The 60,948-nt window shown below is 40.6% G+C and overlaps 5 protein-coding genes across 9 annotated transcripts; 2 read left to right on the top strand and 3 right to left on the bottom strand.

Moving 5' to 3' along the window:
* Window positions 1-225: 225 nt before the first annotated feature.
* LOC136674416 (matrix metalloproteinase-18) lies at window positions 226-8,183 on the bottom strand. The gene is made up of 10 exons (XM_066650427.1): window positions 8,079-8,183; window positions 4,651-4,892; window positions 4,049-4,197; window positions 2,954-3,079; window positions 2,513-2,674; window positions 2,297-2,414; window positions 1,828-1,961; window positions 1,316-1,475; window positions 896-999; window positions 226-362 (listed from the first exon to the last, which is right to left on the bottom strand). Exons 1-10 carry the CDS (start codon window positions 8,181-8,183, stop codon window positions 226-228), a joined length of 1,437 nt encoding a protein of 478 aa, XP_066506524.1.
* Window positions 8,184-13,456: 5,273 nt separating this feature from the next.
* On the bottom strand, window positions 13,457-24,980 carry acer3 (alkaline ceramidase 3). The gene is made up of 11 exons (XM_066651425.1): window positions 24,787-24,980; window positions 23,157-23,267; window positions 22,588-22,640; window positions 22,285-22,337; window positions 21,439-21,520; window positions 21,206-21,241; window positions 19,851-19,909; window positions 19,358-19,459; window positions 19,150-19,254; window positions 17,674-17,719; window positions 13,457-17,560 (listed from the first exon to the last, which is right to left on the bottom strand). The coding sequence occupies exons 1-11, from the start codon at window positions 24,887-24,889 to the stop codon at window positions 17,507-17,509; spliced, it is 804 nt and encodes a 267-aa protein (XP_066507522.1). The 5' UTR covers window positions 24,890-24,980; the 3' UTR covers window positions 13,457-17,506.
* A 593-nt stretch (window positions 24,981-25,573) lies between these two features.
* LOC136675078 (tsukushi-like) lies at window positions 25,574-28,320 on the bottom strand. Of its 4 annotated transcripts, none has more exons than XM_066651489.1 (3): window positions 28,200-28,320; window positions 26,114-27,126; window positions 25,574-26,017 (listed from the first exon to the last, which is right to left on the bottom strand). In XM_066651489.1, the coding sequence occupies exons 2-3, from the start codon at window positions 27,120-27,122 to the stop codon at window positions 25,950-25,952; spliced, it is 1,077 nt and encodes a 358-aa protein (XP_066507586.1). In that variant the 5' UTR covers window positions 27,123-27,126; window positions 28,200-28,320; the 3' UTR covers window positions 25,574-25,949. The 4 variants fall into 4 exon arrangements, with proteins under 4 accessions (XP_066507586.1, XP_066507585.1, XP_066507584.1 ...); XM_066651488.1 differs by lacking the exon at window positions 28,200-28,320 and adding an exon at window positions 28,079-28,169; XM_066651487.1 differs by lacking the exon at window positions 28,200-28,320 and adding an exon at window positions 27,730-28,156.
* Window positions 28,321-32,012: 3,692 nt separating this feature from the next.
* On the top strand, window positions 32,013-54,641 carry LOC136674882 (ran-binding protein 3-like). Of its 2 annotated transcripts, none has more exons than XM_066651170.1 (14): window positions 32,013-32,352; window positions 44,208-44,266; window positions 44,874-44,898; window positions 44,992-45,057; window positions 45,488-45,550; window positions 46,430-46,495; window positions 48,157-48,254; window positions 48,861-48,949; window positions 49,302-49,380; window positions 49,503-49,593; window positions 49,749-49,870; window positions 50,586-50,706; window positions 51,074-51,397; window positions 53,126-54,641. In XM_066651170.1, exons 1-14 carry the CDS (start codon window positions 32,172-32,174, stop codon window positions 53,167-53,169), a joined length of 1,428 nt encoding a protein of 475 aa, XP_066507267.1. In that variant the 5' UTR covers window positions 32,013-32,171; the 3' UTR covers window positions 53,170-54,641. The 2 variants fall into 2 exon arrangements, with proteins under 2 accessions (XP_066507267.1, XP_066507266.1); XM_066651169.1 differs by having other exon boundaries at window positions 51,074-51,405.
* A 1,149-nt stretch (window positions 54,642-55,790) lies between these two features.
* Window positions 55,791-60,349, top strand: LOC136674906 (aquaporin-11-like). Its single transcript, XM_066651212.1, has 3 exons — window positions 55,791-56,496; window positions 58,494-58,610; window positions 59,030-60,349. The coding sequence occupies exons 1-3, from the start codon at window positions 55,899-55,901 to the stop codon at window positions 59,110-59,112; spliced, it is 798 nt and encodes a 265-aa protein (XP_066507309.1). The 5' UTR covers window positions 55,791-55,898; the 3' UTR covers window positions 59,113-60,349.
* Window positions 60,350-60,948: the final 599 nt, after the last annotated feature.

The following is a 60,948-nucleotide window of genomic DNA, read 5'->3' as shown; positions in this document are numbered from 1 at the left end:
TCTTCATACTTGCTTACAATCATCTATTCTTTTAGACAGCAAACAAAGTTTGGACATTTCCTGTTTTCTCTCAATATCTGGTGTTGCACCCATCACATGGATGTGGTAAGTGTGTTGAGAAGTGTCAAGAACACTGATGTTTGGTTTACTCTGGCTTTGTCTCATGCTCATCAAAGGACGGCAACAGCAAGATTTTGTCTGCGATCAAATGACAGTATGAGCCTCCTATATGGTTCCATAATTGATCATATTGGTTCCAATTCCGCATTTGAACCATGTGTTTGCAGATGTTTTGTTTGTGATTTGTCTGAGGTTTAGGTCATATTCCAGCTGCAGATTCCCCACAAAGAAATGGACATGTCCTACACAGCAAAACAAATGGGAGATTTCTGTAGACAAAAACCTTTGGAAAGTTTGAGTATAATCTCCACACTTCAATTATTTAGTTTCCATTCAAACATCCATTAATTAACAACATTTTTCAAATTTACAGTAATTGCCAAATTCACCCATTTAAGAGTCCACCCTGATCACACATACTATCATTCTAAGGAGTGTGAGGGTGAACATGTGCTTCCTCTGACACACAAGGTCAGTCCACCTCTTCTTTTTGAACTGCCAACACAAAGCCAATATACAGCCTAATGCACTGAAGAAGTATGCAAACTTCCAAAATCTATCACACTATGCCCACTTTAGCTAGCACCATGAGCAGATAGATGGGGAATACTTTAGTTGGAAAGTAGACCCATTCAATTTGCAACACTATATTTCTTTAATCTGTAGTATTTTTGGGAGTCAGAAATATGTGACACACATCATCATTGCATTTGTTATTTATAATGCTTTATTCACACTGAAAAACCTATAAATATGCACAATAATGTGAGCTCACCCTCATAAGCTACTGAGGCATCTATAGGGAAAGGAACTCCTGGCCATTCATCAGAAATCATTTTCGGATAGCCATCAATCATCCGTTTCTGCTCCTCATCATACCTAACAACAGAAAAACTCACATTGAAATTCACCAGACTTGAAACTCACTCACTCATGTTTAGCAGGCTGACCTTTCTCCACAGGGGGCACCATTATCTATCTTATAGCATGTGTTGCTTCATAAGAGTGATGCCATTTATCAATTAAACATTATTCATTCAGAAATCAACTTTCAATAGATTTCAGCTTGTTTCAGTGGAGAAAAAAAATTATATTAGTGAGGCTTTTTTAAATGCATGTTTTTGTACATTTTAATGATTTTTATTCAGTTAAAAAATTGAGTATCTGACAGCCCTAGTTTTTAGAATTGACACACCTCCAACATTCATCCCCAGCAAAGAAATCTGTGTGTTGGGTTTCATGGAAATGAAGGGCGGCATCAATGGACTTGATCCTGATGGAGAAGCCAAAATCAGAGATGCTCCTTGGATAGTTGTCCATTACTTCCAAAGCCTTCACTTTCCAGTACATAGAGCCTGTTTAATGCAGGACAGTATGGCTTAGTGCAACATGCTGTTAGAATGGGCCTGAACAAACTGGCAGGAGTAATCAATTTGAATCCTGTATTCATAAGGTACTATATGGCATATCTTAAGAAATTAAACCTGTGCAAATAAGAGTATGACTTCATACAGTCAGGGTGCATAGTGCGTTGTAATATGTGTTATTATTATATTTACAAAGTACTTGTGCAATCTACAGAATTATGCCAGGCCTTATAAGGCATTGTGGTGTCCACATAGCACCATATAAATGCATTTATGAAGCATTATGAATACAAGGATCATAGGAAGTGTGACCAATCATATTGATGTATTGTAGCCTTACCCTTGAAAAACACAACTGTGCGACTGGCCACGTTCTCATAAGCAGCGTCCAAGTACATAGGAACATGAGACCACAAGCTTGTAATCAGTGTGATTCCTACTTCTTTAAACTTGGGATGTGTTCGCCACATAAACCTGTGATGGACAGGCTTTCAATGAACGTCAGTTAGGAGCTCGATTGACTGTTAATTATTGATCATCAAATTCACTGATAGTGTGGATCATTCTGTAGTTGGCATCACGTCCGTGTAAGAAATGATGGGTCTTTTTATTGGAACAGAGTGGGATTTTGAATAATTTCCTGTACTACAGTGTGCAGTATTTCTAACTCTGGAACATCTCTTCAGATTTGATTAGATCAGAAATTCCTAATATGAATATGATCATAAGGCCAACTACAGAAGGACAGATTGAGTTCTGTGGTCTACAGATAGTCGATCCCTATGTTTGACAGTTGTCAGCCAAGCTACCTGTCCTTGAAAAAGACAACCTCTTGCTGCAGTCTCATCACTGCATCAAACGAAAGCCCAGGATCACATTTGTCTGGTGTTTTTGGAGGTGGTTTATCTGGCTTGATTGAGTTCTCACCTATAAGCAGAAATAAATAAAAATGGCATGGTGAACTGAATGTTTGGCTTCCGTTAATACCACACAGCTGGAGCCATATCACATTATTACTTACTCACCATAAAGTTTTTGGACATCTTTGACATCCTGGAAAGACAGCTCTATGTCAGCATGCGGAACAAAATTATAAGCCGGGAACATGACCGCTCCAGGGTCAGATGAGTGTTCGAGGCCAAGGGCGTGTCCAAACTCGTGAACAGCAACAGCAAAAAATTCATAGCCTTCAGCAGGTGAACAAACATCAGTCAATGAATGAACATTTAAATGCAGCATCATAGTGAAACTCAGGACACAAGGCGTTCCTAGAACTGTATTTTAAACACAGCTATAGTTATTCTTGCTACATGTAAATATTTTATAATAAAACAACATGTTGTTGGATCACACACCACTCCAGCTCATCCTTGAATATCTAGCCAACATTTGGCATATCACATCCATATACTTTATATTTAGCCAAGGCTAACTTGAACCTTTTATAAAAAAAAAATCAGCCTTACCTGTAGAGTTGTTTGTCCAGTCTTCTTCATCGTCAAAGTGCACATCTCCTCCGATGCCAGGTCCTGGGAGGAAGGCGTGGGCTAGGATGCCCCCTTTACCATCAAAAGGAGCACCATCCTCATGGTCTACAGCATTTAGCAAGGTTTAGTTAAGGAAAGGTGTTCTGGTTTTCGTTCGTTCATTCATTCATTTTGTACCTTTTTGCACTTTTTTTTCCAGAAACTACACTGTAAAAAATTCTTGTAAATTTTACAGTAAAACACTGGCAGCAGAGTTCCCAGGCATTTACCGTATTTTTACAGGAACACTACTGAATTTCAAATTTACAGCATATTACTGTAATTGAATAATACAATAATTTACTGTAAATACTGTGATTTACAGTAAAATACTGGCAGCAGAGTTCCCAGCCATTTACCGTATTTTTACAGGAACACTACTGTATTTCAAATTTACAGCATATTACTGTAATTGAGTAAGTACAGTAATTTACTGTAAATACTGTGGCAGACTTGCTGTAAATTTACAGCAATTTTTTACAGTATACCAGAATCAATGTGTGCCATGAAGGAACACACCCTGAACAGGACACCAGTCCATCACAGGGCGATTATATGTATGATAAATCTGTTATTTTAAATAAAAAAATATATCTAAATGACTTTTATTTTATTCATTCATTAATTAATTGCTCTTTTTGACACTGTGTGTCTTGTTATGTTAAGACATCAAATCTGTGCTGGACTGACATTCTTCAGGACTGAAATTCATGATCCCACCTTCAGAGTTTGGCTCTGGGTCTAATCTATCAGGTTAATCTACACAGGGCTTGGTCAGTGCTTTAAACAACTGTATATCAATAAATAAATAATTTGTTTTACTTATCCCAAGTAACAAAGAAACCAGGTTTTGTTTTTCAGACTCTCATGCTCCAGGGTTCAATTTTAAATGGGTCTTACTCATATATTTGCGATTGCTCTTAATGCGTGTTTTCCCTAGACAAGAGTGCCTGAGTTTCGTGTACACTTTTCTGTGACTAATGCCCCACACCAGCCTCTTAAAAATCAATCAACCGACAATGCAGCCGCCCACACCTTTGTTATAGAAGGAAATCTCAATGTCTGCTTCCCTCCTCGTCCTCCTCTTGAATTTCAAAGGGGTTACCTGGGCCCATAGCCTCCAGGCTGCCCTACATAATCTCCTGGTTTGGGAGGGTCTCATCTTGGTGCTGTAATTGGAGATCCTGAGCAAAAAATATTAGTTCATACCTTTACCTTAAACTTTTAACATAGTTTAGTTGCATGTAAACAACATCTATCAAAAACAACAATGCATCTATCAAAAACACAGATCAGCTTTGCCAGTTTCTTTAAGGATTTAATAGCATCAGGCCACAAGAACCTCAGTGAGACCAGCTACCTACATTGCATGATTCATTTTCTTTTACAAACACCACTCCCAGTTATATTAGATGCACTCATGTGTGCTTTATGCTCCTTCTGCTAACATTTGGCATTGAACATTGTGACCATAGACTCATGTAGCTGCAGCTGCACCTTGAGCATCCTGTTTCTGTCATTGCTTTTCTGTGGAGATTAAAGACTAACCCTGGCAAGTTTGTGTTTACTTGCATTATGAAATGTGACAGTAGTATACGTTCTCCTAAATCATTTTACTATGTGGTACAGGTTCTCACCGATAAGTCAAGGTGTAGCTCGTCCAGCGCACCGTCTCACCAAACTGCTCAGTGTCCGACAGGCCACAGCGTTCTCTCCTCATGGCTGCAAGGGTCAACTGGTCCAGCTTACCACTCTCTGCCAGACCAAAGAAGTGCTGCATCTCTTTCAGTTTGGCTGTAAACCCCTCTGAACTGACCCCTGCCATCCGCCTTGGACGGCCAGCGTTGGGCCTGAAGTTGTAGAATTTCTCCAGATATCTCTGAAGGTGAAAAATCATGAGGAGAATTACCTAATTAACTTGCAAGGCTAATATTTTCTGGAATGTTATTCCAAAGTTTAGAAGTTATACATGAAAATGTCCTTCCACAAATTGAGCTGTAAATAATCCTAGGAGTTTGCAGTAGGCCTCAACTGAATTAAATGTTCTGGTCAGAATATAGAATAAAGAGTTTCATGTGTGGAGTAAACTATGACAGACCTACACCACAAAGCATTGTATTTGTTTGTTAATTTATGTAATTAAATACATTGTTAGCATTATAAAGAAACAATCTTAGTTTGTAATAGCTTTATACTCTTGGCACACAGATCTCCCATTTCACTCAGGACTGGGGTTTCACACCCAACTCCACGCAGTGATCTGAGGCAAAATTGAAGTCAGTGTCGTCTTACTGTATCTCCAATAATGTAATTTACACTAAACTGCTATTTGCTAAAGTGGGGGTTCCACTTTAAGACTTTAAATAAGACTAAACTTACAGGGGGTCCTCGACTTACGACGTTGATCCGTTCCTACGTCGCGTCGTAAACCGATTTTCGGTGTAAGTCGGAACATACGTAAATACTATACGTAAATAACATACTGTAAGCACTTATCCTATCCTAACACCTATCCTCCTCGGTCCCGAGCCGTGTAACCGTGTATTCTTCCGCCGCACCGCGCACACCAAACACGAAGTTCACGTTACGACGTTTACGACGCACAACCACTGAAGTCGAAACAAGGCTTTATACAGTAAATGGGAGATGTTTCGTAACCATGAAACATCGTAACTCGGGACTGACGTAACCCAAGGACCTCCTGTATAAAGTTTTATAAAAGGTTTTATCACATGGTTATTAATTAGGTTGTTAATACCTAAGTTGTTAATACCTAATTAAACACCTTAAAAGTTATTAATAATCATTTGTAACAGAGATAAAAACAGTGACCTCTTTTTCCTCTAATGACAAAGTGTCAGAATTTACTGAAAATGTCGAAGATGAGAATTAAAGTGTGTAGCTAGTATTTTCAAATGTAAGGGTGCACGACATTACCATCAATTTCTAAAAAGATATTCTATCAGTGGTTAATTGATTGATTAAACCTGGTGAGTAAATAGTTAAATTTATTAAAAAATATGTGCTGAAGCTGACAGGGTTAATGTCGACGGATGGAGGAGATAAAGTAAGGTAAGAATCCAGAGATCTGAGGTTTAACAGTGTAGATAGATGTGGGTTCACTATTTGGCAAACAGCAGGTCACTGTGGCACTTTCTGTCTATGGGTTAAAAGAGATGATTATTAATTACTTTTAATGCGTTTACAACCAAATTAATAACCACTAATCAATAAATTGTAAACCATTTAATCTTATTGTCAAGTGCAGTCTTATTCTAAATCAGCATCTTAGTGGGTTTTCACCAAGTCGTAACACTCTGTATACAAACACGATTACACGGCTTTACAGTAATTCTCAGTTGACGCCACAAACCACAGACCATTTCCTACCACTTTGTGCAACTGGCAATGACTTGGTAAATTTAACTTCACACGATTGTTGAGAAATTTAATTGCTGTTTATAGTGTGAAAGAGGGCTGAAGCCAAAGATCTCACAGTTTACCACTTTAGTTTATTTGAATTGAGCTATACTTTGTTACTGGCAATGTGTTTACACCGCATGCTTTATGCTGGATCCGTCTAGAATGGCCTTAGACTCAAAAAACAAATGTGTTTATGGTAGAAACCAAAACAGACACCTTTAAATATGCAAGGAATTTTGTTACCACTCTATAACATTTATAGCCATCTTCTTCAGCATAAGTGTTCATTGTAGTTGTCACCACCTGAGTCCAAAATATAGCCCAGAGCTACAATACTTCAACACTCAGCGATAAACACAGGCATAAATCTGACATAGAATGAAGCCATTCATTTACTGTCCACATTGTCATACTGTGTTTTACATAGTGTAGTTTACACTGTGGTAAATTCACAGTTGGCTGTTTATAATGTTTAACAAGTTTGCAATCCTTTGTATACAAACACGATTACACACATGTACTGTAATCCTAAAGTGTCACCATAGATCATTTCCCACCACTTTGTGCAATTGACCATGACTTGGTGAAATACACCTTCACAAGTTCTCCATCTTGGACTGATGAGATATTTTGTTGTGAAAGGGGCTGGAGTCATAGATCTTTGCACAATTTACCACTCTTTTTACAGAGAGGATACAGTATTGTGTAAAACTCCACCTTTAATACATCTCCATCCAAATCTGCCGTTCAGTTAATTACTATTTAGTTATTTAAGTGTGTCATTTTTTCAAGAAAATGGCCTTCCACTAACTGAGCCATAAGTAGTCCTAGGAGTTTGCAGTAAGCCTCAGCTGAATCAAATGATGTGGTCTGGTTATAGATTTTAAATAGAATAAACTACGCAAGACCTAGACCACAAAGGTATTTAAATATTGCAAACATACTGTAAATGTTGGTCTGATCATTTCACATTAATACTCTTATTAATAAATAATTTAATATTAAATTCACACAATCTGCGTGGGTCTTCGCGGTGGATCACTTGCCAACTTTTGCTCAATGATGCGCACAGTACACTCTGCAGTTTTGAGATCAGAATATTTTCCCAATGCAATTATCTCACTCATTTTTAGGGTACACAAATACATTGACCCAAGTTAAGGCTCAAACCCAGGCCAAAAGAGTGAAGTCAATCTTCTTTAGCGATTTCCTTACAGTGGATATCATCATACTGTATATTTATTAATGTAGTTGACACAGTAGTAAATCCACAGCGTAATCCTCTGTCTACAAACATAATCACACAGATTCACAGCAATTCTAAAGTGACGCCACACTACAGACCATTTCCTAGCACTTTGTGCAACTGGCTATGACTTTGTAAAATATGCCTTCACACAATCACATCACAGACTGGTGAGAAGTTTAGTTGCTGTTTGTTGTGTGACTGAATCGTCTTGTGAAACAGGCTGGAGTAAGATCAGATAATGAATGTTAACACTTGTTTTTACTGGGAACATTCTCAAAACTAGTTAAATACCAGTACTGAAATATTCTGAGAAAATGGGCCCCAAAACAACCACACAGGACCAGTCTATGGTGTATGGTGTAATTACCTGCTGCAAGATTACTGATCTCTTACCTCTGCCAATTCCAGTTGGTCATCACTGGGCCGAGATGTGGGAAACGCTAGAGAGCGCAGAAACACTCCAAACTGAACAAACACACACAACCAGGGCCTCCGCATGCCTTCGACGAGTCTTTACTCCATCAAGCTAGCCTCCTTTTTACCTTTTGGATGTCCTGTGTACAGTAAAGAGTCCACCTGGAACACTCAGGTAAAAACAGGAGTCACACAGCACTCCTTCACTCAGCAATTTCACCTTGAAACATATGATGAATGTGTGGTTTACTGACATTCAGCAGTCCACAGTAGTCATTAGATGCATTTGGATGGAGACACATCATTCCCCGTGGTATTTAAGGGGTTGATAATGCTGAGAAAACCTTCAGAGGAACACCCCGGGGCATCTACAGTGCTCCCATTAAAATGCACTGAAATATAATAAAGTCAGAAATGCTTCTTATGTGAGTCCAATAAAAGTAAACCACTTGTAGTAAATTATACACAACGGTGTCAGCAAGGCTCCTAATAGCCCTGTACTATATTTAACCTGTGATGTTTAAGTGTAGCCATAAACATTTAAAAAGATTTTTGAAAGGCAGTGGTTATATACAATAGGATCAAACATTGGTGTTCACCTTCACCTTTTCCTCTGAAATAAAGGGCATTAATAGTGTATTTGTAGAATACTGGATTTGTACACAGCGCATTGCTGTGGGGATTCAACGTCAACCAGAGGTTTCTCCACAGCCCAACACTAGGTGGGTTATAACACTAGAGCTGACCCTTGGTTTTGTGCATGGTGACTTTAAGCTCATATGCAGCTGCTCCGTACTGTCCCATTCTCCAGTCGATGCTTTTCTGTGGTTTGAAACACAGTTCGATATCATACAGAACACTACGGTGGTGTTTAGGAGTCAGCAACAAAGTCTATTCAGACAACTCTGACTGAGTCAGTAGTGTTTACCACAGATTTGTTGTGGTCACTGAATGGTGTGTCTACTTCCACAGAAGCTTTAGTACCACCATCAGTTCCTTGTAATTGCACTCTCTTTCCTATTGAGACAAAAAGGTTTTATAAGCCAAGATTTCCCAATGTCGCTGAGCTAATGTTTTGGAAATGAGCACTGACAAATGAGCTTTTTGAGGAACTCTTCATTATTTTTAACCTACCACATAGAAATGAACAGAAAACCCAAACAAAACACATTTATAATGGAAACCAATGGACAGACGCTGCTCATTAATCTTAACAAGTAGCTTGGAATTAATATTGGATTTATGACCAGTATGGCAACTTCATAACAGTAAGTGTTGTTAGCAACAAGCTAACTAGCTAATTTAGCGCTAACTTTAACTTTCAATGTATATTACCATGTCAAAACAGGCTGCTTCATTATTAGCATGACCAACATGCTAAAATTAGTTTGTCTTGGCTGGTTTATGCTAGTTTGTGCATACTCTGATATTTATTTTGCTAGTTTACGCAGGGTCATGCTGGGTGAGCAGATGCTCGTTTTGTGGTTGTCAAGTGTGGGATTTTTAGCAGGGCTCTTAAGTATCAATAAACCTTACACAGATTTCTGAAGTACAGATTTTTACAGTACAATAGGGAACAGAAATGACTGCAGTAAACATTCCCTAAGACCTGACATTAGTATTTTTAGTGGAGACTGTGCGTCTCTGGAAGTGAACTACATCATTTGTGGTTGTAATTATGTAATTCATGTTGAGTATGACATAGAGAGGAGAGCTAGAAATATCTTTTGGAGCAATATTCAACCACAAATAATTCTCTGATTCATACCAGTTCTGTTATTTGTTGCTTCAACTACGGCCTTATGTCAAAACCACTGTGAGAAAATACTGGCACATATTTTGATGACTCACAAACCATGAACACAGTTTTTATTGCCTGTGGGTTGAGAAAAACATACCCTGTGTTAATTACACACACTTATTTATGGTTAAACTTTCTGTTTTAATATTTTCTACCCAATAGTGACTGAGTTAAAAACCTAAAGGTAAAGGTGCTCCGGCCTCATTGTAGGAGACACTAATTTCTTTTGACCACTAATTTTCTTTTGACCAAATCGCCAAAACCTTGGCCTAAACATGGAGGACCAGATTTAACCCCTTACCCACCCCTTATACACACAATAATATCTGTTCAACACCTTGTGTGACACTGTGTGTGTGTAAAGTTTTGGGTGCCTCTGATCAGAAATACCATGTACCTTATAAAATGTAATTCAGAATGTAACAGAACGTATGGTCAGTGAAGCAGCTTCGCCTCAGCGCCCATGTAAACAGGTAAAATCCAGTTTATTTTGCCTGGTAAACGTCACAAGACACAGTCTTTCCGCTTGAGTAAGAAAAGAGCAGTTTTTATGAGAAAAGCATGTTAGAACAGATCACTGTAAAAAACCGGAGCGTTAAAAGCCTTTTGTGGGTTTTACTGATAAAATCTGACCAGACATGACAGTGAAACCATTGTGGAGATGACTTCCCAGAAAAAGAAAAATGTCTACTGAATAAATTATTCCAAGATTAAAATAACAAACCTGAACCTCACCTTTTATTACTTCATTTTGCAGCCTTTTTATTTAATATCCATCCAAAAACAGCCATTAAATACAGGTTTCCATTAAGTAGCATTTGGGAAGATATAGAAAACCTATATGTCACAGATAATTATAAGAAAAAAAATCCTCATTTACTACAATATAATCAACCATAATATAATGTAACATCAACATTTTCAGAGTTCAGTGTCCAACCCTGGCCTCCGTTAGAGCTTCCCTTCATTTAATCTCTAGGGGACTTTTAATTTTTCTGTTGCATCTACTTCCTCTTCGCAGTGCTGGCTTCTCAACAGATCCACGTCCTTTCAGACCCATTGTGATCCACTGTCTTTTCAGTTCTGGGATTGGCCCAGAACTGAAACAAGACTGGAACTTGATTTTCTCCTGTGTCTCAGTGATGAAAGCTTTTATTATGTTGATGGTCTTGCGTGTTGGTTGTTAAGGGTCCCATGTCTTAATAAATAACTTGACTGGTTTTGATAGGAAATTTAATAAGGCTGACTTTTTCCCAGCGCTGTATACCCACAGGAAAATGACTGTATCTGGCACGAGTGTGAACAGCAGGAAAACATCCTGGCTTACACGAACCGGGTAATCACCAGGGCACGTCTCTGAATGAGCAGCTTCGAAAAAGTCCCACATGCACAGTTCCTACAGACGCACAAGACTTATCAAAACAAATACAACCTCAGTCACTGCAGCGCTGACCCTATGACTTAGTCCTGCCTTTGTTTCACGTCTCGTTTCTTTATTGTGATGAGATTTAAAGGGGAATTCCACCAGTTTTGATGATGAATGCATAACTTAATATAGTAACTCATTACAAACTAATCTTGACATCTTTCAAACTGTAATGGGGTTATTTTACTTACCTCACTACTCCTTAAACCCACGAATCACTGTAAAGTACAGCAGTAAAACATGACTTAATTTCTAAAGCACAAATAATGATATCACAGGAAACAGCTTTTAAGACATCACTCGCTCTATTTGTTTTTATACTGAGCTCAGCACAATCACTGATAATCATTCACTCATCTGTAACTGCTTCGTCCTGAACAGGGTTGTGGTGGGAGTCCATCAGGAATCAAGGGGCGCTAATTATAATGAACCTTTCTCAAATTATTCATTCATTCATTCATTATCTGTAACCCTTATCCAGTTCAGGGTGGCGGTGGCGTCCAGAGCCTACCTGGAAACATTGGGCGCAAGGCGGGAATACACCCTGGAGGGGGCGCCAGTCCTTCACAGGGCAACACAGACACACTCACACATTCACTCACACACTTTCTGAAATTATAATGTACATAATTAATACCTTTATCTTAAAGGCATATGAGTAACACAAATCATGTAGTTCTTCTAAAACCCATTATGATGCAATTTACATTCATTTTCTTCTTTTATTATATCATTTTAATTGTTTGAGTCATTTTAATATGTTCTTTTATTGCACTATTTTACTTGTTTTAAATGCCACTTCTGTTTCTTTTGACTCTGTAAAGCACTTTGAATTGCCCTTTTGTACAAGAGTTGCTCTGTAAATAATCTTCCCTTGCCTTTTTTATTTTTGTTTGATTTAAACCAGATATTAATTCATGTTTTCTCGTTATTTGGAAGCATTGGGTTCCTATTAAAGTGCCCAATAATATGAGTTTTTTTAGTTTCTTTAAAGGGCCTCTAAAGCTTTGTCTTGATAGAGAATGAATCATGCACAGAACATTTATGGTGTGGTGAGGTGAGCTGTTAAACTCTGATTGGGATTTTAACTGGAGGGAAATTACTCATTTTTATAGGTGTGATAGCAGTGATTTCTTTGTGCTGACGCCCTCTGTTGTTCTCATTTATAATTACAGCCAGAATACAATGAAAATACTGCTACACTGTAAAAAATTGCTGTAAATTTACAGTGAGTCTGCTACAGTATTTTACTGTAAATCACAGTATTTACAGTAAATTATTGTATTACTCAATTACAGTAATATGCTGTAAATGTGAAATACAGTAGTGTTCCTGTAAAAATACGGTAAATGCCTGGGAACTCCAGCTGCCAGTATTTTACTGTAAAATTTACAAGAAATATTTTTACAGTGTATGTACCATGTTATAAAGACCCTACAGTGATTTAGACATGTGACGTGTTTTAAATGCACTGTATTTGAGTGAAAACCATGGTGTTTAGGGTCTGCAGACTTTTGTGGATCACTGCATTTTGACTTCTACAGAACTTTAAACTATAGAAACTGTATTATCAGTTATTATTATTAGTTCCAAATTTTGGTTACATTTTAAAATCACTGTGTTAGGGTGAATATTTTAGCGTGATTTCAGTTCTCTGAGGTTGAATATTACAGAGCAACTACCAAGCTCCCTACTACAACACGGGGCAATAGCAACAAATCCACTGACATTCACTTTTTTAAAATATCACCAATATTACTTTTAATGTTTTAGATTTTGAGGTTTCTTTATTGCATTAAAAACTAAAGTAATGATATGGGATTAAAACAGGTTCCTAATTTTTATTTCAAATTTAAGAGCACTGTGTACGGTGCAGTCAAGGGTTTTGTTGTAAAATAAATCTGTGCACAGCCCTCACTCAAGAATATCCTCTGTACTCATGCATGGCTTTTCAGGGCAGTTAGCAGTTCACTCTGCTGCCACTCTTCGAGACCTGAGGCAGCTGGCCCTGAGGATGATGCTGGAACATGTCGATGCTCAAAATCCGAAACCCCTTCAGACAGGGGGTCAACGAAGGGGTCAGAAAAATACAACATCACACTGCTCCAATTAAACACTTTAATTACACACTTATTATTGAATGTACAGTAGTTTAACAAAACACATGATGGACCAGAACAGGAACTTCACACGCGGTTTCTGCCTGAAAAAAGGAGTCGAACCAACGCCAACGCGAGATGATGTAGAGGGTTTTGGCAGCAGTTCCTTATTTTGTTCTTCTTGCCTAATACAGTATATTGGCACAAACGTAAGAGCTTATTACTTGGGTTTTACAGCATGAGCATAACACAGGTATTATGTGGAATATTATATTAAATATCAAGGCAACATGGAATATACGTGTAACCAGGAAAAAATAAAATAAAAATAAAAACAAGGCACCCTCAGTATCAGCAACTGGTCTAAACCCAACCCACTGCTCTGACCAAAGCAGCAGTTTGTTTAGTCCCATTCGTCGGTCAGTTTCCTGGACAGGGATTAAGTCTTTTCCTTCTGGACTAGGCTTTTTCTCTGTTCAGAAAACAAGCCCAAACATATTCTATATTACACTGTATTTCCTTTGTTAATCCTTTTCACTTTTAAAACATATTGGTTTCCTACAGAGCCTCGAGGCAGAAAATAACGCAGCGGTTTAAAACACAATCTCACAATCCCCCAATTCCAGGAATTAAACACCATTTGTTCCCTCAGTGTAATAAACAGTTCCCCTCAAGGTATGAGGCATTACTCAGAGTCTAAATGGTTAAATTGAAGATGCATTATTAAATCTTCCTCTGTATCCACTTTATTCTGGTCAGGGTCTCAGTTAGAGTCCAGAATAATTGGGCGCAAAGCAGGAACATACTCTAGACAGGGCTTCAGTCCACTAAAGGGCATCACACACACACATATATCCCTGTGGACAATCCACCTACAAACGTGTAGGACAAGGAGAATACAGAAGTGAGGTGGCGTTTTAAGCCTCTACCTATTATCATTCTGCACTGAAATCTTACAGGCTCTGCACTGCTTTATTTACTGATAAACACTCCACATGATGCGTAAACCAAGCGCGAGACTCGTATACGCAACACAAAGTTTTCTAGAGCTCAGAGCAGTCTTTGGCAGTTCAAGTAGTCAACAGATTAAGAGATTAACATGATTTTAACAGGAGGAGGTATGACATGGGTTCAGTATCAGAACAAGCCTTGTGCTAAAGCTCTGTGCTATTATAACTGTTGTGCAGTACATTCGTGGCATTCACTGGAGTCGCCTTGTTGCCAGTGAACTGCAACCACCTCAAACCAAATCTCAATCTCCTGTTTATTAGAAACGCTTACATTATGCGTTCTAAGTTCAAGAGAATTCGATTGGCCTCTGTACTCTCTGGGTGTGTCACATGGCCCCAATCTCTCTTCCAACACTTAGTGTGATGTTAATCTGTGCTTCTGTTTGGTTATAAAACCAGGCTCTTAGTGTTCTCCTACAAGCATGCTGAGTATCTTCATCTGTTGGGGACTCCTAGATAGTGGAATCAGTGTTGGTAGCTCTACCACTACTGTTTCATAACAGTGCCCTGAATGTATCTAAAACACATGCTGCAATTATAGTCATAGTATATGTGCCAACTAATCAATGTGTGTTTATGATTTCTGAACAGTGCCGAGCCAGATCTGCCCCAGTTCCACAGTACGTTAGCAATAGTTTTGATAAAACATGATCTCTGTTCACTAAGTGAAATGAATGGACCATGAAAGATGGGTATGAGGAGGACGTAGAGGTGGGTGGCCCAGTGGCGCATTATACCCACTAAGGGGGCCATACAATAAATGCATTTTGAGACCTGCTAACATTAGGGCACATTTATCTTTACAGCTACGATAACAGGGCTGTATCTGCGCTCACTGCTGCTCCAAAACTGGTCCACAACTCAAATAATACCTGGTTGGTGGTCCCTTGTTCTTTCATGAAATGGGGTTTAGGTGGATGACAAATTGAGCAACCGTCTAAACTAGGGGTGGGCAATCTTATCCGCAAAGGGCCGGTGTGGCTGCTGGTTTTTGTTCCAACCAACCAGGAGGTCACATGATCATTTGTTTTACTCAAGCCAACTAATTAAAGGAGTGAAATCAGGTGTGCTTGAGCCTGAATGGACTTAAATCCAGCAGCCACACCGGCCCTTTGCGGATAAGATTGCCCACCCCTGGTCTAAACGGTATAGTTACAAACTACACCAATATGGGTGCATTAGAAGACCCAGAGTCATTTACATTTAATTTAGATTGATCAGTCTGAGATTGAAATTACTTTTTGTGTAAAGTAGTCTTTGACCAGGGTCAAGTCCAGGAAACTGCCCCACAGGAACAAAGGCAAGGCTGTGGACAACAACAAAGACGTGGGGCTAAATGTGAGTTGGAATGTAGACTTGTTTGGGAGGGGAAAAAAGTGAGATAGCTTTCATATATAAATGTTATTTTGTAAAATTTGATGAAGCTTACAGTAGGGGGCAATGACGAGCTTGTCTGACGTGTCGTTAGCACACGCTTGTACAGGGGGTCCTCGACTTACGACGGTGATCCGTTCCTACGTCGGTGTAAGTCGGAACATACGTAAATACTGTACGTAAATAACATACTGTAAGCACTTATCCTATCCTAACACCTATCCTCCTCGGTCCCGAGCCGCGTAACCGTGTATTCTTCCGCCGCGCCGCGTACACCACACATGAAGTTCACGTTACGACGTTTACGACGCAAAACCACTTCAGTCGAAACAAGGCTTTATACAGTAAATGGGAGATGTGTCGTAACCACGAAACAACGTAACTCGGGACTGACGTAACCCGAGGACCTCTTGTATATGTTAAGTTAGCATGACTGAGAAAGGCCCAGAAGAAAACCAGATGAGCAAGTTCTCTACAGAGAACACACAATTTTGTTAGCCAGTTTGGGCTTTGATTGACCAGCGCAGACCAGAGTATCTTCTGTAGCCTGATGCGTTACAATGTGTTTTATAAATTTTATAGAAACAATGACCTGAATAAGAAGTGTTGGATAAAGCAAAGCGAAAATCTGCATAATGCAGAGTCACAGATTTTGCTTCAACCAAGCGTTTGAACCAGTCGTCTCCAGATGTGTATTACAAGATCACATCAGGCCTCGTGAGACTAAAGCAAGGAGAGTCAAATTCGAACATTAATGCTGAGTGATTCAGCCCCTTATGATTTCAGTGGAATTCAACAAGAGCCTCGTAGAATACTACCTTGCCTTAAGAGAACTTCCGAGTGTCGTCAAAAGAGGAGCTTTTGTTCATAAATAAATAAAACCATCACATAATAGAAACATGAATAATTTGTTGTTTTATAAAATTAGAGGCCTTAAATATTGTAAGGAATCCACCGAGGCGGTTCACTTAATTTACAGTACTGATCTGTAACATTCTACAACAGAGCTGCACTCGCTCAGTCCCTTGAAACAAACTGTTAATACTCTTGTGTCAGCACTGTTTAAAAAATCCAGTTTAAAGTTTCAATACAGTTGATTTTGTCCCTTTGATTTTGATTAAATCACCCTTTTATATTCATTAAAAAGCTAAAGGTAACAAGCAAAACATGGATCTGTGTGAAGATGACGTACAAAATTTTACACTGTTAAAATACACTTGAGGACATAGTGTCGCTGAAATACGTTAATGATTAGAGAAACAATCGTAAGGCTGATAATGAGTAGATATCATTTGCTTATATATAATCAGTGCCACATTTTACACCACTCCTATTAGGAGGAAATAAAATCATCCATCAAACTGTCCATTTAACCCTATTTAAAACCCTATATTCTCATGAACCACTTGACTGTGGTTAAAGCTGGCCTACCCTGTGCAAAACAAATCACGTGCCAGCTCCTAGCTCTGATCTACTCGGTTATAACAAACGAAAAACAGACCCTCTCTCTTTCACTGCAGGGAAATCTCTCTCCAAGATACTATACGTGGCGAACTGAAGCAGGGGAATGCGGGGATGGGAGGAGCGAGCGTCCGGCTGCTGGTCGCCTCCTCTGGTTTCCTCTGGAGGCGACTGGCTGGGTCTCGTAGCGTTCGATCTCAGTGATTGGCTACCGTCGTCATCCCCCTCTCGCCCTCTCAACTTGTCTTCTGAGACTCGATGTGCAGCATGGGCCAAATGCCACAAACAAACTGCAACCATTGCATCAGCAGCATTAGAAAACAGCCTAGTTTTACTGGGTGAAGTAACTTTAATGAAGTTAAATAAACTAAACGAATACACATTAGAGTGCATCAGAACACACCTTCACTTTAGGTCTGTATTTGAGGTAGGTCGACCGAATCTGGAGGCTGTAGATGAGACAGTGACGGATTATGAAAACATTTTCATGTGTGAAACACTGATACAGACAAATTTAGACAAGAAAATAATAATAATACAAAAAAACAGATGTGATCAGGATGATGAAAAGAGCTGTAGATGATTCTCACAGTCACAAATATTCCCTAAAACAGGACAATTACTGTATGTTTGTTTATCCTTGAATAACTTTTGTTGTCAGACTATTTATAATTCTTTACAGCACATAAGTCTGCACTGTAAATAAAATTATCGAACTGATGATTTCATTGAAATAATATGGAACTGTTTCAATTAAAATCCAGCTTTCCACAATATAAGCCCTTTATTTATTATTTTCTATAGCCCAGTAATTCCTAATGTGAGCTGCTCTTACTGTAAAAGTTTTTAAAGGCTAAGCACCAGCGATATGAAAGTGTCAAACAAATAAATACAGTGGAAGTTGAGTTCCTAACTTGTGTTTATTGATAGTCAGAAAACATGTTATTTCTTACTAATTGAAGGAATAAGGTTTAAAAGACCGTTGGGTCCCCCCCCCCCCCCAACGGTGTTGGGAAACTCTAATAGGCGTCTTGTCTTGCCTGTGACGTAGATGGTGGACAACACTCTAGAAGCTGCACTTAATTTAATGCAAAATGACGAAAAGGTGTGTTGTTTTTGGCTGCAATCATTCAATGTACAGTGGGACATCTGTGAACAAATGACCCAAAACCCCAAAATATCCAGAAAATGGACTAAATTTGTCCACTTTAAACGGGCACTTTGGAAAGGACCATCCGCTCACTCCGTTATCTGTAGCTCATTTCACTGGCGCTTTTCCAACAATATGGGCATGTAAGGACACCAACGAAAGGTGTTCAAGAGCCTCTGTAACATGGAGGTAAACAGGGTAAGGACACTCACTTCGCCTGTTTTAGTTGGTGTTAGTTAACGTTAGCTTGACTCGCTAAACTCGGTGGCTCAGATTATACTCGGCTACGTAGCTGCATTACGGAGGTTTATAGTGTCGGATGAATTCGAGTTCGACTTCGATCACATTTACAAGAATAACGGTACCTCTACATTTGAGTTTAGCTTATTGCTAGGCTATTGTCATGAATAATGTTGGTTATTTAGCTAGATACTGTCATAACAGTCAGTCATAACGGTGTTTTACCGCGGCGTTGTTCAGCTGTTGTCCACCAGTGACGTCAAGGTCGCGTTTAAGAATTTCCGTAGAGCTCTCGGGTTTTTCCGTCAATTTAATAAATTTGTCAGTTTTAAAGCAAATTAAGCTGCTATTTTCATTTTAATTCATACTTATATCGGTCAGTAACTAAAACAATGTGAAATATTCATGGAGGTCCATTAAGTGGTGCTTAGCCTTTAAAGTAGATTTTAAATGTTGTATAATTTCGGGGTGAGGCTTGAAGGCAGGTACCTGAGGAGAATGTGGAGGTAAGAGCCGAGGCCTGTGAGAATGTGCCACCAGGCGTGCAGCTGTGTGACGGCACCGACTACAGGTGGTAGCCTCTGACGGGCACCTCTAAAACACACACACACACACACAATTTAATTTATACACCTTACGCATAATCTGTACAATGCTTACTATGAACAAAAAAAATGTATCTGAAACATCTCCTCACCTTAAAGAGTCACAGAATATATTATCAACGTTCCATAAAAAGAATCCCAACAGGAAGACGGTTAAAGACGTGTAGCAGAGCGCTCTCAGCCAAGGATACACCCTACAGCAAATGGCTCAGGTTACACTCAATTCCATGACTAAGCAAATGGAGAACTGTCAGAGTACTTTTTTTAAAAAAATGATTAGCCTACAGATGTTTAATTTCCAGTTATTTTTCAGGAGATATTTTTAAATAAATAAGCTGTAAGATAATCTACCTGCGCAAGGAAAGAGGCAAAAAAGATACATTCCATTTGCAAATCAAAGGAAAATCTCAACATCGTTAAACATTATTTAAATTGTGTGAAGCAGAAAACGCAACCAAATACTAAAGTTTAACTTTTAAAAACGTAACCAAAAATAATAAAAATCGTTTTTAAGGCTTCTGTTACAAACACGTTTTCTGTCGTTTTCCTGCTAATCTGGACCTGAAATTACAAACTCGCACTTACCATGTGACTATGAAAACCGAGCGTATCACTAAACACCCCACGAGCACACCATACATGACCTGTAGAAAAGGATAAGAGCCTGTCAGCTTACAGCTTCTTACAGGACTGTATACAGTACAGTATTGTTCCAGCACATATTTAACAGAAGAAGAAAAAAGGCTGTGTGGATTGTATACACTCTGCTGAGTTGCTGCAGTGTTTAAAGACAAATAAATGGCAACAGAACAATGAGAATGCACTCAGATATCAGCCTCCCACATCAGGGAGAGCTTCTGCCCTCATGTGCTCACACAGAACCGGCTCCGCGATGTCAATACCTCTTGTGCTGTTAGCTGTTTTCTTTTGTTTAGAAAACCATTGTCGTGGGAGTTTTTTAAAGATGCAGTGAAATTAATCAAATGGGAAGCTCTGACTGAAAACCCCTTAAATCCTCACAGGAAGGTTTCATTATCTGGTATAAAGCCTGACCAGAAAAGCAAATGCTGTAGTTGCAGCAGACAGTAATGAACTCTTCAATAATACCCTTCATTTCAGAACAAAATGTTTGGAGAGCAGGTGTCTGTATATTAACTATAACATAACAGATAACCTCAGTCAGCCTTACAGTAAAACAGCCCCAAAGCCAAATTATGACATAAATCTGAGAAGATATTTACGTATCACTGTCATTTAAAAGGGCGACACGGTGGTGCAGCAGGTAGTGTCACAGTCACACAGCTCCAGGGACCTGGAGGTTGCGGGTTCGATTCCCACTCCGGGTGACTGTCTGTGAGGAGTGTGGTGTGTTCTCCCTGTGTCTGCGTGGGTTTCCTCCGGGTGACTGTCTGTGAGGAGCGTGGTGTGTTCTCCCTGTGTCTGCATGGGTTTCCTCTGGGTGAATGTCTGTGAGGAGCGTGGTGTGTTCTCCCTGTGTCTGCGTGGGTTTCCTCCGTATGCTCCGGTTTCCTCCCACAGTCCAAAAACACACGTTGGTAGGTGGATTGGCGACTCAAAAGTGTCCGTAGGTGTGAGTGAATGTGTGTGTGTGTTGCCCTGTGAAGGACTGGCGCCCCCTCCAGGGTGTGTTCCCGCCACATTTATGTTTTTTTTCATAAAGCTACAGTACTCCTTTATAAACTTAGAACAACACACAGAAACCTATGTAAACGTCTATAAAGGCTTATTCCAACAAACATCAGTTGTTATAAAAGCTGTTTTAGAAAATGTTACTACCAGCTCTTTTGGAATAAGCCTTTACAGATGTTTATGTAAGTTTATGTCAGTTGTTATGACAGGTTTATATAGCTGTCATGTAGCCTTAAGAACAAACACCCACAGTAAACTTTCACTGATGTTTTAATGGACTCACGTCTTACCTGATGAAACACTGGCTCCTTCCACTGCAAGTAGACCTGGAGTGTAAGATTACAGGAAAATATGTACTGAGACACAATCTGTAAATCTGGGCAGGGCGGCCAAAAACAAACAACCAATACTTGGATGAAGGTCAAAGGTAAGACGCAAGACTCAACAGGAATGTGGCAGTACAAACAGAGTCAATTCAAAATAGAAGAGAGATTAAATCCTAAATAAGCAAAGGAAGCCTTACCACACTGACAATAATACTGAAGAAAAGGAGAAGTATGATTGGGAAGTAGTTAATGGCATTTTCTTGCTTGAAGCATTCATATCTGTAATAGGAGAAATGCAGTAGGACATATTACAACACAAATAGCTCAGTCTAGAAAGAGAAAGTGAAACACTGTTGAAGAATAAGATGAAAGAGTCAATTTCAGAAATGAGGGCAATGCATGTATGCAGCACAACAGGAAAACAAGGACTAAGTCTCATTGAGACGAATGGGATGTGAAGCCCCTTTAATGGACCATTTTATTCAATGTGTGAGTGGGTATGTGAATATGTTACAAGTCTGTTCCATGAGGTGTTTGGGGTAAGTGACTTGGGGGTACAGGGGGTCCTCGACTTACGACGTTGATCCGTTCCTACGTCGCGTCGTAAACCGATTTTCGGTGTAAGTCGGAACATACGTTCATACTGTACGTAAATAACATACTGTAAGCACTTATCCTATCCTAACACCTATCCTCCTCGGTCCCGAGCCGCGTAACCGTGTATTCTTCCGCCGCACACACCAAACACGAAGATCGCGTTGCGACATTTACGACGCAAAACCACTTAGGTCGAAACAAGGCTTTATACAGTAAATGGGAGATGTGTCGTAACCACGAAACATCGTAACTCGGGACTGACGTAACCCGAGGACCTCCTGTATTTATATTGTTAAACCTGTCTTGAAATTTTGACACAGGGTAAAATGTGAAAAAATCCAAATTAAAAGGTTTCCTTCCAACAGTGACTGTGTATTATCGAATGCTAAGCTCTACTTCAATCCAAATTGTGAAACTCCTTAATATTAAGAAAGAGATTCACTTACAAACAGTAAACGAAGACACAGCAGCTGTAGATCATCGGCAGCTCATCCAGCAGCTGCAAAGAAAAACCAGGACAGGGACACGTTAAAGTCTTGAAAAGGGTTAATAAATTATTCATTAAAGCTTTCGGCACATACAGCTGAAAAATCAACAGGTAAAACATCAGAAACTGAAGCTATAGAATGCTTTTATGCACTGGAAAAAGACACATTTGGGGATTTAATCAATGCATATCCTTTTCCACTACACAAAGGAAACCGAAGATTTCAGTGTAGGTGCAGAAGTGAAGATAAGTTTTTTCTCACCTGCATTTCATACAGCAGTGTCATGTGGAAGCACCAAGAACCAATGCCAACAGCTATATCAATAACAGCAACAACATAAAAGAACAGCACAGGTGCAACACTACTCTAACACCACTGTCTGATTATACATGCATTAACAAATCAAGTCTACTCATATAGTGAAGCTTCTACACAAACAATATATGATGTGACTAAAGCTGGGTCCTAAAGCCAAGGCTGCAGCAGAGGTAGGTTGCATTTCTCAGGCATTATTATGTTAAAGAAGGCAGTCCCTATCAGAAAGATCCCTTGAATACAACCTAGATATGCACCCTACGCTCAGAAAAATATAGAGGACACAGTTGATGCATCTTTCATGATCTTTGGTTAGTCGTAGTGTTCTGTAAACGTGAGAAAGACATGAGAACATGACATCTGATGCAAAAATAAGGCTTCTGGTCAGAGCTGCTGAGAGTCTAAGAAAGTACTCAGAGGACACTCCTACCTCGGCTGCAGTCTAGGCTTTGGGATATAAAATATATAACGTAACTTCCTTTGACATGTTTTTTACGTGTTCTGCACATGCTTACCTGCAAGTCCTAAATATGCCCACACATAACGGACCTCGAGTCCATCTTTAACTGTCTGCAGGGCTCCGTAAATGGGAGGGAGGATCATAATCAGGTTACTGACTGTGTTCCCTACAAAAATAAACAACATGACACAAACAGAAACGTACTGCAAATCACACTGATTTGACCGTGACCATTCTTTCAAGACATAACTCCTCGCTAGTGCTCAATAAAATGAAAATAAATAAGTAACATCTAGCACTGTAGATGATACACTGTGCCTAGTCCAGTGTCTGTTTTTTCATGATCAAAGAGACATTTTTACCTAGCTTCCTTGATATATCCAAATGGATGTGTATGTACACACGAAAACTACCAGCACCCATCACAAACTGTCCCTGTGGCTTATGTGATCACTTTTCCTGAACGCTGCACATTCCACCCATACCTCCAGGCATTGCTTTACACAAACCCAGAGGGATCTATATGCGGTGGTGCCACTGATGTTGATTAAAGGCTGGGAGTAATTGCAGAAAACATTTTGAAATGTTGAAACTGTGGGCGGGTACCAATATCCAATATTTTTCATGTATGTCTCTTCTGATGTGAAGGGAGTTTTTTTTTTCCTGACTCTGGGCCGACATGGTCTGTTGGCTCTAGAACCGTATACCTTTTCTTTGCTTAAAATAAAATGTCTATTTCTATTTACTTATTTTATAATTTGCTTTTATCTGTTACCCACCCTTGATTTTTCATTTTCTTTTTACCATATTGATATTTAGAAGCAACGTATTACTAAAATGGTGACTAAGAGATTGTGACGTGTCTATAACAGCTATTTATAGAAAAAGCACCACAGCGTACAAGTGTCATTAAGAAGTCTCATTTTGTTGACTTTATCGCCATCCACGAACGCATAATTGCGAGTCCGTGACGTCACTGGGCGTGAACGCTCGTGTTAACTTGTTCAATAAGGACACATTTCAGTCAAACAAACTGCACTTAAGACGTTTATTACATTTATTAAATAGAAAAGACAAAGCCAGCCAAACAAAACAAAACAAGATCAAGTCCATTCACAGCTGTAATGGGTCTACTCTGTGTCATTCTTACACACGAAGCTTAGCTGATTGGATTTTTCCGTTCCACCTTAAATGCTGCAGCGGTTACGCGTAACAATGAACTATTTAAGGTGGAACTATAACACAACTTAAGTGCCGGGCGAACAAGAAGCCACCAGAGTCTGAATAAACGTCAGCTTATCTGTTACTCCATTTAAGGTGGAATTGAAATGTCAACTACCAATCCTAATTACTTTCATTTCACAGCAGTGCTCTTTAAGGGGAACTGGAAAAATAAATCTACGAAGCCTTGTAACTGCCACCTTAACTGCTGCGCTCTTTAAGGTGGAATAGAAATTTAAGCCAAGAAGCCTGCTTACTTCCACTTTAACAGGTGCACTATTTAAAGCGGAACGCAAATACAACTAAGCCGCATATTGCGGTGTCATCTATCTTAACGGCGACTGCTTTTCAGGTTGATTTTATGCGGTGTTTTATGATGGTCGGCTTGTCTCTCTTTAAACAAGACCCAAAACAAACGCACATTCGCTTCTGTCACAGCTGCACACAGATTGAGGATTACTTACAGAACTCAGCGATGTAAAATGAAACGACATAGTTCTCCTCACACCAGTCCAAGGTTGAGGTCGGTTTGCCCCAGAAACCGAGTCTATCCACCGCAGGAGCCATGATCAAAGAGGGGCGGGGCTTCACTCAGCGGGAGGGCGAGGCTTGGGTCTCCCTAGTAACGGACTCATGTCTCCAGCCAACCAGAAGGCAGCTGAACACCGCACAGGTGAGGTTACCTGTAGCCCTAGGCTAGGTATAATGACTAAGGTGAGGATTCAGGATAATTGTTTTTCAAAAATTCTCACAATTTGGGAATGTAGCCAAAGTAAAGGTCAAAGCCAGGTGGGTTGGTGTCTTATTTGTTTTGCAGAACATAGAGTGATAATTTTAAAATCTGAGCTCTTTGTTTATACACCCATTTTCCAATATTTTTCTACTGCACTAGTTCTAGTTATACACTGTAGTCAATCTGTTAATCTGCATAGTTTGTTATCCCTATTTACCATGTTCCTCAATGGTCAGTACCCCCTATACAGTATATGGGACCTCCATATACACACCAGTGTGCAGGTAGGTTACTATTTGGGTAGTGGATCATTCTCAGCGCTGCAGTGACACTGAATTGTTGGTGTTAGTGTGTGACAGGTTTGCAAAGAGATTTACAAAGAAGGAAACATGATATTCAGCATAAAAAAGCAATACACAGGTAATGGCATTGCACAGATTTTATTTTCAGCATAAATTAATACTGTCTTTGACATATCACATCTACATCTTACCTTATGTGAAACAAAAGTTACCTGACTTATAAATTAAAATATATCATGCTTGGAGTAAATAAAACAGTATATTATACAATAAAGAATATTGTACAGTACAAAAAACAATAAAATAGGTTCTGCCTGCAGAGAAGTTTTAACCTGATTAGCATTGCATTGCTACACTACAATATTACACTACAATACCCAGCATGCCTTAAACCAATACATCATCCACTGGAAACCTCACCAAATAATGTCTTAAATACAGCCTAAATTCTTATAGTCTATAGTCTGTGTATGCTCAATGCTCTAATAAACAAAACATGGAAATAATAATGCTGTCTTATGTTTTGTAGTTATGAGATTTGTTCATCATTAGTATATTTAAAATGGCAATGTAGACAGTTATGTGACATGTTTTAATAAGAAAGCTGCACATGAAAATAACTCAGCAGTAACAGCATCAATATCCATGTCTGCCAGAGCCCTAAAACGTATAAATAAGGCACGTTAAATTCCAGAGTGATCACAATCCAAAGTTTATATATACATAAACACAAATATGTAGATTATAGAACAACACCTGTCACATTGCAGGTCAGAAGTTCAGTGGTGTCAATCCGTTTGACGTGTCTGTGAAAGAGTTTCTGTTTGTGGACCCTCCAACACTTAACTCTATTCCTCAGAAAAATGTTCTTAATGCCTGGGAGGAGCTGCAGGATATTTGCAGGCAAAGACACAACTCCAGAATTTGACAGATTGAGTTCTTCAAGTTGTGTAAGACCACTTAATACATCTGTGCTTAATGACTTCAGTTTGCTGTTGTGTGACAGGTCAAGGACTTGGAGGTTTTGAAGATCCTGTAGACTCTGAGGATGAAGGGTGTGCAATTGGGGCATCTTGCTTAGAAAGAGGTGGACAAGATACTTCAGACCAGCAAAACTCTTTTTGTCAATGATTGAGATGGGGTTATCCGCCAGGTTCAAGGACCTGAGTGAAGTATCCTGGAGATCTGGAATTGACCTTAGCTGATTTCCCGCCAAATTAAGACTTTGTATGTTAGAAAGATGTGAAGGCGTTACAGCTCTTACCAAGTTATGAGAAAGATCTATGTTGAGAAGCCTTCCATGGTCCCTGACATTAAAGACATTCAGATTAACTTCACGAATCTGGTTGTAGCTCAGATCAACTTCAGCAAGAGGCAGGCTTGAGAAACAGCCTTCAACAAGGATCTTGATGGCGTTCCGGCTCAAATCCAGAGTCTCAAGATAGCAAAGGTTGGAGAACATGCTGCTGTTCACCACAGAGATTAGGTTGTTGCTCAGATTGAGGCTAGAAAGGGTTGTGTACCCCGGTCCAGAAAGTATAGAGCCTTCAATGGAATGGATACCATTGGAGGAAAGGTCCAGAGATGAAGTGTCCAAAGGAATCGACACTGGAACCATGATGGGGCCCACTCCACTGCAGTCCACTTTGGTCAAAGTGAAACTGCTAAAAAATCCAAAGTTCTCAACTTCACACTGACATCCAGGGTGGCACATCTTCACTGCGACTACATGGAGAATCAGCAGCACGACCCGGTGGCTATCCATTGTTCTGTTTTGAAAGCAGACATTCATATTAGTGGTGCCTAGCCATAACAAAACAATAGCCTCCCTTAAAGCAGTCTGGACCATTTGGTCAATGTAACACTTCAGCTTTGACACCTACAGCTCCTTAACACAGTGTGACTTGAACTACAAAGGCAGAGTGGGTTGTTAATTACTCGCTAAAGAACATCTCCTGTGCTTCATTTCAGACAGTGCAAATCACTTTGGGGTTATTAGCATACAGCTGTTAATATGGCGGCTTGTTGGGTTCTGTGGTGTTTTCTTGGGTACAATAAATGTTAACAGTCGGCCAAAGCCATAATATTAGTCATATAACAAATATGGCACAGATGTAACACACTGTGGGGGACAGACTGGACACACAGTCTAAAGTGACTATATTTAATATATTTCTTTTTAGGGTAGTGGTAGTGTTGTTCAAAGCTGCCTTGGATAATTGTCTGTGAAGTGTGAGGTGTGTTATCCCTGTGTCTACATGGGATTCCTCCGGTTGATGAGATTTCCTCTCAGAGTTCAAAACCACATGCTGGATTTTGGATTGGTTATTCAAAATCCGTTCATGGCTAACACTACTACAAAAACTACTCACAGTGAAATCTCCCCAGTTGTTCAGTGGTGGTGACAAGAACCAGATGTCTGAAGCATTTAATGCCTATAAAGGCTCCCTCACAAAAAAGCCTTTAAATAAGAATGATTACAAATATGTTTCCTGCTTCAAATGTTGTTATGAGATGAGGTTTTGGCATGGTAATTATTTTAAAACATCCATCCGTGTTGAGATGCAAAATAGACTCTAAATAAACCCTACGTTTTCATATGTACCACTGCTTTATCGTTATCGTAAACATGGAGACGTCTAATTTTTCTCACCAACATTGTAAAGAAATCATTTCAACAACAATTTCAGGTGAAACAACTCTACAAGACTTTGTTTACACCTCAGCAACTGAAGTCTGTAGAAAGGTTTAAACTTCACGGACAATCGCCTGAACCTTAAGGTCGCTGATGTGGACGCAACCCGGTCCAGCCGTTACTTACTGACCGTTAAACTGAACTTACCTCGTCTCTAGGCAACCGCTCCACGCAGCCGCGAACGCGCTCCCTGAACCTCCTTCAGCATCTTCTGGCGCGCGTGCTGAAACTCCTTTTCGTTTCCATTGGCTAGAACAAAAACCACAGTTCGGCCAATCGCTGCAGAGAAATTCGATGACGCGGCAGCGCCACCTCTGCATCGACCACGCCCCTCTCCGTGCAGCACCTTTGTTAGTTCTTTAAATATTTTAACTCCACAGCTTTAATAATTACAGCAGCACAAAAATGCAGTAATCCCCTCACTTACAAAGCACTTTTATAAATATGTGTCATTTTATTTATAAATTATATATTATAAATAAATACACGCACTATAATGAAATATAATTATATTATAATTTATATAACATAATGCTAGACATTACACACACAAATAAAATGAAAATATATACCCAGGAACATGGAAATATATTAAACCCTACACAGACGGTGACCTCAGGGCGAGACTAAAACCCAGGACCCCGAGACCCTGCAGCTGTGTGGCAATAAAAATTTAATACAATCATGTTTATGGCAGTGGGTTGTTGGCTGATGTAAATTAAAGCAATGACCACTAGATGTCCTCAGAGTTCTCCCACTCCTGGCCTGCAGATCATTCTATCTTACGCATTTTCTAAAGGGACCCAAAGGCATTAGGTTTGAAACCGTGTCTGATGTTAACCATGAAGCCAGTATCTGCCAGGATTTAATCCTAATATTTGTAATGGTCTTTTTCTGCAGGAAGATTTTAATTCCAAATACAATTAGACCATATAAATTCAATATAACACAGACACATTGTTAATATGAAAGATGTGAAAACTACAAATCTCATGACACACGACAGACATTCCAGTCCATTCAGTGTAAACACTCAGTGTTTCTGATTGGCTGAATGTCCTTTACTATAATTCAGTATTATTGTTTAGAAGTCAACAGCAGGTGGCGCTCTGACAACTCTGACCATGTAGAAAACAACAGAATTCTTTAGAAACAACTAAATGTCCACGTAGTCTGTGTAAAAAGTTAAATCAATTTTAATTCATCTTCGATCAGGGTTGGAGTTGCCTCAGAGCTATATATTTAATGAATGCAACACAGGAACACAGCCTGGGCACCAGTCCATCACAGGACATTACACAGGACATTACACAGGACATGGCTCTCTAATGCCACAAAAAAAAAAAGATTCAAACACAGAGATTTTAACTGAAAATCAATAAGCAACAAGCAATGCTGTAAAAAACAGCATAACAGTTATAAAATAGTAAGCATTATGTGATAAAAGTCCTATTATTGAAGCAACAGTTTATATATAACAGCACAGTCATCTGAGGCCTCTGTGTGATCAGCTCATCTGAACTTTTGAGGTCAAGTGAATGTGATTACAGTACATGATGAGACAGAGAATTGGTCTGTTTACTCATACCGTCTCTCTCTCTCTCTCTCTCTCTCTCTCTCTCTCTCTCTCCCTCTCTCTCTCTCTGTCTCTATTTCTCTCTCTCTCTCTCTCTCCCTCTCTCTCTCTCTGTCTCTATTTCTCTCTTTCTCTCTCTCTTTCTCTCTCTCTCTTCTCTCTCTCTCTCTCTTCTCTCTCTCTCTCTCCATTTCTCTCTCTCTCTCTATTTCTCTCTCTCTCTCCATTTCTCTCTCTCTCTCTCTCTCTATCTTTCTCTCTCTCTCTATTATTAAATGGGACTAAGGTATATTTTATTACATGTTTATATCACTTAACACCAAGGACACATTTTAAAATGTTGGTGGGATTAATTCATTAATTCAATCACATTTTAAAATGGGATTAATGGGAGTAAATATATTTTTTATATTTCTGCATGTTTATTTTAATTGTTACCGTAGGGTCTGGTAGCAGTTCAGTATAGCAGTACATATATTTTGTACATGACTTAAAGATCAGATTATTGGCCAAAACATTCATATTAAAAAAACTCATATTCATGTTAAAAGAGGAACTTTCCCAATATCAAAAGGACATACATGATGTAATGAAAGTGTCTTAATCAAGCTGCCAGTAAAACTAAAGCTCAGTAAATCAGGCCTCCTCAGGATCAACCCAGTCAAGGCTGGTGTAAACACACACACACACACACAGCCACTATGAAATATTTTCAATCACTTTATGGAGACTTAATCTTACCTAACTCATAAACACTGCTTGCCTACTTGTTTAATTATAATCATTACTCTTACCCTGACCCCAACCGTACTTAACTATTATTCTAATTTTGAGGATTAATGTTTTCGTGACCAGTTTTGACAAGACAGGAATCCAAAACGTGAGTGTGTAAACTTCCAAAACGTGACTGGAACCTGGCACACACACACACACACACACACTATCCCAGTCAGACACGTTTTCTCCACCCGTATTCAAAATATATCAAAATAGCACTCTCTAAATATAATAACCCTGGCATTCCACTTATAGTGGACTAAATCTTGTTTGGAAATTATTTTTGGAGATATTATTATTCTGACCGTGTTACTAGTTTGATATATTCGCTTTAAAATAAAAAACATAAATATTATCCCAGCGCTAGTGCCGGAAACGGGTGGGAATAAATTCTCCACAGTGGAAAATTCCGTACGGTCGCAGTGCGCATGCTCGCAAATCCAGTCCTACCATTACGTCATTGCTGGGTCACGTGACAGAGCAAGAACAAACAACTGGCGATGCACAACTCCGAGTGTTCTGGATTCGATTCTGACTCTCGACTCCTGAAAATGGAATCGACTCCTCGACTCCACGACCATTCTTAATTTTAACCGACACAGCACCAGTGTGACAGAATAAATGTAATAAAGTAATTGGAGTCATGTTGTAATATACATATAGATATAGCACTCCGAACCTTGGAGTCTATGGCAACTCGGATTTGAAAATGTGATTCATTTGAAACTGACTCTTCACCTCTAAACGCAAAACGAATATAAAACGAATGCATTAATACTGTCGCTTAATGCTGAAGAGTGATGATAAACAACACAACAGTTTTGAAAAAGGATTTATTCCTGTACAGTTTTATAAAAACATTTTATAGGCTGTTACTTTAAGTTACTTTAATATATCAGTAATGTAATATGATAGATCCTTCACAAATAACATTGATACAGTACTGAGGAATTGTAAGTCACAATGTTTACTTAACTATTTCTGAAGCTGATGTTATGGCTCATTAAAACGACCTCTTGCTACACTATTGTCCATTTTATCAGCTCTTCAATGATAAGGACCAGACACATGACCAGGCATTATCTTGGAGGGTACCTGTGTTAATGGATCAGACACAGCAGTGCTGCTTGAGTTTTAATGTCCACTCACTGTCCACTCATAGACACACTAACATTGTTGCTCCACAATGTAAATGTAAAAGAGACATTAGCTCATCATACCTGCTCTGTGAGGGTCCTGACCAGTGAGGTACAGGGTGAAATGAGGCAAAAAAAAAAGTGTGCAGGGCAACAGATGGACTACAGTCTGTAATTGTAGAACTACAAAGTGCAATTATATTTTCAGTGGAGCTGATAAAATGGAGAGTGAGTGTAGAAACAAGGCACTGGTTTAAATGTTATGGCTGATCTGTGCACGTGTGTGTATGGGGGCGGTCTGTGCAATGTACTTTGTTTTGTACTATGTTTCAGCCCGCGTGCCGCACCACACGCTCACAATGTCCTGCCCACAACTATGGTAACCACGCCCACTCCACCCCGCCCCCGAGTTTTCATTCAGTATTTCACTTCTCCCCTGACAGGACTTCGGCTCACGTTGGGTTCAGTGACAGCAGCAGCTGCTTCTCGACACCGAGCATTTGGATTAACTCGACTCTCTACAGAAGCTGTGTACAGTACCGCCGTCTCCGAGTTTAACTTCTTTATTTCTGCCTGCTTTAATCGACATTGTTGTCAGAGGGCTGAGCTGAACAGCTGAAACTGGGGTTTATGAGAGGAACCCAGCCTGTAGCGGGCTCAGATGCAGCGTGTCCCGGGATGATGGCTCTGTCTGCGGGCTTTCCATCATCATCTTCTCCGGCCTGTGGAGTTCACGGCACTTCATCATCCCCCGGACCCTCGGTGGATGACTCTGCTGCCAGCTGCCATGGGTTGTTTTCTTCACCTCAAGGTAGGCAGTAGATGTCTGACAACACATCTTAGTATGTGGACACATTCTCATCCACCATGTCTTCTTGATTGAAAGGTATCAATAGGTAGTTTACACTGTATGTTTGATTAGTGAGTCATTCATTCAAATTTATCCCAAAGGTACTGGATAGAGTTCAATCCATCAGGCACACGGCTCCAATACTGATGCTTCATAACCCTCAAGGCAACACTTTAGTTAAATACCATTGAGTGTGGTGACTTTAAGCTCATGTGCAGCTGCTCTGGAGGGTCCCATTTCGTTTCATGCTTTTCAGTGGACAATTAGCTGAATGTACTAATAATTAAGGGTGTCTAAATAACTGTGGACATTCACTGTGTGTGATGAATGCATTTGAATGGAAAATTGAATATTGTTATTATAATGTGTGGCATATTATCTATACGTTTGTAAATCCTCAGCTGATTCAGTGCTTTGCACTTTGTCCATATTGACTTCCAATAACCGGTCATAAGTGCTACAGGCCGACTGCAGATCACATTTACACAGCTGCTGGGAAACTCTGCACCAACAGACTGAGTGATGTGTGTACAGTAAATATGATATTTCTCCTTTGGTGAGTTAGTGTGTGAGATCAGATTGGAAGCAGTGTATTGAATGATGTTTAAAAAGGTTGATCTTCCTGAGTGATATTGAGGCTGGGATTTGAATTCAGGACTTTCAGGGTTTGTTTATTTATTTATTTATGGTTATTTTGTTAAAAGAAAATCATGAATAACGTAAGACGTGATTAAAAATGGAGATTTGAGAATTGCAGTCTTACAAATTGCGTTAAAGATGTTAAAACAATGTATCGTTCCAGCCCTTGTCACATTTATTGCCCCTGCCAATCATGGACTCAGCTTGCAAAGACTGTGAGGCACACCGTCCCATTTCATTCCTGGTGTGGTACGTGATCATAGGGTCATTTATCAAAGCTGTAAATGTCTGACCCCTCAACGATTTGATTATTCTTCAGGAAAGACTACAGTGCACCAGGAAATCGCAAAAAATGTAATCAGGATTTATGTTAATTCATTTATTTATCCAATTTTAGATTACATTTAGGTATGATATAAAAAAAATAGCAAAATATCTGGACTTGTATCTCCAGTATCTGCTTTTTATATAGTGTCCCAATGTCATAATAAATGGACCAATAGCAACACTCCAACAGAACCTCGAATAAAATCTTCCCATTGGCTTATGTTGAGTTAAGAATCTTTTAAAATGAATTCTTATACCTTTCTCTAAGAGCGTACTGGAACATTGTTAATACCAGTGCTCTCAGTTACCAGTTGATGAGAAGTGATATGAGAACATGAGCCCAGGAGAAGTCTGAGAGTTAGTGAGGAGGAGGCGATCAGCCTCAGAAGGAGTAGTTCCACTCGCTGGAGGTGTCACAAACCACTTGTGAAAACGATGACCAGATTAAGGCGGCTTAAACCAGTTTTCACAGGACAGTGTCAGGAGCCTGTGAGCGCCGGTTTGGGACTGGTTCCTCCCCTCGTACTCCCCTCAGAATAATCAAGCAAGTGCTGATCACTGACACACCTGAGTATTTTCACACAAACCCATTACATTCAGTTTCAAGGCTCATGTAAATCATCAAACTGTCGCCAGGTCTTTGCTGCTCATGTTTAAATAAGGCCTTGAAGGCCTTGAACATTCTGGGTGCGTCCGTTGAAACACAAAAAGCTAAAAAATCTGGCAACTGAATAGTTTCTTCCCCCATTGTACTGTCCATTGTAGGATTTTGGGATGGTTATTGACACCTGTGTTTAGTCGTACGTTTACAGCTTCTCTAATCACCATAGAAACACATGGAATGGCTCTCTGAAGCAGGTCGCCAAGCCTAAGGCCAAGAGTTGTTCAGAGATGTGTAAATCCCCCAGGCGTCAGAATCTTTGGGTTTAAAGTAGGAAAGCCTTGTATATGATCCTAATCATCCAGCATCATTACCAGACCCCACTAATGCTCCTGTGCCCATAAAATTCTCACAGAAATGTTCCAGTGTGTAGTTGATAGCCCTCTCAGAAGTGTGGAAGCAATAACTGCTGCAAAGGGGTACATATAACCTAATAATTCACTTAATTCAGCCATATGGTGGACTTGTGCAAAGCATGCTGGGTAATGTAGCGAGAGAACCGTAGTAGAAGAGAACACATAACTGTATGTTAACACTATGTACTTATGTATGTATGTACGTTCAATATAAACAAGCCCCCAATTCATAAGGAATCATCCACAATCTGTTCTTATAAGGAGGTTGTTTGTAGACTAGTGCTTACATTTCCCCTCAGCTATCGTCCCTCAGAATAGATTCTGGGAGGCCCTTGTCTTGCACGTACATTATCCTCACGTCCAACTCGTTGCTGCATGTGGAACAGAAGCTGAATGATGTCCTCTGCCAAACGCTGTTTAAAAAACACAGCCCAGTTATTTTATCACACTGCCCAGTTATTTTGGGCCATTGACTACAGCTGTGATCAATGTGCCTGAGCCAAAGCCTTTTCTGGAGCTCACAGTCTAAAAACGATGTCTCAGCAAGCGAAATCGTCTTAAATCAGTTCTAAATATTTAATATTCCTCTCCATGAGATGGTTGTCAAACTCTTATAAGACTATACAAGCAATTTCAAGACATATACAGTATAGGTTTCAGTTGTTTTTACTTGATTTGACTGTTTTTGGCTCATTTTAGTGAAGTGTGTATTTAGTGATTACTGCTGAGTTTGAGTCCCCCCCCCCCCCCCCAACACCAAATTTGGACACCAGAAACAAAGAGGTCTTGCAGAGCTACTCTAAGTAAATGCAGCTGCAGGACTAAGCTGTTGTCATTGTTCATGTTTGGACTCGGAAAACGTTAAAGAAAACCTCTGGAGCCACAGCAGGCCTCCAGCCAAACCCTGTGTGAAAGCAGCCTGTTGTCCAGAAGAACACAAGCCAATGGGGAGCGATCAGAGCAAGCAGTAATGGCAGGGGGATCATTGTTCAGCACAAAAAATATAATATTTTAGCCAAAGGAAACAAAGGATATGCAAGTTTATGAGATGATTCAACTTATTATTAGATATTTTTTATTTCTCTTGATTTAAGAATCTTATGATAAGTCATTACCATAATGAAATATATTGGATTTATTAAGTAGATTTAAGATGCTTTCAGGTCACAGTGGTTAAGGCCATGAGCGATGGATGTGTGGGCAGCTGCTGCATCCAAAGCCATGGGGCAAGACTGTTTTTCTTGCCCCTCTATAACTCCCCTCCTCCTACCCTTAGGAAAGATCTGGTTGAGGCCAGAGTGGCCTAGTTTGCGTCAGTGGGTAAAAAAAAATATGCCCCCCCCAAGCCCCTGTTCCTCAAGCAATGAGTTGCAAACCAAGTGGGTGTAGTCTGAAGTTTGGAACCTATTTTTATGTGTTATAATTTGAACAGACACATATTGAGATATGTCCTAGCTGCACACAACCCTAAACTTCCCATGCACCAAATATCCATTGCCAAGTGTCAGCAAGAGGGGTATATGTCCCCAAGCACTGACCTGTGAAGCACTTGTGCTCCATCCACTGCCTTAATTCTAATCTAAAGTCTTTCTAGAAGAGTAGATGCAGGAGAAATATCCTCCATTTTAGAAAAAGCATTACTATAAGTGAATCCAAACTTTCAAACAGTAGCATAATTCAGGGCCAGGTTTTAGAAAGAGCAACTGCAGCTGGCGTAAAACTTTACAGCACATTCAGGAGCAGCCAGAAAGAAGCGCTTTCAGTTTTCTTTTTGTTTTTTTTTAACGGGGCAATTACTTCTCTACTCGGCCAAGTACACAGAGAGCAGAACAAGGCGTAACAAGCGAGAACTGGCTTTGACTGGAGACTTCACTGAAGACTGGAGAGGAAAGAAAAACACTCGCTCAAAGGCAGCAAACAATAAACTCACAAAATTACTAGGGGTGGGGAAAGTAATTGATTCTTACACGTGTTATGATTCCCCTAAACTGTCATAAACTCTTTTTACATGTACTCTGTACATTGACTCTGCAAAATAAACATGCAGACAATAATATATGACAGCATGGAGTCATTCAGATCAGCAAAATTATTCAGAATCAGGTCCCATTTGACTCATGGATTGGTAACACTTGGGCAGACCTCTCAAACATAGCACATTAAAGCCACATAAACTACAAATTAGAGCCACAGGTCCCCAGAAGTTACTTTTCAGTTTACTTTTGGATCTCATCCACTTAGTCACAACCTGCACAGCCATATCTATGCTGGATCAGACCTTTTGGATGTGGACCAAATAAGCATTTTCTAATATATGGGTTGTTTTGATTCACAAGCAGCCGACCAGCACGACATCTTTATCACAAATGGCCAACATCTACATGCTATCAGAGACCAGTTTACTCAAGCACATTTGGCAGTTCGGCTGTGTAACGGTTTTCCAGGGAAGAGCCACAGTTAGTCACTTTCCTGTGCATCATTTGAAGAGAAGAAACAGCTTTGGACCCAAACAAGCAGGTTTTTTTTTTTTTATTTTGGCGGTAAATTAGAAACGAGTGTTTAAATGGATAATGTAATTAGGTAATGTCATAATTAATTATTAGGTAATGATTAAAAAAAAAGTAAAATACAGGGGGTCCTCGACTTACGACGTTGATTCGTTCCTACGTCGCGTTGTAAAACGATTTTCGGTGTAAGTCGGAACATACGTACATACTGTACGTAAATAACATACTGTAAGCACTTATCCTATCCTAACACCTATCCTCCTCGGCCCCAAGCCGCGTAACCGTGTATTCTTCCGCTGCGTAACCGTGTATTCTTCCGCCACGCACACCAAACACGAAGTTCACGTTACGACGTTTACGACGCAAAACCACTTACGTCGAAACAAGGCTTTATACAGTAAATGGGAGATGTGTCTTAACCATGAAACATCGTAACTCGGGACTGACGTAACCCGAGGACCTGTAACTGAATTAGTAAATCTTGTTACTGCCTTGTTACTTAATGAAGTCTTAAGTAACACCAATAAACTGTTATTGTAAATTGCTACCATTTAATGTTCCTACACCTCTTTAATGACTGGAAACTCATGTCCAGCTGCTCCAGAGGATCACATTTTATAAGTTAGTGCTTTTTAAAGGGAGAACACACAAGTTGTATGTGCACAGTTGAACATCTGGATCCACAGTGGGTGCACCTTAGAGTCACAGAAGGGTCATACACCTTAGAGTCACAGAAGCCAAACATATTTAGTGGACACTAAATATGTTTGGCCTATTAACTGCATTTAGGTTAAGGGGCCCATTGCTGTAACTGGTGAAGTTATTTGCCAGGTGAAGTTATCTGCTTGCAGAGCATGAGCACCATCATCATCATCATCCAAAAATAGAGCAGAGCTCGGATGCTTTTCCATTCTAATCGCCTCTCCGTTCTGGTTTAAGACTCGCTCATGTGAGGGAATGGCATGTGACTCAGCTGCCAGTCATTTTCAGCTGGACGCTCTTGACCTTGGGGCGTCAAAGCCGCCGCTTGCCGGCAGCTGATGAGTGGACTTATAGAGACACATCACGTCCTGCCTACCCAGGCTCTCACTGTCACAGGGGTATTACGTCATAACATGTGACAGCTAGCACTAGATAAGAGTTAGCATATAGAGGACGGGACAAAACTCATACACCATTCTCGCTTAATATAAATTCTAGTCAAAACATATGAGCTTTTTCACTCTTTATTTTTTTTAGCATTTGGAAGAAACCCAAACTTTCACAGGAGCCTCAACAACTAAATATAATATCTTTTTGTGTCTATGTCTTCCATTTAATACAGTTTAAGATCTTTACAAGAGACTTGCATTCAGGTTTGCTGTTCAGGCATAGTAATCCATAGGGGTATTTTACAGACGTTCGATTTGTTTGCATTTTCCCTCCTCACAGTCTAAGTAATCCCAAGCACATTCACGGATTTTGATCTGGGATCTGCAGATGTTCTTTACATGTGTCTATTCCCTTCTAGTTTTTGGCTTTGAATAGTCTTCTTAGTGGATTATGTTGTACCTCATCCCTTCAGAGATAGGGTTTCCTCCCACAGTCCAAAAACATATGTTGGTAGGTGGATTGGAGACTCAAAAGTGTCCGTAGGTGTGAATGTGTGAGTGTGTGTTGCCCTGTGAAGGACTGGCGCCACCTCCAGGGTGTATTCCTGCCTTGCACCCAATGATTCCAGGTAGGCTCTGGACCCCCCGCGACCCTGGACTGGATAAGGGTTACAGATAATGAATGAATGAATGAATCATCCCTTCAGAAACATCTCATGAAGAATGAATGACTTCGCCTCCATGGCCATTTTTTTATACTGGAAAAGAAGGGTACTCTTAATGAAGTCATTCATCCATCCATCTTCTACCCACTACACCCTGATCAGTGTTGCAGTGGTCCGGAACCTACATGGACTATTTGGCTGCAAGGAAAGAACACATGCTGGACAGGGTGCCAGTTCATTACTGAGCATCACACTCTCACCTGTGGACCGTTTAGCACAGTCAGTCCAACTACCAACATATGTTTTTGGATTGTGCGGGGAAGCCAGAGCAGCCAGTGGAAAGCAGAATGTATCAGACTTACAGAGAGTGACACGAGGATCGAATGCAGGGCCCACAGACCCTGAGGCTAGTTGGCAGTGACACTGCCTTCCACTCCTGTAATGAAGTCAAAGTTGCGTAATTCATTTATGTTTTTTGTCTTATCTCCGTCTCTGTATCATCTGTAACTATAGTGAACGACAATGATTTGATTCAGAATCAGAAATAACAGTGTGCCTGTGTTCTCCTCCTCCGTAGCACCTTAAAGTGGTTTCTTCTGTTGGATAATAGGGTGATGTAGTTTTGCAACAGGAAATGTGCAGTTGAGCACATTGTGTTTATAGCTAAGTGTGAGGTAATATTCGGCTCCACTCTCAGACTGTAAAATCCAGACTAGTGTTTGTCTTTCCAAGAATTCTGACCTTAAAGGCCTGATCTGTATTTTTAATAGATCAAAAGCACACACAAACTGATATAAAAGAACATATTAAGTCTCTATACGCTACTGAAACAAGCCTCCAAGAAATAACCTGAGGTCAAAGATTTCAACAGACCAAGAGCCTTTCAATTCGTGGACTTTATCTTCAGGTAGGCTCTGCAGGTACAAAGAGTCTTTATACAGTATGAAGGACCTATGATTATGTGTAGAGCACTGTGAATTACTTTACAGCTGTGGGCTAATTCAGCTTAGAAATCTGGCCTAATTGATAGTGTTGTGTGGTTGCCTTGAACTGTGGTAAGAAGTGAATTGTAGTTTGCCATTTGGAGGGCAGCGTTGATACCTGCTACATTACACCACCAGTGCGTATCTAACAGTACATTTTTAATCTTTTTAAACGGTGTTGATCAGTGTTCAGCGTGTACAATACATCACACAGCCGCAGGGAACGTTTGTGGTTTCAACAAAGAAGCTAGGTATAAAGAGAGTATTTCAGGATTTAAACTATGGCGTCAAAATAGGTTCTAAAGTTCTGAGAAACAGAATCCATAACGAATAATTGTAATAAGAGTTATAAAAACAGGTTTCTAAACAGAATGTTTCTGTATATAATCGTCTATTTTGAGTTTAATATTCTTGAAGAACACGTCTTCGTTTTTATTCCGCCTTTTCTCAGTTGCGCTTCTTCTCTCAGTCTCGCTTTCGCTTCCAGAAGTTTCTCGCTTTTGACTCTTGACGGGGGTCGGGATCTAGACAGTCATTGGCTGCTTAAGTTAAGCCCCGCCCACCCAGCAGATTCTGCAGACCCCGCTACGTCAGCGACAGCGCGCCAATCTTACCCTGACAGGAAAAAGACCGACCGGCAAACACTGGTAAGACATATCAAATATTTATTAACGATTATGCCTTTTAGTAATTCACAGTTCCTCAGAGAGGCTTAGAGTCATTTTGCAATCAGGGTTAGGGTCTGCAGAATCTGCTGAGTGGGCGGGGCTTAACCTTAGCAGCCAATGACTGTCTAGATCCCGACACCGTCAAAAGTCAAAAGAGAGAAACTTCTGGAAGCCAAAGCGCAACTGAAAAGGCGGAATGAAAACGAAAACGGATTTTTCAAGAATATTAAACTTAAAATAGAGGATTATATACAGAAATATTCAGTTTACCAACCTTGTTTTATAACTCTCAATATTAATGACATTTCTCTCAATTACAAAATGACATTTATTGGTTATGAATTCAGTTTTTTTGGTTCTCAGAACCTTAGAACATTTTAACCGTTAAACATTTTAATAAAAGGCAATATTATGTAAAACATCTGCATAATTTCACCGTCACAAACCGTTTTGTTAAAACCACGAATGTTCCCTGCGGTTGTGTGATGTGTTGTAAACGCTGACCGCTGATGAACAAGAACTTGAAAAAGATATAAAATGGCAGTCTATTCAAAACCGTCTATAAAAGATCAGCCTTGATTTGCATACGCCTTACCAGGAAGCTGATACGTTCATCAGGACACTGCTGTATATGCAGATTAGAGCATGAAAGCATGCTAATTCAGCTCCATTGTTAATCTCTGTTCATTAGGTGTTATGTAACATGCTGCCTTTACAAACTTAGAGACAGTTAGAGTCTCTACTGTCAGCTCCAGTGTAAATTTATCACCGAACACAAGGCCATGGGGCCACAGGGTCACTCTCTCCAGGCACAAAGAGTGGATTTGAAATATTTGCTGTTGAAATAGAAAATAAAGCCCAGCTGAGCTCTAAACAAAGCCTTAAAGAGACGTGTGGTTGGAAAGTCTATGTCCTACTTTGATGAAAATAGCACGTCAGTGGAAGTTGCCCGAAGAGTACTCGCCGGGCTGTGTGGAATTTGCTTATGTAATTTTAAAGAGGAGGGTGAAAGCTTGAGGCACAGAGTCTTCAAGCTGATGTTCTGCCATAAATCTTCAGCACCTGTACACCAGGACTGGTCTCATGCAATACCCACACCCACAGATAACAACAACCTAGTTGACTGGAACTAGTGTAAAAAGTCTGGCTTTAAAGTAAGTTATGGCTGAAAGGATTAAGACGTCATATTGTCTACAACATAAATACAGCTTGTTATTTACAGCCCACAATCAGCCGTGAGCCTCCTTCTGTCTTTAGAGTGTTTATTGGGAATGTTGATTATCATAGAACAGTGGTATTTGGTAATTCCTTTCTTTGAGGAATATTTCTCCTCACCACGTCTCCTCCGTGCTGCTCCGCCCTGAGTGGATTTAAAAAATATATATTTAATACTAAACTATTTTTTTTCAAGTAATCTAATTATGATAAATTCTCAATACGACAAAGTTTATGCCTCCTTTCATCATTCTGGACATTTCTTTATTTATTCAGTGACCTGCTGTTTTTTCTTTTCTTTTTCTGTCACCCAGAGGAAACCCACACAGACACAGGGAGAACACACCACACTCCTCACAGACAGTCACCTGGAAGAAACCCACACAGACACAGGGAGAACACACCACACTCCTCACAGACAGTCACCCGGAGGAAACCCACGCAGACACAGGGAGAACACACCACACTCCTCACAGACAGTCACCCGGAGGAAACCCACACAGACACAGGGAGAACACACCACACTCCTGTGTGACTGTGACACTACCTGCTGCGCCACCTTGCCGCCCCAAAATGTAACAGCTGTTGTATCTGAAAATTTCTTTCTGTGAATTTAAATCTATTGTCTATATTTTCAGTCTCTGAGAAAAAGCCTTGTGTCCTTGGGAATGGCTCTTTACCTTGCACTTGCTCATTGGCAATCCATGCTCTCTCTCTCTCTAGTCCTCAGCAGAGTTCTCAACTGTTTGCATAGCACCTAAGTGTTGGGAGTTGTAGGTTTGCTTTCTCATAAATCACTGATACATCAGTCTATGGGGCTGGGTGGATTTTGGCACATGCTGCATATAGACAGTAGCAGCTTCCTGATTGGAGGGCGATGAGCCTGTGAACCCTGTTCTTGTCCATATGGATAATCTGATTTGAAATGGAGTGTGAAGCTTGGAGCAGAATTCCCTGGGAAAGGTCAGAAGGAGGATTATCTGCGTCAATGCAGCACAGAGCCCTTTACGATGCACCCCTTCGCTCTGATCTCTCATAGGCAGCGTTTGCCTAGAAGCAGACGATAGTCATCGCTTGGCATCGGTTGAATTGCTCTGGTGAAATGGCATGTTTTCTGAGTGAAAATTAGTTTGTATAATCCTTCACAGAGTACATACTTTTTCTCCAGGTTAAATGTATCATGATCCATGTTGAGTAGAGGGCTATAAAGCCCACTAACGTTAGGTTGTGAAGCAGTGGTACTATTCTCTGGAGTTTTGGACCTTTACACAATACATTTTGGATGAGACTCATAGGGTTGGTGATCCAGAACTAATTATACAACCCGTGTACCTAACAACCCAAAGGGTTAAATGGCTCAATGCCATCAAACCCTAATAGAAATGTTCCAGTATCTCTAAAACACTACAAGCTATAGTCACTATGCAGTGTGTTTTAACGTTCTAATATTTTCGTACTATATTCTACAGTAGAGAATCCAGTAGAGAGCCACAGGCAGTCATCTCCTTTTCACAGACAGAGCAACAATAAAAAGTGGGTGGTTTATTTTTAGTGGGCAGACAAGCCTGAGCTTGGATTAGCCTGGCTCAAGGCCAAGTGCTGCGTCGGTGTCCTGGCCGGGGCTCTGGTCCTCACTCAGCCCCCGTGGGTCGCCCCCTGTTGGGACAGGGGTACAGCTGTAGAGTTGCATAAGACCTGGACCTGAAGGCTCCATTCATTGTGAACACGAGTGGTCAGGACTTTATACAGCTCTGAGAAATAACACGCTGCCTCCAGCTCCGTCCTTGGCTTTTGGCTCTGTGTTCTAATTTAACTCACTGTGCTTTGAAGAGCTCATACACTCCCAGAACAACATTCACTCTGGTGGTGCAGTCAAGGGTACATTTTCAGGGAATATAATTGCACCATATTCAATATTAATTATGGATTTTTTAAACTGTGTTGATTTCATACACCTCATTTCATATATCTTTTTACGCAGTTTTATAATGAAAGCTTACAAACATTCACCACTCGTTCTGGAGAAGAGAATGTAATGTACCTTTAAGGAAGTGTTTGTTGCTTAAAGGTTAAAGAGAGTGCTTTTATAGAAAAAATTACGGCTAGTGTCCATTACCTCAAGTTTAAATCAGAGTCAATGACCACTGTATACTTTCTTAAAGCTACACAAACTTACTCTTCACTTTCCAATCCATTTGACGAGGCAAAGCTGCTATATATTGATTTGGTCTTGGTTGTGACATCACAAATATGAATGCCTTTACATACAACTGCCCATTAAACTTACAGTTTAACCCCATATGTTCCGAATCACTGAATGTTTTTGGGTGGTAACATACAGACCGATCACCTGGAGCTCCTCTGCTCCACTGTCCAGTGTTGGGGGACTTTATACCCCTCTTTTCCACGCTATGTATTGAAAAAAATCAGCAACAGTGCCCCATTTAAATTCATGCTTTTCTATGGAGATTATACACACTATGCACTACCTTAAAGTGGCGGAAAGCACCAGTCATGAGGGGTGGACATATACCCCACATCAGTCTGAAGGACACAAAAACAAAACAGAAAAAAGGGAGCATTAAACCTGGTCTTCAGCAAAACTGCTCCATTATTTTTTCCATTGAAAGTACTTTAGGCCTCAGGTTAGGTTTAGAGCCTGAGGAAACAGCTGTATTTGAACAGATCTGTTGTTCTCTTTCAGACAAGCCTGTCCTTGCTCCACCGTTGTTCATCTTTCAGAGGATGACGACTCCAGCGAAGGTAAACCCTGGCTGTCAGTTTAAGAACTAAACATTACTCTGTAAAAAATTGCTGTAAATTTACAGCAAGTCTGCTACAGTATTTTATTGTAAATCGCAGTATTTACAGTAAATTATTGTATTATTCAATTACAGTAATATGCTGTAAATTTGAAATACAGTAGTGTTCCTGTAAAAATACGGTAAAAGGTTGGGAACTCTGCTGCCAGTATTTTACTGTAAATCACAGTATTTACAGTAAATGATTGTATTATTCAATTACAGTAATATGCTGTAAATTTGAAATACAGTAGTGTTCCTGTAAAAATACGGTAAAAGGTTGGGAACTCTGCTGCCAGTATTTTACTGTAAATCACAGTATTTACAGTAAATGATTGTATTATTCAATTACAGTAATATGCTGTAAATTTGAAATACAGTAGTGTTCCTGTAAAAATACGGTAAATGGCTGGGAAATCTGCTGCCAGTATTTTACTGTAAAATTTACAAGAAATTTTTTACAGTGTAGATTAATGCCTATGAAACACTACAAGAGTCGACATATTCAACACATTCCCTCAGTTTGTCTCAATAACGTTCAGCTAATCGTCTTTTTCTTTGTTTTTCAGAGGAGATCCGAGGAAGAGGGGAGTGGTAAGTCTCACTCTGGCTTCACTAAAGATTCACAACGTGATCCACGTTTAAGCTTCTGAAACTTCAATGGGGGGATTCTGTCTGTATTTTCAGGAGCTGGTGTTAACAAACGTGTCAGATCTCTCACCTACCCCTCCTTGCTCAGTCGGAGCAGAAAAGGTGAGTTTGGGTTTGAGCTGTTATTCAGTAACCGATGTAGCTCATTAGGTGCCAAGTACGTTATGGAACTTACTTGAAACGTATTCACTCACTTACTCACATTTAACAAAGGGTTCCAAGAGTTGTCTCCCTCATAAACTACTGAGAAAATGACGGCATGTTGTTGTGTGTCATTTTACTGTTAGCAGTCTTTTTAAAACACATTCAGAGGAAATTCAGGAAATTCAGGTCTAGGCCATTTTTCTTTATTGCCTTAAACATCCCACTGGGTTTTATCTTTACAAAAGAGGAACAAACAACTGTGAATAACTATTTCCACTTTTACAATGAAATTACGCAGAAATGGAGAGAATTAAGAGGAATGCTCTTTAAGTTTAAGGCTGATTTGTGTCAAAACAAGACTAATCTTGTCCTTTTTGTGTCCCGACAGGTCCCTATGACGGTGTTAGACGAGTGCGATCCAGCTCCCTTTCTTTCCCACCATCTTTACCTGGTAAACAACCTCTCTCTCTCTCTCTCTCTCTCTGCTCTGCCCTCTCTCATGATCTCTCTCTTTCTCTCATCTCAGTTTTAAAATATAAAACCACCCTGCAGCTACGTCTGAGGCCTCAGTTCTTTTCAGTCTGGGGTACTGACAGACGTACTGACAGAGATGCTACACTCGCATGTCTTTATTTAGGTCAACAGCTCTTGCTAATCCCCGCTAGTTCAATCAGGCTGTGCCTCAAGGCCATTTTACATCAGCTTCAGTTTCAGAGCCTGAGGCACCACAGTCCTCAGCTGCTGCACACAAATCAACACACTGCTCTTTGGCCAGACGAGCAGGGCCTGTGGATCTCAGCGGATCTTTTAGACTTGAGAAAAGTGGGTCACAAAATGGGCTGAGGAGATACATCTACTACGAACTCCTTGAAAATTGCTGTGAGGATTTGATATGAGAAAAAGAACAACTCATCCCAAAGAGAACTAAGTGCCACCAAGCGTAGGGGCTGTATATCCCTCTAGCCGATGCCTGTCTTTTTAAACATGGTGCCCTTAAGCTTGTGCTGCCATCCTGTAGGTCTAGGCTTTTCTGAACGTCACATATTTTGGACGTAAAGTGTGCTACGTTTCTCACAGTGGAACCGTAGTTTAACTGAATAGCTGTTTACACCATGCTCCACCCCTGTAAATTATGATACTGAGATACAGCGGGTGGTGTGTTTTGAGATACTTCATCAGTCACATGTTTTCCTGAGGCAGACCGACTTCGTAAAAATAATATTTATGTGAACGTTCAAGAAAACAACTCTAGTGTGAGGCTTTTACCTCTTAATCATTACATGGAAAGTACATGAAACGTAACCAGTCTTTTCCTTGCTTTATTTTCCAGTGTCAAGATCAAATGTGTTCATGCCTTCAGACCTGCGCAACCCGAATAAGGCCGCGGCAAACACAGGTTAGTGTATGTTCCTACTGCTATTCTGCTTTTTAAAAAGGAGTTCTGCTATGTTTAAATACACAGATATCTGCCTTAAATCAAAAGCAAAGCAAAAAAAAGCCCTAATTATTTCAGAGAGTTCAGATTTAAAATGGTTAATTACCTCCTAAGGTTTCTTTATAATGATGGTGATAGGAACCAGGCATCACCATGACTACACCACTTTAATTAATTCATTAATTCGAAATCATTCATTCATTCATTTATTCATTCATTCATGTCACTATTGGTCAAGGGCGGCATGAGCTTCAGGGACCTGGAGGTTGTGGGTTTGAGTCCCACTCCGGGTGACTGTCTGTGAGGAGTGTGGTGTGTTCTCCCTGTGTCTGCGTGGGTTTCATCCGGGTGACTGTCTGTGAGGAGTGTGGTGTGTTCTCTCTGTGTCTGCGTGGGTTTCCTCCGGGTGACTGTCTGTGAGGAGTGTGGTGTGTTCTCTCTGTGTCTGCGTGGGTTTCCTCCGGGTGACTGTCTGTGAGGAGTGTGGTGTGTTCTCCCTGTGTCTGCGTGGGTTTCCTCCGGGTGACTGTCTGTGAGGAGTGTGGTGTGTTCTCCCTGTGTCTGCGTGGGTTTCCTCCGGGTGACTGTCTGTGAGGAGTGTGGTGTGTTCTCCCTGTGTCTGTGTGGGTTTCCTCCGGGTGACTGTCTGTGAGGAGTGTGGTGTGTTCTCTCTGTGTCTGCGTGGGTTTCCTCCGGGTGACTGTCTGTGAGGAGTGTGGTGTGTTCTCCCTGTGTCTGCATTGGTTTCCTCCGGTTGCTCGGGTTTCCTCCCACAGGAGGAATTGTAGGTTGATTGGCGACTCAGAAGTGTCCTTAGGTTTGTGTGTGTGAGTGAATGTGCGAGTGTGTGGCGCCCCCTCCAGGGTGTATTCCCGCCTTGTGCCAAATGTTTCCAGGTAGACTCTGGACCCACCGTGACACTGAAATGGATAAGGGTTACAGATAATGGATGGATGGACTATTGGTCAGGGTCATGGTGTGTGTAGAGCCTACCCAAAATTAATGGGCACAGGGCACACACAAGGAACACACCCTAGACAGGGCACCAGTCCATCGAAGGGCATCTAGCACACAAAGTTAACCAATATGTTTACAGTCAGCACCAGGGAGTGATTTATGTAATGTTTGTAATTGTAAAACATGATGAGTCTGAAAATGTAAGCTCCTATTAGGGACTATGTTGCCTCACAGCACCAAAACCATTTCAAAATGATCAGAAAACAATGTCTTATGCATCAGACAATGTATTCATGACTGTTTCTATAACATTTAACATCCTCCTGTGAGGACATTTTAGAAGCTTTACGTTCTGCAGACGTCTGGTTACCATCACCACCACTGGCACCATTTCTGGGAGCAAGTTTATTTCTCTAGATTTTAGAAAACAATGCTAAATAACTGTCTATAATTATGTAGGAATTAAGGGAAAATGTTCTAGACTTCGGTGAATTGTTCTGGGAAATGTTACATTTTTCCAGAAATTACAGAAATGCATTGAAGGGCACTTTAATGAACGAAAGGTCGTTCTTCTATAACTTGTCATCGATGTGAGAGAAAACGTTAAAAAGAAAAAGAAAACAAAGCTGAATTAACTGCTTGTCCAATTCCGGTTCTTTGTACAGTGTCTCCTCAAGCTAAAGTGAAGAGGATGTTATTGCAGCCGGCTCTACTGGTGACTCCTGGACAGTGGAGTGTCCGAGACGTGCCTCATCTCAGACAGGTATTACACAGTTTCACCCACAAACCAAGCCTTGGCTGAATATCTGCATTTCATTCATTTCAGAGTCCAAGGCAGAGTGGCTTGTTTAGTGGGGGGTGGAGGGGGGCTTGTGGTTCACCATCAAGTAAAAACAGTTTTTTGTAAACAATTCAATATTTAATGTCAACTTTGTAATGAAGAGAATATATATATATATCTTCTTTAAAGCCTGGATGAACTTATTTAGCCTTCACTCTCAGTGTTTACTGTGGTCAGTGAATAACTGTGGTCCTAAATTCCATTCAAAATCATTTGTACAAACTGGGAACCCTGATGTTTTACTCTTAGAAAAACAAAGCATTTCCATAAGTCAGCAGATTCCATAAATGTAGTTGTAATTCCTACTGGTTTTATTAGTGTGGAGCCTCCTTTGTTTCTCCATTTAACTCCAGTACCTTCCAGTCAAACTGCCGTTAAACTCAAGCATTACAGTATGTCCACACTTTATTATTGCTTGTGCTAAGAAATCTGCACGGTGTCTTTCCCCACCTCCAAAGTTCAGTCTTAGAAGTTGGTTGCATTGTCTACTGATTGTGATCCGAGGTTATTTTGCATTTGTCTTATTAGGGTAGGGTCAACACAAATGAGGACATCTCCACAGTTACCATTGACTTCCCATCTTCGACTGAGCAGCGGACACTACCCCAGGCCAGCAGGTCAGAACCGTTTTATTATTTTTTCTTGAGGATCGTTTTTGCCGCTACTCACTGGGATTTGGAGCTTTATTACACACAAATATGGCAAAATGTACCAATTAGCCAAATTATCTTTAACCAAATAACTAGCTTTAATGTGAAATGTAAAAATAAGTGTATTCCCAGTAATATTTGGGTTAATGATATTGGACACGTTCATCGTGAACGTTTGACAGCTGCCATTTTCAGATGATGTAACACAGCAGAATTGGAGATGCAAGGTTTGGTTCTGACAGTTACAACAAGACTGGACTGGTGAGGCCCGGGGAAGGAAATGCATGGGAATGACCTAGTTATCTTGGTCTTTTCGCAGAAGCCTCTTGGAGAGAGAGTCGGCCATCGCAGGACGCTTCCAGTTTGTGTTTGGGGAGAATATGAGTGAGAGAGTTCTGGTGAGTGTATTATCATTTAATCCAAGCTGGATACATCTCTTATTAACTCCGCTGCATTTCATTTAGTTGGCATTTGGCGATTCGTTCTATGAGCTTGAAGTAAATGTTTTTCTTTCTGTCAGAGTCCACAGAAGAGTCAGAGCGGCGAGGACATGTCTGACTCGGACTGCAGCTCTGACTCGGACTCGTCCAGTTCTGAGGACACTGATAAAAGTAAGTCAGGCTTAAAGCCAAATCTTAAAAGCATTCTATCTCTCTTTCTCTCTCTACATTACCCTCAGCATGTCAACACTTTTTAAAACAATTTTAAAACTTTGTGAAAATCAAAGGGCCAATGTGAATTGATTTTGAAACCACTTTCTCCGTAGTGACTGTCCGGAGTTCTTTGTGGGAATCGGCTGCAGCTTACACCGCAACCTGCAAGAGGCGCTGTCTGCTCAAACGAGTTCGGGTCGTCACTGGAGAAGAGAACGAGAGCAATGTGGTCCAGGTTTGAAGTTTTTACAGTTTGGGGGTAAACCATTAAAGAGGCAATGCCATAGAAAAACCTACTTCCTGCATCAGCATATACAGGGTGGGCCATTTATACGGATACTGGAAGCCTGTGCTAGCATTTCTCCTGCGTTGCTATCAGTGTGTGAAGAGTGGGAGAAGAGGGTTGCATTGACAACCCAACACAATGGGCAGCACTTTAAACACATTTTATAAGTGGTCAGAAACTTGTAAATAACTCATGAAAGAATAAAGTTACCACACCATTGTTTTTCTCGTGAAATTCACAATAAGTTTGATGTGTCACATGACCCTCTTCCCATTGAAAAAACAAAAGTTGGATCCAAAATGGCTGACTTCAACATGGCCGCCATGGTCACCATCCATCTTGAAAAGTTTTCCCCCTCCCATATACTAATGTGCCACAAACAGGAAGTTAATATCACCAACCATTCCCATTTTATTAAGGTGTATCCATATAAATGGCCCACCCTGTATAACGAGAACGGCATTATATTAGAAAAGTATTTCTATTTTACAACAAAATATAATTGTGCCACCTACAGACTCATGATATTTGATTTCTTAATAAGGGCCTACCCTCAGCTATCAGAGAATATATATATATATATATATATATATATATATATATATATATATATATATATAAAACAGTACTTTACACAGTATTAAACTGGCCCATTTTTTTTCAGCTGACCTGTAAGCTGTTTGTTTTGGAGAGAGGGACACACTCGTGGAGTGAGAGAGGGAGAGGAGTTTTACGGCTAAACGACTTGGAAACTGGAACCGAAGGCTGTTTGCAGTCGAGAATGGGTGAGACACCAAAGACTGTGGCCATTTATAGCCCCAGGGAACCTAAACTGTAGTAGTTATCCCTTAATAATAAGTGAGTGAATCTACTTTAAGCTGACATTGTGAAATAAAATGGGACGCCCCTGGAGCAGCTGCACAGGTCCCTGACCACCTCCATAATTTAAATAGTGCAGTTTCTGCAGTGGTGAGCTTGAAGTAGCAATGACAGAGGCCCTGAACTCCCTATTACTTCCCAGTGAAATATCACATTAATTTTGAAGCTAAAAAGGTAAAAATACAACAATGTGTTGCTTTTAAATATTAAAACATCTTGAGCATCAAACTCAAATAAACTCATTACACACTTTTCAATTATGTTTGTGTGCAGTGATGAGGCACCAGGGAAGTTTGAAAGTGATCCTGAATACTAAGCTGTATCCTCACACACACGTGAGGCGTCCAGCTCGGAGGAACCTGCAGGTGACCGCCACGGACCTGGAGACTCATACCGTCCGAGTATTTCTGGTCCAGGCCAGCGCTCGGGACATTGCTCGCTTATACGTGGCCATCCACCACAGACTGGTGGCTCTCCGCTGTCTGAACACAGAGACACAGGTCTTCAGGGACAGAGAGGGACACTGCAGCAGTGAGGAAGAGGAAGAGGAAGAGAAGACTAGGGAGGAACCAGGCTTTTACACCCACACCATGTCAAGTAAGAGTGTATGTGTTTTCATTTTAATTAAGGGGTGTGTTTATACAGTGACTTTGCACTTAAAAATAGGAGTTTGTAAAGAAAATACAGAGAGAGATGCATCCTAACAATCTTGCAAAACCCAACCTGTCCCTGTCAGATTAACACCTCTGAGAAAGTCAAGCTCAACGTATTCATCCATCCACTGTGTGACCACTCAGTGCTATGGGTCTGAAAGGACGTGGATCTGTCAATAAGATGTCACTCTTCGTTCACACAGGCAGTAAATTTGCTCGCTGTAATTGATCTCATTAGATCTGGCTGTTTTTTCGCACTGCGTCTGTGTCCGTGTGAATGAGGGCTACCAGAGAAAGAAATTAAATAATAAAGTGTGAAATGTGAGAAGCAGAAAATCTGACCAAATTCCTGCAGATTCTTTAGAATTATTTATTCATTCATTCATTATCTGTAACACTTATCCAGTTCAGGGTCGCGGTGGGTCCAGAGCCTACCTGGAATCATTGGGCGCAAGGCAGGAATACACCCTGGAGGAGGCGCCAGTCCTTCACAGGGCAACACCCACACACACACATTCACTCACACCTACGGACACTTTTGAGTCTCCAATCCACCTACCAACGTGTGTTTTTGGACCGTGGGAGGAAACCGGAGCACCCGGAGGAAACCCACGCAGACACAGGGAGAACACACCACACTCCTCACAGACAGTCACCCGGAGGAAACCCACACAGACACAGGGAGAACACACCACACTCCTCACAGACAGTCACCTGGAGGAAACCCACGCAGACACAGGGAGAACACACCACACTCCTCACAGACAGTCACCCGGAGGAAACCCACACAGACACAGGGAGAACACACCATACTCCTCACAGACAGTCACCCGGAGGAAACCCACGCAGACACAGGGAGAACACACCACACTCCTCACAGACAGTCACCCGGAGGAAACCCACGCAGACACAGGGAGAACACACCACACTCCTCACAGACAGTCACCCGGAGGAAACCCACGCAGACACAGGGAGAACACACCACACTCCTCACAGACAGTCACCCGGAGGAAACCCACACAGACACAGGGAGAACACACCACACTCCTCACAGACAGTCACCTGGAGGAAACCCACGCAGACACAGGGAGAACACACCACACTCCTCACAGACAGTCACCCGGAGGAAACCCACACAGACACAGGGAGAACACACCATACTCCTCACAGACAGTCACCCGGAGGAAACCCACGCAGACACAAGGAGAACACACCACACTCCTCACAGACAGTCACCCGGAGGAAACCCACGCAGACACAGGGAGAACACACCACACTCCTCACAGACAGTCACCCGGAGGAAACCCACGCAGACACAAGGAGAACACACCACACTCCTCACAGACAGTCACCTGGAGCAGGAATCGAACCCACAACCTCCAGGACCCTGGAGCCTCCAGCACTACCTGCTGCACCACCGTGCCGCCCTTCTTTAGAATTAATTAATCAATTAAATTCAATTAAATCTTCATTAAAATGCAGGAAAATGGAATAGAGTCAAAATTCAGTCTATCATCAGTTGTTGATGTTTTGTATTGTTCTTCATTTAATGCTCAAATTTGTTTTTTTTTTTAGAAATTATTTTATTTTATTTTGCCTGGAAATTAATTCATTAATTATTAACTCTAGAGACTCACTTTGTTTTAATTCATTTGTACTTTTCTATTCGCAGGTGACTGCAGCTGGAGGAGCTCTCATTCCAGGTTCTGTTCCTGATGGGTCCTTCCAGTCTTGCCTCTGTTCTCTCGGCCATTCCAGACCACCTGTGACCACCATAAACTTTCTGTGTCCCGTCACAGAGCTGAAGACCAGCACAGGGTCCTAAACAGAACAGAGGCAGATACTGGACAACTGTGGACTATAGTATTAACCCCAATCATTTGCCAAAGAACAAAGAACATTATACTTTGCTGTGAAGACACTTTAATGGAGAGACTTTAATAATCAACCGAAAAGGGATTATCCTTTGGATCTTAAGCTCACACTATGCATTCGCAAGGTCAAAGACCTTTCTACAACTGTGAAGATGTTGGGAATACATGAAATGTTCATGACATATCTGCTCTGCTCAGAATAATACGCAGAAGGACCTTATAGGGCTCTAGTTGGTAATACTTTCAAAGAAGGGTTTAATTGCACTATATTTCCAAAAGTGTCTTCTGAAAGGAACGTTATTAAAATGCAGTTAAATCCACACTTCACTGCAGTAACAGCCTCGACCGTTCTAATGTTGGAGGGGTATGTTGGAATATAGTGGTGAGCGTTTGTTTGCACGCAGCCACAAAAGCAGTTACTGATGTTGGGTGATTAGTTTTGTGTCATACACCACTCCAACTCATTCCAGAGGTCATCAGTAGAGCTCCACCACTTTTATGGGCTTTATATCCCTCCAGACACCCAGCTTTGGGCTTGGAGTCCTCAGGCTCATGTGCTACAGCTCCTGATCAGCTCATTCTAATAGTCGCTGCTTTAATAAGGTGGTTGTACATCTTGTTTGGGGGCAAATAACTTATAGCACTTGTAAGGAGTGTCTACAAACTTTTGGGTATATAGTGTAACTACAGACAAAGCTGTGGAATAAAAGTCTTCAGTTTCTATTAAAACTTAAAGCTGAATCTAGGCCTACTACAGTTTAAAGATGGTAGGTGATGGTAAGTGCGAAACTGGACAAGCATCTATTTGTAACATATTCATAATAACATTTCACTCTTATAACCATGGATTTTCACTTCAAACCTACCTCATGGACATTACTGTACAATGCTGGACGTCTGCACTGAATTCTTGGTTCAGACAAAAGAAGCGTATCCATAGAAATGATATTGTCCTAAATCTGTTTTGGCTTTTAGTGCTGCATTTTAACATTTAACTGAATGAAAATTCATCTACAGCTAGTTTTATGTTTAGAATCTCAGCGTGAAGAGCGCCACAGGAAGGAAAACAGTCAAACACTTAGAAGGTGATCTGTGGAACTGGGGCTCTCCATGGCAGTCTTCATTCAATTAAAAAGCCTTTGTTTAGACACGGCTAAGGACAAAGTCCTATATCCTTGGGTTTCTAAAAGGTTATTGTGGTAAAATCTAAAACGAATATTTGCCTCTGATGACTTTAAGGGCTGAAACAACAAAATCATATATATTTTTATATCATTATTTTGTCTCAGATGTGATAAATAACTAATAAAAATACCTTACATACACAACACGTAACCCTTTATTGTCTTCAATAAAGTTTTCCCTAATCTTTACATTGTTACAATTGAAATGACAATGGATTGCTGTCGTAAGTATTTTTAAGTAATGTTTGCTATTTAAAATGTAATGTAACATTATTTCAATAAGAGCGGCACGGTGGCGCAGCAGGTAGTGTCGCAGTCACACAGCTCCAGGGTCTGTCAGTGAGGAGTGTGGTGTGTTCTCCCTGTGTCTGCGTGGGTTTCCTCCGAGTGACTGTCTGTGTGGAGCGTGGTGTGTTCTCCCTGTGTCTGCGTGGGTTTCCTCCGGTTGACTGTCTGTGAGGAGTGTGGTGTGTTCTCTCTGTGTCTGTGTGGGTTTCCTCCGGGTGACTGTCTGTGAGGAGTGTGGTGTGTTCTCTCTGTGTCTGCGTGGGTTTCCTCCGGGTGAATGTCTGTGAGGAGTGTGGTGTGTTCTCCCTGTGTCTGCGTGGGTTTCCTCCGGGTGACTGTCTGTGAGGAGAGTGATGTGTTCTCGCTGTGTCTGCGTGGGTTTCCTCTGGGTGCTCCAGTTTCCTTCCACAGTCCAAACACACACTGGTAGGTGGAAAGGCTGTGTAAATATGTCCAAGGATGTGAGTGACCTGGTGAGTGTGTGAAAATGTCCACAGATGTGAGTTTGGGAGTGAATAAGCGTGTGGACTGCCACCCTGTCCAGCGTGTGTCTGCCTCGGACCCATTGATTCCAGGTGGGTTCCGGACTCCCGCACCCTTATTTCAGATAATGAATGAATGAACTCATTATCAAACTGAGGAAGTGGTTAACTAAATGTAATACTTGTATTTAAAGGCACATTCCGTTTTTGTCATGCCGACATAATACATCTCAAGGACACAGTAGTATACATACTCCCACAAAATGGAACCCAGCTTCTTCAGAACCTAAAACGTCAGGCCTGAACGACCTACAAAATACGACAGTGTCATATTCAAAAGATTGTAAACCAGTAGAGTGCACCACTATTAAAAGTCCTCTCATTACAGTATGCGATTTTGGAAATTGTTCATTAAACAACACTAAACGAGTCTTGTCCGCCCTCTTGAGTTAGTTTTGTGCACCTCACAAGGAATGCAAAGTTGAGGCTGTGATCCTAACTTCCGTGTGGGTCAAAATCCGAGTCATTTTTTTTATTTACCTTTTCTACATAAAGCTGAAGGACGAGTTGGGTTTAAAAGCAGAAGAAGAGGAGTATACGCCCTTCTTTCCTCAGAAATGGAGGACATAGCGGTCTCTGTGGTCGTTCTCGTGGGAATAGTGCTGTTTTGTGAGGCTGGGAGGCAGATATCTAAATCTTTTAAAGCCTTCAACAAGGATTACTATGTGTACATAGCTGAGGTGTTTTCCACTCTCCAGCTCTGCGCATGCTCACAGGAGCTGAAGCTGCTGGGAGAGAGCGGACGAGCAGAGCCTTACATTGGACTGACTTTTATTTATTTAATCACCGTAGTCCACGTTTCTACTTTCCGTGGAGCTTTGTGTAACCCTTCCTCGGCCCTGGAGCAGCTGTACCGGGGGTCTTTGAGACCCTCGGCCTCTCTGGCGCTGGTTGTGTGCCAGTTGTGCGCGGCGTGGACTTCGCGTTATTCCGCGCTGGGTTTGTGGTCTTTTGGACTCTCTGACCTCCACATCAGCCACAAATCAGTTGGATATAAATGCTCCAGCCCCATAAACGCCTCTCTCCCAGTGGCTGCTGCTGTGGAAATGAGCTGTGTGTTCGTCATACAAGCAGTAGTGCTTAATATTGGCAAATTTGGAGAACATTTAAGAGTCCACATCATTGCAGCTGTAATCACAGCCCTCGTCTACGCAGGTATCCAATGGTGGACAAAGCGGTTTTCACATATTTCCAGGGTCTTTTGACTTTGAACTCATAAATAAGAGGGAAAAAAACTGTATTTATGTGAATAAAGACAGCAACCCAATGCCAAGTGTAGCCCCCCCCTCAGAATTGGGTTGTAGAGCAGTGAACTTGTGCTTTCTGTAGTGATAGACCTCCATCTCGTAGATCTGGATTGAGTTGGCGTGGTGATTGTGATCCAGATCTGTGACATCACAGTCAGTACAATGGTTCGATAATCTGCAATTTGAAAGTTCAGTGAAGTTCATGGGTAGGTGTGTCCCTATGAGTAATTTTATGAAATGTAACACAGAAGCCATCAGGACAACAACAACAACAGTTACACTCTGAAAAATATGTACGACAGAGGTATTTTATAGGTACACTGTAAAATTTTTCTTGTAAATTTTACAGTAAAATACTGGCAGCAGAGTTCTCAGCCATTTACCGTATTTTTACAGGAACACTACTGTATTTCAAATTTGCAGCATATTACTGTAACTGAATAATACAATAATTTACTGTAAATACTGTGATTTACAGTAAAATACTGTAGCAGACTTGCTGTAAATTTACAGCAATTTTTAACAGTGTACAAACAGTGTAAATGTACCTTTAAAGGTACAGCAGTGGTGTACATCACATTCTCCATCATCTCCAGAAAGAGAGGTAAATATTTGTAACATTTCATTACAGATCTGTGCTAAATAGAAGAACATAATATAAATCCTGGAGATGAAATGGGGTGTATGAAATGAACACAATTTTTAAAACTACAGTTATAATAGAATAAGGTACAGGTCCGTTTCCTAACTAAAGGTACAAATATGAAGGTACCACCACAGTGAGTGTTTCTGAAAGTATGCAGAGAACAGTAAGCAGTGATGTCCATTTAAAACGCTCCATGCAAAAATGGGCATGTGAGCATTTAGAGAAAATAGAATCTTAAAACCACTGAGTGAGGAATTCTGGGTAGGACCCGGACCCCCCGCAACCCTTAAAAAGATGAAACAGTTACAGAAGATGGGAGAATGAATGTATCCATTTTGATACCACGTTCTCAGAAGGAACTAAACTAGAACTCTTTGGTATTAATTAGTAATTCAGCCTGTGATCTTTGCAGAAATAAGATTCTTATCTATTCCAGATCATCATACAACAGTGAAGAATGGGGGTGGTTGTGTCATGATATGTGACTCTTACTTTACCAAGGGTTCTAAGGCATTACGCATGATCAAAAAGACTTGAAGGAAGTTGTTTCAGGATGTATGAGAGACATTAAAAAATATATATTTTTTAAAACACCAGCCCCAAACTTAAAGCCAAAATAACCTACAGAAAGGAGAAGCTCAGTTGAAAAACCTCCCAATCTTAGTGAATTACTGATGGCTTCTCAAGAGAAATTGGACAAAATTAAAAGACAGTGCTTTTGTTTGTAAAACCTCAGAAACCCTGAAAACGAACCTTAAAGGAAAAAAAATAAACAGACACACACGCACACTCAAACCTACAGACAATTTTGAGTCGCCAATCCACCTACCAATGTGTGATTTTGGGCTGTGGTAGGAAACCGGAGCACCCGGAGGAAACCCATGCAGACACGGGGAGAACACACCACACTCCTCACAGACAGTCACCCGGAGGAAACCCACGCAAACACAGAGAGAACACACCACACTCCTCACAGACAGTCACCCGGAGGAAACCCACGCAAACACAGAGAGAACACACCACACTCCTCACAGACAGTCACCCGAAGGAAACCCACGCGGACACAGGGAGAACACACCACACTCCTCACAGACAGTCACCCGGAGCAGGAATTAAGCCCACAACCTCCAGGCCCCTGGAGCTGTGTGACTGTGACACCTACCTGCTGCGCCACCGTGCCGCTGACAAAAATAAAATGGTAGATAATATAAGTATTATGTGTCCTCTTTAAGCTGTTCTCTGCACTCTTATCTTTGCAGGTGGCAGTATCACTGGGGCAGTAATGAACCCAGCACTGGCATTTTCAATACAGTTCCCCTGCTCTGGACACAGTTTTCTGGAGTATGCATTTGTCTTCTGGTTGGGGCCTGTTTTAGGTAAGACTTTCTTTACTCCTTCTGTTATCTTGAACAGAATATCTCGACTTGGGCAAGTTGTGGCGTACTACCTGTGTTTAAAGAGAAATTTCCAGATTTTATTCAAAGATTCCTGATTATAATCTCAATCCTTAAGATTCGACTGGCACCAAAACACGCTTTTGCAGCATTAACGAGATTTGGACAGGACACTGATAATAGCAGCCTTGATGGTCATATTCTTCCACGTCCTGGAGAACACATTGTACTTTGTATTATTGATTGTCTGTAACTGCCTATCCAATTCAGGGGCACGCTGTGATAATGTACATTGTTTTCATAAAAAATCTGAAAAATTACCTCCTCAGGCCACATTATTTATAATAGTTTTATACCTTTGTTTACTGTGTTAACACATGTTGGTTGATCCCCTTTTCTAGGTATGGCCAGTGCTATAGCAGTATTTGAGAGGATAATTCCTTGTTTATTGAAGAGAAATTCCTGCATGAAGAAAATCCAATGATAAAGGGACCAAGAGAAAAAAAGCAAGGAACTTTTACCTCAGTGTTGAAATGCATTGTCAGTAATTCTGTTTTAATTTACAGAGATATTTTAATTATTTATGCACAGTGTTCTTGTACTGGAGCCTGTAACTACACTGTAAAAAAATGCTGTAAATTTACAGCAAGTCTGCTACAGTATTTTATTGTAAATCACAGTATTTACAGTAAATTATTGTATTATTCAATTACAGTAATATGCTGTAAATTTGAAATACAGTAGTGTTCCTGTAAAAATACGGTAAATGCCTGGGAACTACGCTGCCAGTATTTTACTGTAAAATTTACAATAAATTTTTTACAGTGTACAGCATTTTGATGTTAAACTGTCTTGTGTGAGAGAGAGAGAGTGAGAGATAATGTATAACTGCAGAGGGTCCAAGCTGTAACATTAATGGACCTGAAGTCTGTGACTGGTGTTTTACCTGGAAAATTTAAAGCTAGCTATTTAAAAGCCTGGGTCAAAACTTGACTGGGGAGGACTCCAAAAAATAAAAACATGGACCAGAAGTAGAATTTTGGTCTTCCGAGGATTGATACATTAGAATTCAAACAAAGACACCCTGTGACTGATGAGAAACGTTGCTTTTATGAAGCATGAAGAGCCATTTGACTCTTAACTCTGCCCCCTTGTGGGGAATGTGTAGTTTGCCAAACATGAGTGAGTAAGTTCTGTGAAGTGCCCTTTCAGATATGTGACTCTAAACTGAGTAATGTTTATATTATCCTTCTTTAACGTTTTACATGCTGGACAAATTAACTTGACTCATTTTCAGCAGTTATGCACCACATAAAAATCATTGTATATTTTGAATATATACTCAAAAATGTTTATGATGCCTTAATAACATTATATAGTATTATCCACAGTCTGCTGTAAAATTGGACAATTTGTCATTTTCGGAGAGACTGGAAACTAGCCGGCCTGCATGTAGTCTACAGTTTACAGTATTTTAAATAAATAAATACATACAAACAAACACAGCACTGCAGGATTTTTTAAAGACGTAATTCAGACCCAGATACACTGAGTTTAGATAATTGAGTCTGAATTGCATCTTTAGCTCCGTTGATTATTTTAACACGGTGAATATTTGATTGTCTTCTAATCATCTTTTGGGAAATATATCTCAAATATATTTCAGAACATGTGTTCATATTGCATTTAGAATTATTGATGGACCAATAAACAATGAAATAAAGCACAGTACCCATGACTGCATCTTTTATTTTGCTATCCATTTTATTCATTCATTCATTCATTCATTATCTGTAACCCTTATCCAGTTCAGGGTCGCGGTGTGTCCAGAGCCTACCTGGAATCATTGGGCGAAAGGCAGGAATACACCCTGGAGGGGGCACCAGTCCTTCACAGGGCAACACACACATTCACACAGTCACTCACACATTCACACCTACGGACACTTTTGAGTCACCAATCCACCTACCAACGTGTGTTTATGGACTGTGGGAGGAAACCGGAGCACCCGGAGGAAACCCACGTGGACACAGGGAGAACACACCAACTCCTCACAGACAGTCACCGGGAGGAAACCCACGCAGACACGGAGAACACATCAACTCCTCACAGACAGTCACCTGGAGGAAACCCACGCAGACATAGAGAGAACACACCACACTCCTCACAGACAGTCACCTGGAGGAAACCCACGCAGACACAGGGGGAACACACCACACTCCTCACAGACAGTCACCTGGAGGAAACCCACGCAGACACAGGGAGAACACACCACGCTCCTCACAGACAGTCACCCGGAGGAAACCCACGCAGACACAGA

This window comes from Hoplias malabaricus, chromosome 18 (assembly GCF_029633855.1).
Source record: "Hoplias malabaricus isolate fHopMal1 chromosome 18, fHopMal1.hap1, whole genome shotgun sequence".
NCBI classification, from domain to species: Eukaryota; Metazoa; Chordata; class Actinopteri; order Characiformes; family Erythrinidae; genus Hoplias; species Hoplias malabaricus.
The sequence above is the reverse complement of the archived record's forward strand: the minus strand, read 5'-3'. Positions and strand labels throughout refer to the sequence as shown.

Coding starts and splice junctions, on each gene's coding strand:
- LOC136674416 (XM_066650427.1), bottom strand. CDS start 8,183: ATGCGGAGGCCCTGGTTGTGTGTGTTTGTTCAGTTTGGAGTGTTTCTG. Junction 4,198..4,650: donor AGCTACACCTTGACTTATCG/GTGAGAACCTGT, acceptor TTTTTTGCTCAG/GATCTCCAATTACAGCACCA. Junction 363..895: donor TGCCTCAGTAGCTTATGAGG/GTGAGCTCACAT, acceptor TTTGCTGTGTAG/GACATGTCCATTTCTTTGTG.
- acer3 (XM_066651425.1), bottom strand. CDS start 24,889: ATGGCTCCTGCGGTGGATAGACTCGGTTTCTGGGGCAAACCGACCTCA. Junction 22,338..22,587: donor CACTGCTGTATGAAATGCAG/GTGAGAAAAAAC, acceptor TTTTCTTTGCAG/CTGCTGGATGAGCTGCCGAT. Junction 19,255..19,357: donor ATATTCTGTGACTCTTTAAG/GTGAGGAGATGT, acceptor TGTGTGTTTTAG/AGGTGCCCGTCAGAGGCTAC.
- LOC136675078 (XM_066651486.1), bottom strand. CDS start 27,206: ATGGTCCAGACTGCTTTAAGGGAGGCTATTGTTTTGTTATGGCTAGGC. Junction 26,018..26,113: donor TCTGACCTGCAATGTGACAG/GTGTTGTTCTAT, acceptor TATACGTTTTAG/GGCTCTGGCAGACATGGATA.
- LOC136674882 (XM_066651169.1), top strand. CDS start 32,172: ATGAGAGGAACCCAGCCTGTAGCGGGCTCAGATGCAGCGTGTCCCGGG. Junction 32,353..44,207: donor GTTGTTTTCTTCACCTCAAG/GTAGGCAGTAGA, acceptor GTTCTCTTTCAG/ACAAGCCTGTCCTTGCTCCA. Junction 44,267..44,873: donor GGATGACGACTCCAGCGAAG/GTAAACCCTGGC, acceptor TTTGTTTTTCAG/AGGAGATCCGAGGAAGAGGG.
- LOC136674906 (XM_066651212.1), top strand. CDS start 55,899: ATGGAGGACATAGCGGTCTCTGTGGTCGTTCTCGTGGGAATAGTGCTG. Junction 56,497..58,493: donor CACAGCCCTCGTCTACGCAG/GTATCCAATGGT, acceptor TTATCTTTGCAG/GTGGCAGTATCACTGGGGCA. Junction 58,611..59,029: donor CTGGTTGGGGCCTGTTTTAG/GTAAGACTTTCT, acceptor CCCCTTTTCTAG/GTATGGCCAGTGCTATAGCA.